At 39.7% G+C, this 60948-nt stretch overlaps 3 protein-coding genes across 4 annotated transcripts in view; all 3 read left to right on the top strand.

Moving 5' to 3' along the window:
- Window positions 1-3058: 3058 nt before the first annotated feature.
- TMEM52B (transmembrane protein 52B) lies at window positions 3059-10796 on the top strand. 2 transcript variants are annotated; one of them, XM_057703363.1, is made up of 5 exons: window positions 3059-3485; window positions 5615-5658; window positions 7513-7551; window positions 8095-8261; window positions 9606-10796. In XM_057703363.1, exons 1-5 carry the CDS (start codon window positions 3432-3434, stop codon window positions 9848-9850), a joined length of 549 nt encoding a protein of 182 aa, XP_057559346.1. In that variant the 5' UTR covers window positions 3059-3431; the 3' UTR covers window positions 9851-10796. The 2 variants fall into 2 exon arrangements, with proteins under 2 accessions (XP_057559346.1, XP_057559347.1); XM_057703364.1 differs by lacking the exon at window positions 7513-7551.
- Window positions 10797-21403: 10607 nt separating this feature from the next.
- Window positions 21404-29937, top strand: GABARAPL1 (GABA type A receptor associated protein like 1). Its single transcript, XM_057703973.1, has 4 exons — window positions 21404-21775; window positions 26281-26359; window positions 27563-27681; window positions 28554-29937. The coding sequence occupies exons 1-4, from the start codon at window positions 21686-21688 to the stop codon at window positions 28617-28619; spliced, it is 354 nt and encodes a 117-aa protein (XP_057559956.1). The 5' UTR covers window positions 21404-21685; the 3' UTR covers window positions 28620-29937.
- A 24196-nt stretch (window positions 29938-54133) lies between these two features.
- The window catches only part of LOC130834033 (killer cell lectin-like receptor subfamily E member 1), a 7896-nt gene continuing 1081 nt past the window's right edge, over window positions 54134-60948 (top strand). The window contains exons 1-5 of the mRNA XM_057704134.1: window positions 54134-54308; window positions 57793-57897; window positions 58130-58168; window positions 58855-59018; window positions 59887-59987. Coding sequence (XP_057560117.1) covers window positions 54134-54308; window positions 57793-57897; window positions 58130-58168; window positions 58855-59018; window positions 59887-59987 — 584 coding nt within the window. The remainder of the gene's footprint in view (window positions 54309-57792; window positions 57898-58129; window positions 58169-58854; window positions 59019-59886; window positions 59988-60948) is intronic.

The following is a 60948-nucleotide window of genomic DNA, read 5'->3' as shown; positions in this document are numbered from 1 at the left end:
TTATTTTGTGTCTTCCCAGTGGAGCTTCCAGTAGATGCAAGAATAGAACTGGTTTCTCCTGCCATATTACCTATTTTTGAAGCCATGGCTGGGTCCAATCCACTGTTCAGCTCATCATAGCTCACTCTTGGTGCCTCAGAGTAATAATGGTCCTAGCCTTCATTTCACTGAAGCACAAAGAGGAAGGGAATCCACAGTGAGTCATTTGACCTAGGCAAGGTCAAAAGGAGAATGATCAAAGGAGCCAGAAATAAGAAATTCTTTAGCCCCACTTGTTATAGCTGTTGTATAACAATTCCCTGAAGCATAGGTGAAAAGTTTTGTGTACAGTACTCTCCATTGGTTCCACTCCATGTCCTTAATAACCTGGGTTCAAGCTAATGATTCACAAGTGTAATGGAACCACAAGATTGTGTAGGGTTGTAATGAGATCATTCTCCTCTACCTCAGCCATTTGCCCTTCCAATGCAGACTTTTTCAATCTTCCAACCTGAATCCTCTTTCCTCTCTCATGGTTCCCTATGTGGACACTTTGATAGGGACTGCGCTCAGAGTTAAAACTGCCTCAAGGCATATTCACTTCCATTAAGATAAACAAGAAGTTCTCTTTCTCCTGGGAATAATCCAGTGGCAGGAGGAGTTGAGGGAGGGGAAGCAGCAGTAGTAATTCTAAGAAAGAAAAGTAACAAGAAGGTCATGAACAGAATTCCATTTTGTTCTAACCTGTTAGGAAGCTGGAGGGCAAAAAGATGGCAATCACATGGCAGGAAAGTGCAATTGGGGGAAGTAAGTCCTGTTAATAGGAAAACCTGTTCATGCAGGTGAAGGCTGGCATGATTGGGAGAAGGGAGGGCCAGGGTATCGAGGGGAAATAATTAAGAATGGGAATGCTAGGAAAGCTAAAACAAGGTCATGGTAACAATACATCTGAGAGGCAGGAGGACATCAGTTACCCAGCCTAGTCAAGGTAAAAGTCACTGTTAAAGCTGAGTGGAAATCAAAACAATCTTGGGTAACACTTACAAAATGCTTGTTATATCAGAGCTAGCATATGCCTTTCATACACATTAACATAGTTAATTTCTGTAAGTGTATGAAGTAACATTATTATTATTATTATTATTATTATTATTATCCATTTTATGTATGATGAAACTGAGCCAAACAGAGAGTTGTAATAACTTGCCCAAGATCCCACAGCTAATAAGTGACCATGTAAGTTTGGATTCTTTTTTAAGCTTTTTATTGGAATATAATTGCTTTATACTCTTGTGCCAGTTTTTGAGGTACACCAAAGTGAATCAGCTGTATTTATACATATATCCCCATATCCCCTCCCTCCCACTACTCCCTCCCACCCTCCCTATCCCAGCCCTCTAAGTCATCACCCATCATCGAGTTTATCTCCCTATGTTATGCAGCAGTTTCCCACTAGCTATCTGTTTTACAGTTGGCAGTGTATATATGTCTATGCTACTCTCTCACTTCGTCCCAGCTTCCCCTTCACCATTGCCCCCACCCCCACAACCCCATCTCCTCAAGTCCGTTCTCTACATCTGCATCTTTATTCTTGCCCTGTCACTGGGTTCATCAGTACCATTTTTTTTAGATTCCATATATATGAGTTAGCGTATGGTATTTGTTTTTCTCTTTCTGACTTACTTCACTGGAATATTTCTCAGCCGTAAAAAGGAATGAAATTGAGTTATTTGTAATGAGGTGGATAGACCTAGAGACTGTCATACAGAGTGAAGTATTGTATTTAATCCCAGGCAACCTAGCTGGATTCTTAGCCATGATGCTCTACTGCCTCTCTGATAAGAGAAAGAGAAGGGCAAGTTTAATGATGCTATATGAACATGTACGAACATGAATAGAAATGTTCTAATCAAAATGCCTTCACATTGCAACATGAAGCAACATCTAGGGCAGGTCCAGTGGGCATTCCACTCCTATTTAATGAATGGGAAAATTGAGAACTGAAGAAATTATATTGTAATTTAGTGGAGGGCCAAGATTAGAATTCTGCTCTCTTGTTGTGTAAAATACCTCCTACCTGGCCAAGCTTTCTGCTGAAATTTGGAAAGTATTCTTACATTTAAAAAAATAATGTAGTGCTCATTTATTTTTGGAAATGAATGATTTTGAGTCACCAGTATCATACCAGGTTTTTCTCTATTTGTTTTCCTTAGCTAAGAAATAAAATTAAGTTTATATTCTCCATTCTCATATCACATTGTTATGCTGTGGGAGGGCTTTTAGAATCAACTCCACCCAATGGTCTCTCCTCAATGACTCAGTAAAATCAGATTTTCAGAGTTAGAAAGGATCTGAAATTTGGCCTTTTTTCCAATGTTTATGAGATAGATAGATCCCTGTAAACAAATGTTCAATTTTCTTATGAAAGATTCTGTATTTTTTAAAAAAAATAATACTTTGTGTTAATTAAAAGATTACTGGCTTAAGCATACATCATTTATACAGCATTCATTTGTTCCTATAGCGATGCATCTTTACAAATATTTTGTCCTTTCCATGCACGCTTGTTTTTGCTCTGACTTTACGCTATGTGGGAGAGACAGAGTGAGAGTGAGAGAGACATATAGATCTTGAATCTTGTTTTAAAAATGTCTCTTTAATTTAACTATTTCAATGGGAATTGACATCAGGGTGGAGGGGGATTTCATGGACAGCACCCAGATATTCTAATCTCCAAACCTGCTTTCTCCAAACATGTTATAGTTTTCCAGTTTATTCGGCAACCTCTCAGCCCTACACCAGTGTCGAGGAATAAATGACCCAGAACCAGGAGAGTTGATTATCAACATAGTGAAAGGGAGGGCTTGCAAGAGCAAGAGAGGAGGGCTAATCACATGGAGAGGGGAGTGAATGGAGATTGGCAGGGTGAATTTCAACCGGCAACAGTCACGCTGGAGTGCTTGGGTGAAGGACCAAGGAATATTGCCCCCTTTCTGATGGAAAATAGAACTTATTGGGTCACCCTCAACGTGCTTTTCATCCTCCTTCAAGTCCAGTTTCTCACCACTGCCTAGAAAAATACCCAATTCACAGGACTGATGTGACCTTCCCAAACGTCTTCATTTAGGAGGCAGTGTGAGAAAGTTAAAGACATCTAGGAAGGACTAAAAGTAAAATGGAAGAAAAGAAGGCACAGGGGAGCAAATGTGGAGACCTTAAAACCAGGAATAGAAATAGAGAAAGAAGCTAGGATGAAAGGGGAGAGAAAAACCACAGAAAATAACAGCCTGAGGGAGTAAGAGAAGAGAGAGAGAGAGAGGAGGAAAAACCGATTGCTGAGAAAAGTTTCTCTCCTTAAGTCCTCTAGGTCAAGAAGTCAGACATGGCACAGAGCTCGGAAAGGAGGCAAAGCACTCCCAGTGTGTGATCTGGAGAAGCAGGAGTCCAGCCCGATGGGAGTGCAATCCCCAGCCCTGATGGCCTCTGCCCTGATATATTTCATCCAGGTGAGTTGCGAAAACGCAGGAATAAAACTTTGGTTTGTTTCTTTGTTTCTCAGATAAATCAACTCTCAGAAGCACCTGGGGGAAAATAAATGCGGGGGAAAGACATATATAGAACCAAAGGGGTGGTAGCAAAAAGAATAACCAGAATGTTCTCTTAGGGTTACATATAGTGCAAGTGTAACTAATGACATCGTGAAAAGAAGGACATATATACAAGTAGGAAAGCGATGCCAATTTAGAAGTGTCTCATGTATATGTCTCTCTTTTAACATCTTATCACCTATCCCTCAAAATCCCAAGTCAATTATTGCGAATTCCCTGGTGGTCCAGTGGTTAGGAATCCACACTTCCATTGAAGGGGGCCCGGGTCGATCCCTGGTTGGTAAACTAAGGTTCCACAAGCTGCATGGCACCACACACACACACACACACACACACACACACACACACAAATCCCAAGTAAATTAAACTAAGGGCATAATTCCACTAAATGTTGTTTTCCATGCCAGCCCTAATACTACTCTAGCAGTTTAGGTGCCTCTGGATCACAGATAAGTTGAGAGAGAAAACTCTTTTAAAATACTTTGGAGTTTTTATTTCTTCCCACTAAGAAGCAGAAGATTCTGAGTAACTCATTAGCTGAGAAAGAGTCATTGGACTGAGGGATTCTGGACCATTGTCAGGGGAAAGTTTACATAGATATGAAATCTATTAAGAAGAAAAGCAAATGAAGAAACAGGCTGGTTTCAGATTCCGGCAGAGCTCCTAAGAGGAAGGGTGCTGTCTGTCTTGCTTCCTATATACCAGTTAATTGACTGTCTGAAACCATAACATTTTCTTTTTCTTTTTTTTTTTTTTTTTTTTGGCTTCCTCTTCTCTTCCTTGTCCTTCCCTTCCTTTCTTTTCTCCTTTCTTCTCTTTTTGCAACAGGCCTGAAAAGAGGCATTTTATCTGCTGAGCACTTTAGGCTTTTTTTTTTTTTTACCTTTAGTCAAGAAAGCAAAACGAAGTACCAGGGGTAGGTTGAGGAAATACATGCTTTGTCATCTTTAGTGACCAATTATTTAAAATTAAAACAAAAAACCAGAAGTTTCTCAAGTGTTTTCTGCAGAGATCAGCTATTAGTTCTTTTACAAATCCTTTTCACCCGATGTCATAAGTACACGTGTCCCCTGCCTCACCTCACACAGACTCCCAATAAGTACAAATTTTTGTCTCTTTTTAGAGGAACTTTGTAGACTTTGCTGTCAATTTTCTGAAATAGGAAGTCATCCAACTTACTGGAAGAGAGAAACTGTTTCTAGAACAAAAGCTTACCTAGAGAGGTTTTTGAAGGAGAAACTCAACTGAAATATAAGGTAGAAGAAGGAGTGGGAGTTTCCTTTCCTGGGAGTAGAAGGGGCTTAATAGCAATGTCAGGGAGTTGTTAGAGCAGACTTGTCCCTGGTTTAGATAATTCATTCAACACATATGTATGATAGAGTTTGATTTGAATTCTGGCCAGATCAATAGGTATGTGCAGTTGGTCATGCTACTTAAACCTCTATGCCTTAGTCCCTTAATGTTTCAAAATAATGTACCCACCGACATGGTTATTGTGAGGAAATGTTATGAAATCTTAAAAATTCTTAGCAATATGGCTAGCATAGAGTAGGTATTCAATCAATGTTTTTCCCCTCCCTTCCCCCGCTTCTTCTCTTATACGGTGACTTATTGATGTACAGAGGGAATAAAAATGAGCAGCGGGGTTGAATTCAAATTGTAACTGCTGGAGAATTAGGAGGATCTATTCTGAGGGACAGATAAGGACATTTCTAGGACAAGTTGATATAAATGCTGCCTCTCATTCACAAAGGCAGTGATGCTCACCCACCACCAAAAAGTCAAAACCAAAGCAGAGGAGATATTTGCTCTTGCAGGTTTTCCCACTTCAAATTTAATCAAGATCAGGTATAGGAGAGAAAACAGATGAAAACCGTCTTAAACATGACTGACCCTATGACCTTGTCCTTGTATTTGCTCTGCTCTCACCAACTGACCTGACAGCACAGTCACAAGGATGACTCCCAGGCTGCTGAGCAGAACAGATGAGACCATTGCCTTGTATGAGGTTATTTCCCTTCCTACAGGTTCCTCGGGCAAGATGTGAGGAGAACTGTGTCAATCCTGAACAGTAAGTATCTCAGAGTCCCCAGTGGGAGGAAGGCGAGACAGGCAAAAACATCAACACCCAAAGTAGGGTCAAGATGTCATTAGATATCTGTGACTTCCCTTGTGTCTACTTAAATGGACATCAACCCACTGATCTCACAGATGGGTTATCCAAAACACAGACAAGCGTCCATGTCATAGTAAGTACTCAAAATAACATTGCTGATGGCAATGTTTTTTCCAAAGCCAATCTTCCTATCAAAGCAGCAGACAGTCTCAGTTTGCACAGTCACAGAGATCTGCAAAAGATTTTCTTTCTCATGCCTCTCAGTGAGTCACCGAGACAGACCGGATTCACTAGTCATACACAGATGTACTTGGGTAATTGCCAAAGTACCACCACCATTTCAAATCTGCAGAGTATTTCCTATTTTTTAGAACATGTTAATATTTAGTGCAGACTTCATTTAGCTATCATTTTGAAGTAGCTTTCCTTCAATCTAAACCTATCACAGCTAGGTCCTATGTAGACACAGAGGACATAAAGTTAAAAAGGGAAGAGATTCATTCCTCTTGAAGGTAAACTGTTTAAGAAAACAGGGAGAGTTTGAATAAAAGACTTACTTAGGCTGAAGGAAAACACCTATTTAGCCACGGGAAGAGTTTCCCAACAGCCAAGTCTGTTAAACCCAGGGGAAATGGTGATGGCCTTGGTCACTTGTCACATGCTTTCTGAGGTTTTAGACACTTACCACCGTAGGAGGATTATTTTTAATAGGATCAGAATTGTGACATTATAGAACTGAAAGGGGCTTTGAACAAACAGGGAATGTGAGAACACCTAGAGACACTGTTCATTTGAAAAACAAATTGTATGGCCTAGACCTGTGCAAACAGAGAAGCTATAGAAGTGGATTCCAATAGATTTCAACAGATCACTAGATAAGTATTATTAAATGTATTCATCTTCAGTGACAAATGAATATTTTCCTTCCCCTCCCCTTCAACCCCTGAACTTATCCCACACTCCTTCTCCTGTGCAATCCATATTTTCTTCATCCCTTAGAGAAAACTGATAATTGCCCTAGTTCATTCAGAGTATTTAATTAGCTTTGGGATATGCTTATCAGTTTTGATCCTGGATGTGAAAATTTAAAGCCCTTTTAATGCTGGGAGTTTTTATGGTTTTACAGTGGCCCCATTTGTTTTTCCTTTTTTTCTGCTTTTTATTTTTTATTGAAATATAGTTGTTTTACAATGTAGTGTTAGTTTCTGGTGTACAGCAAAGTGATTCAGATCTATATCTATATCTATATCTATATGTTCTTTTTCATGTTCTTTTCCATTATGGTTTATTACAGGATACTGAATGTAGTTCCCTGTACCATATAGTAGGACCTTGTTGTTTATAAGGTGGCCCTTTTTGCAACAATTTGCAGAACATAAATTTGCAAACTACCATGCTTATAACTGAAATTTTCTTTATGTTTAAATTTGATTGACCTCAAATATATACAAACCTTGACTTTCACATTCATTTTCACTCTTTGCAAACTTCTTTGCAAGTTCTTTCTTGACAATTGTCATCAAAACTATTTATAATAGTCATGGTTACATGTTCTATTAACATTATTTTCATGATCACTAGTTTGGTCTGTCTTAGAGTCATTTACATGATGCCATCTATAGTATAAATCACTACTAAAGGCATCCCTTTTCATAATAGATTCAGCTGGTTACACTGAAGTTAATATAACCTGTGATGCTTTTATTACAACGAGATATCATACATTGTAACTCACATTTCTGATTCTGGAATTATAACAGGCATTGAATATATTTTTATTGCAAACAAACCTTTATTCTTTCTCCATAGTTGCCTGACCACAGATTGGGTACATCTCTGGTATATATGGTAAGTTTCAGCTATATTACCCAGAAAGACATTTAAAAGGAAGTTTTTTTCTCATAGGTATTATTATTTTTAGTTTCTTAAAAAATTTTAAATGTATTAACAGTAGGAACAAAATGCCTGAGACACACAGCCTCTTTCCTAGCATCTCATGGAGTAAAGCTTCTTTACCTCATCACTAACCTATGTGACAATATACCAGGATTTCCTATTTCAATACCATCTCCGGGCCAACATCAACGGATTATTGTGTACCTTCTGAGGGTCAGCTCCAGAAACAGCTGCAGAGAGGAGATTACTTCAGTAAAAAGCAGCCCCTCCAAACCACATTTAAATCTGTCATGAATTGTTGTAGTGAACTGACTTAGTCTTGCTGGCAAAATAAGGAAGTATATATGTGAAGGGAAAGCCTGGGAATTAAACTCTTATAATCATTCTATAAAATATTCAAACAAGAATCAAAATGCAGACATTAAAGACTGATTATGTGAAGCTGGGATAAGAAACAGACCATAGAGCTTTCACTGCCCGGTGGGCTCCTTGCAGGTTGCTGGTGGTCATCGGGGCACTGCTTCTCCTGTGTGGCCTGACTTCTGTGTGTTTCCGCTGCTGTCTGAGTCACCAGCAAAACGGGGAAGACGAGGGCCGGCCACCCTATGAAGTGACGGTCATCGCTTTTGACCATGACAGCACTCTGCAAAGCACGATCACTTGTGAGTACACTGACATATAACATGGCAGGTGAACCCAGGTTTAAAAGAGCGCTTAGAACACTACAAAGGTATAAAAACATTGATCAAATAGTGTTAAAGATTGTAAAACTCAGGGCAGCTTTAATTTCCTGAAGCCTGATGGTGTGGTAACCTGGTCTCTCATGGATGCTTTATTTTCAGTTTTTGGTCTGATGATGGAGTGAAGAAAGAAGTGGAATGTTGGAAACAATATTGGAAATGTCTTATAGGAAGAATTTCCAAGTTTATAAATAATTATTTTGATAAAACTATTTTAACCTCTGAACATATCCCTTTTTCAAAAATGTCTTAGATTTTTGTGAAAACCTACACTTTCTATTATCTATGCTATACTTTTTTAATCTTTAGAGAAATTACTCGTGTACTTTGAATTCTTTATTCATCAGGTTTTTTAAAATATAAATCTATTTATTCAGTTAGTTAGTTAATTAGTTATTTAATTTGTTAGTTATTGGCTGCATTGGGTCTTCATTGCCGCACATGGGCTTTCTTTAGTTGCAGCAAGCAGGGGCTACTCTTCATTGTGGCGCACGGTCTTTTCATTGCTGTGGCTTTTCTTGTTGCAAAGCATGGGCTCTAGGCACATGGGCTTCAGTAGTTGTGGCACACAGGCTCAGTAGTTGTGGCGCACGGGCTTAGTTGCTCTGTGGCATGTGGGATCTTCCAGGGCCAGGGCTCAAACCCGTGTCCCCTGCTTTGGCAGGGGGATTCTTAACCACTGTGCCCCCAGGGAAGCCCTATTCGCTAGGTCTTAATCCATTAAATATTAGCGCCAACACTGGATGATCATAAAACACTTTATTTCTCTCTGTTCTCTTCTTTGGATTATATTCTTTCCTAAAATTGGAGAGTGAATACCAGACAGAACAGCAGGCGGCAATACCGTGTGATATTTATTTTAAAAAGAGAGAACACTATAACATGTTGTTCACCTATCCTGCTTTTCTTTTCTCACTGTCATTTTGGGGAAAAGATAAATAGGCAGAAATAACTATTTCTAAGGAGTCTGCAACTTCAGTGGGTTGGTATAAACGGTTCCAAATCGGTAAAGGGGAACAGACAGGGTTATGAGATATGGGAGCCCACTTTAGATTATTTGAGGAAGCCAGAGAAGACAAGATCTTCTAGCAAAGAGTGAAGTTGGTTTCTAAACAAGCTTCACATGATTTTCCTAATATCTGTGGCCAAGAGTGATGGTGAGTTTGGACACTTGTTTAAAATGAAGGGGGATTGAGTGTGCTGTAAGTTTTTGATTTCTGAGGACACCAACAGTAACTTGAGCTCTAGTCCTTCTTTCCTCCCCAGCCCTGCAGTCAGTGTTTGGCCCTGCAGCTCGAAGAATCCTGGCCGTGGCTCACTCCTCCAGCTCCCTGAGCCAACTGCCCTCCTCCCTGGACACCCTCCCAGGGTATGAAGAAGCTCTTCATATGACTCGCTTCACCGTTTCCAGGTGTGGGCAGAAGGCACCTGATCTACCCCCAGTGCTGGAAGAAAAGCAGCTGCCCCCGATAGCAAAGGAGTCTCCTCAAATAGAACACTCTTCTAATTGATGGGAACTCTGGTTTGATAAATGGGGCGGGCTTGTCCCCAGAGTTGGTAGAGATTCACAGACAAATGGAATATTTCCCCCCCTAATTTTCAGAAGGCTCAGGGGGCATCTAAACATCATTCTGTGGCAAAGATGGATTCCAACCATGATGTATATTTTCTGCTATGGAATGCTCTAGTCAAGAACTCTTCTTTATCCAGTGGCCAAAATTTGCAATTAATCTGTAGCAATGCTGATTACTCTGGAACAGGAAAGCATCAAAAGTATCTTGGATTCCTTCAGCTACTGAGTTCCTTTCCCCAGAGGATGCTGCACGTTGCTGGTTTCTCTACCAGCGAATAGATTGTGCACACTTGTGGAGAAAGACTGGCGCATAGGCACAGCCAGAGATGTTCACACATTGAATTCACACACGCTTCCCCTCGAGAGAACACTCTCTTTTATGCTAAATGACAATAATGTCACTGGACATCCTGAATCCAGGGGCGGGGTTGCAGGTATGGGCTAAGAGGACCCAGTAGAGTATGGAAGTGGCAAATATCGAGGTCTTTCTTTCACTCTGCTTCTACCCACCAGCAGTATGGGAAATTGCATAGAATGCAGGAACAGTTCTATTCATTTTTTAGTTCCTCTGCTCTGCAAACACACGCACGCACGCACACGGAGGCACACAAGCATATACACACAGACACACTTTTCTAACTCTGAAAGATTAGCACTGCTTGGTTTTTTGCTTTTTCCTGCTTTGACCAAGTGTCTATACAGTAGTGACACACACTTGCTTCTAGTGGTGGCCTTCACTGCCACCTAGTGGAGCCATGGTAGAAATGCATGCTCCCATTGGCGCCTATCTGCGTACCTCTCCGGTTTTTGGAGCACTAACTGGGTGGGATCCTTCTCCGGGCGCAGTCCTGCTGTGTAGTGCTAAGCTGTCCATGTAACATACTACCTCTGAAATGTACTGTTATTGGAAAATTTATGAAGTGTATTTGGGGAAACACTACTTGCCAGTGACCTTAGAAAGTCACTGAACTCTCTCAGGCACAGTTTTCCCCTCCATAAATTAGGAGATATAACACTTCCAAGGATGGTTGTGAAGATCAAGTAAGCTATTTGTAAATGATAAAATTTGTAAATTATGCACATATATTTGTGACTCTTACTCTTGACAACTTTCACCTGCCTGCTGTGATTCTTCCGAGAATTATGTTCTGATTTGTCCTTTTGACAGCCAGCCTGCTATGTGATTGCCAAGTCACACCTGATGTAGCTTTATTTCATCAATAAATATTTGTTGATTGAGGTAAACAGCTGAAGACATGTGATTCCTCTTGATATACCCTGTGTAGAGGTAAGGAATATGTGAGAAATTCTGTTTATTAGGCAATTAGCTCCATTTCTCAGGGAGAAATACAGACCCAGGGGTGGTTGATTAATGTACCACCTCATTATATATTGATGCTTTCATGGGATGCTCACTTAGCCGGGAGGGGAAATGTTCTAAGCGAGTATAACCTGCTGGTGATCTGAATTTATTCTGAGTCATTTAAGACATTGGCTCTGGAAGTTGTTAAAGGCATGAATTGTTAATTGCACCCGAGGGGCCCTTGTGTTGCCACTGCCAAATGAATCTCTTCATTATCACATATTCCCTAAAATATTCTAGGTCCTTTCATCCTTCAAGATTCTACAGTCTTAAAGAAGTTAAAATGTCCTTGGGTATAACAAGGCCTTGAAAGAAATCCTGCCTGTAAGGATCTTATTCTAAAGAGATCTTGGCCTCACTTTGCCCTCTCGTTCCCTCTCCTCAGCCACATGGAGTCTTCTAGCTTTGTCACTCTCTCATTTTGTCACAAGCAATTAGCAGCCGTTTGGCCTCACTTCTTTTATCTACTCAGCCTAAGACATCTGTTCATCAGCTCAGTCACTTTCATCACTGGTCTCAGTTTTGTTTAACTCCTTTTAACTTTCCTCATACACATCCTTTAAACTTTAAATGTCGGTTCAAAGCAGTTAACTGATTTCTCCCCAAAGTCTACATCCCTGAGCACTGCTGCAGTCTGAAAGATACATTGGGAATAGGCTCAGCAGGACTTGCTGATGGATTGGGTAGGGAAACTTAGTATGGGAAAATGATTCCTAGATCAATGACCTGAGCCAATGTGTAGAAGGAGTAGCTGTTTATGAGGAAGGATGGGGAAGGCTAGCGGGGACCCGATTTAGAGGGAAATTAAATTCAGGGATTTCTAAAATGGGGGGAAAGGCATTTGGTGGAAAACATAAACCAAGGTAATCTGGGATAAGGTCTCATACATGAAAGCAACAACGAAGGTTCAGATGTGCCAATAAAAAAAAAAAAATCGTTTTCCTGGAGACTGAATGAGGAAAGCCTCAATTTGTAAAAAAGGAAAAGAAATTCCAAAGTGGACCTTTATACTTTGCAGTGATTGTAAAATAAGCCACTGGGAATGGCACAGAGAGTGTTGGGATTTGCTAGTCTGCGACTCTGGGGTCTGAGGAGGATATGAGTTTGGAAACCATCAAATTAAAATGTATATTTATAGATCTGGGTGTAAATGAGATCGTCAACTCTCCTTCCTCCTTCTTTCTCTTGCTTATTTTTCAACTGTTCACCTTCTACTAGTTTCTTCCTTTTCAATACATTAGTTTAGTGTGAATTGTATATTCTAAAAAGAAGGGACAACATAAGCTGAAGGGGAAAAGTATCACATTGCTAAGCATGGCACTAAGTAATTCAGACACCGAACTTGAAGATAGCCATGAAAATTTTGTATCAGGAGAGTACCATGTGATCAAAGTTTTGGAAAGACATTGATGAAAGTCTGATGTCTTAGCTGAAGTGTGAAGAAGACAGATCTTCCTTCCAGATAGGAGCACATATTGTAAAAATCCTAGTTAAAAGTGATGAGAGCCTGAAAATGAATGGAAGGCCAGGAGGGAAGTGGTGGTGATGAAATGAGTGATAATTATTTCTTCTTTTCAGCAGAACTCTGAGCTGTGTTCATAATGAAAAAAGCAAATAAAATGGTTAGGTCTTTCCTCTAATTTTAAGCAGTGGAGAATCTCTGCCACCTCTTTCTCAGTCCAAATGACACAAATACGTATAAACCTCCTGCAGCCTGGCTGTGAAGATGCATCATCCATCCTCTACAACTTAACTTGGATTTGCTGGGGTGATTACACTGGAGAAAAGCCCGCATTTTAAAAATTCATTTTTTACTTGCTAAAACGGAAACTCCTACAATCAGGGCGATGTCCAGTGTGATATCTGAAAGGAGGTGTTGATAGCTATACAGCAGGAGGAAAGGACTCTGGTAGTATGAAGCCCCTAAGAGAGAGACCTGGAAGATGGGGATGGATTAGTTTACACAAGGATAATACAGGCTCTCCTTTCTGCAGGAAGATGAGTCTGAGAGAAGATTGATTGGGCTGTGATGATTGCTTTCCTCTGTGGTTTGGAGGCAAATGGAACAGTACAAGATACCTTGTAGCAGCTTGTTTCCAGTCCAAGCATGGTCTAGGTCAGGAGCTAGAGCATAGAATCTGGTTCAGTTGGCCTTGTAGGTCTGGCCGATAAGACCTTTATTAGATGGTCTGATTAGTTAACACATTAGGAGTGTACTTGTATATGAGAGCATGGAAATAAAGCAAAAATGGAATTTATGTAACAAATATAAGAGGCAGGGGAGAAAAACTGCAAAGCCTGGGAACAGTGTGTTTTGTTTTCTTTTCATCCGCGGAGCAGATTGGCTGAAAGGCAATAAAGAAGTCAGGATGGGAAGCCTGCCCTTGAACAGGCTGACTGGGAAAGCCATTTCAGTGGCTTATGGGTCGTCCAAAATACATTAAGCATTCAACTGTGGAAAACATTTTACAAGCTGTGTCTGAACAATGTTGGCCAGTGTCCTTCCATTGGCACCTCCACCTCAGTTAAGCCGGAACTGTACTATTTCCCACCTCAGAATTCCCCATAAGAGTTTGGAAAGAGTGTCATGAAAGTGTTCACATTGGAGTTGAAACCTGAAGGATCATAGAATTTTAACATCAAATAGACATTATAAGTGCATTTTCTGTCTATGAGCAAAGATGGGAAAGATGAAAATGTGAATCACGGAGATATTAAAAATGTTGAGTAATAGAAAAGGAATGAATCTGAAAAGATAGGTTGACATCTTTTCATGGAAGGCATTACATAGTGTAACCAAATGCAGGTTCAGCTACTTCCTGCTCAATAGCCAATGATAAACTGAGGGGTGAACTTCAGTAGAAAAGAAAGGTCCTCTGTTCAGAGAAACCAGCAACCTGGGGAGATGGTAGACTTATGTTCAGAGACCAATTACGAAGATTCTGCTCAGCCAAGACAATTTTTAAAAGGAAAAAGAGGAAACAATCTCAGTTAATCATTAAGGCAAGAGGTCAGATTCTTCAACATCTTTCCATTGTGTGCAGACCTGCTGACTTCTCCTGATCTTTCTGGGGACACAGTCTTGCTCACGTGGTCCATCTGCAGTTGGATGTTCTCCTGCCTGCGGGCTCCGCCACCACCTGCAAATTTCCTAAAGGGAAGATGGGGTAGAGGGTCAGTCATTCTTTAACTACTTAATTCTTCATTCCTACTCCTAATCCAGGAAAGGAATCAACACGTTAGGTAAGGTGTTGTGTATATTTAGTAAAGCAGAAATCAGGAGCTAAGTTAAATGTGGCCTAATGATCTCATCTTTATGATTAAGGTCTAAAGAAAAGAGAGATGGACAAACAGAAAAAAGGCAAAGGATCTGCTTACAATAGGAGCTTAAGCAGATTGGTCTTTACCCTGCATTGTATGGAAAGGCTGAGCCTTTCTAAGTTCTGTGATGATTAATGGACTACTTTAGATTTTCCCTAGGGCCAGGTTTGGATTGCCTTTCTCAGATCTCTTCTATCACTTATTATTTGTCGGTCTTCTTTTTAGACACCAAAATTGTTTTCCGTTTTCTTCTTTTTGACTTTGTGAGTTTTTGGCTCCCTTTTCTCTTTTACAATCTGTACTTAGAGCTGAAAGATTCTGACGCCAATTCCCATGTGTGGGATTTTCCCCCATACCGAGCAATTCTCGTACACCAGCTGGGCATCCCACAGTTCAACTGAATTCTGACACTGTCTACCCAGAGAGAGTGTCAGATCTCACAGTTAAGGGCTCAGTCCTACAAGACTCCTTCTCCTTACCCCCTTCCCCCATCCCCACAACATACACATCATTTCAGATGCCAATCGCAAGTCCATGTTGTCACCTGGGCTTCTGATCAATAGACTGTAGTTCAGAGGTTCCAATGACTTCCTTTTCTGGTTTGATTACTTTGCTCCAGAGACTTACAGAACTCTTCCATAAGTAAACAGAACAGTTTACTTATGGAGAAGGTGCACAGGGCAGGGTATGTGGGAAGGGGCGTGGAACTTCTGTGCTCTGCCCCAGTGAGCCACACATCTGGCACCTCCACGTATTTACCCACCTGAAGCTCTCAGAACCCTGTCCTCTTGGATGTTTATGGAGGCTCCATTACCTAGGCAACCTTGATTAAATCAATGACTGTTGGCAATTCAACTCAATTTCTACCCCTTCTCCTATCTGGAGGTAGGAGTTGGTGGGGGGTGGGGGGGAGCAGGGAAGGCAGGACTGAAAGTTCCAACTCTCTAATCACGTGGTGGATTCCTCTGGTGACCTGCCCCCATATTTAGGTTACCTACGGGCATTCCAAAAATCACTCATTAATGTAACAAGAGACACCTTTATTGCTCTACTCAGGAAATTCCAAGAGTTTTAGGTGCTCTGTACCAGGGACAGGGTAAAAGACCAAATATATATTTCCTAATATAAATTACAATATCACAGGCTGCCCTAAGTACAACAGACTGGATGGCTTAAACAATGAAATTTGTTCTCTCAGTTCTGGAGGCTAGATGTCTGAAATCAAGGTATGAGCAGGGTTGGTTCCTTCTGAATGCTGTTTCCTGCCTCTCACTTAGCTTCTGGTAGCCTCTAGTATTCTTTGGCTTGCAGATTGCCTCCTTCCAGCATCTTCACATCCTCTTTCTTTAATGCATATCTGTCTGTGTGTCCCAATTTCCCCCTTTTTAGAAGGACACTGGTCCCATCTACCCTAATTTACTTATCTTAATTTGACCATCTGCAAAGACCCTATTTCCAAAGTCACATTCACTGATACTGGGGTTAGAACTTTACAATTTTGAGGGGGATGTAATTCAACCCATGACACAGTTGGTTTAGTGGAATTTCAGGAGACAGCAAAGATAAATATATCCTTTTCAATCTACCATCTTAAATCAGAAATCTACCCTTTACCCCTCTGATTATCACATACTGCACATTTTTTGTGTTTGTATCCAAAGTACTGAAAATATAAATACACATAATATGCCCTCAAGTGGCCCAGAATCAACTGTGAGATACTACCTGAAACTAGGGACTTAAATGCCATTAGAATTCCCCCTAACTCTTCATTTATCTGTCTCTATCCCTACCTATACATCCTGCCTCGCCAAATATCATCTTCTCTATCTCTCATTGGAACCCAGGACTGGCCATCCCAAAATATGCCTCAATGGCATATTGATTATTTTGAATTAAAGTTACTTAAGAAACAGCTGATGCCAGAGGGACACTGACCCTCCTCTCTGTCTACCTAAAAGCAGGAAATAAATTTCCCATATGAAAGGTGCACTCCCTGCATCTGGAAGTCGAAGGATACTTTTATTGCCAGAGATAGGAAATTCAGGGACAAGAAGCCTGTGTAAGCAAACCTTGTTACTTCTTTAATTACTACTGCAAGTTTGGACTCTATTTAGAGTCTTCATTAATTGAGTACTCCAAACCTAAGTTTCTTTTTCCTGTCACAAATGTGCTGTTTCCTTGTCTAAAAAGTATAAAAGGTGAGTGCTTTGGCCATTTCTTAGATCTCATTTCTGAGATCTCTGTGTGCACAAATTAAAATTTGTTTCTTTTTCTCCTGTTCATCAACTTTTTGTCAATTTTTTATTAGTCCAGCCACAAGAACTCATGAAGGGTAGAGGGGGAAATTTACCCCTCCTGGACACTCTCTTATCTTGAACTGGTACATTTGGACTGCAGGAGACCTACACAACAGCTCCTGTAAACCTGTGATCTTACATCATCCAAACTTTATCACCGAAGTAGAGGCTTACATCTCTTAGTTCACATGTGAGAAATTTTAAGGAAAGATTTTGATTAGTCTTGTTGGACTTATAAATGGTCAAGGCAGTGAGGGTTTATGATTGCTGGATTCCATTAGAGGAACTATGTGGTATCAGCGGGAGGAGAAATACCCTCCAAAACCATGCATATCCACCCTCCCCCTCCCCCCAAAAAAAACAAACCAATGAGAAATAATAGGCATAATATTATCTAATGTACAATACATCATTACAAAATGTGCTGTGACAATGACAAGCACACAATGCTTCGGAAGCCCATTGAAAGGATACAAAAGGAGCCAGGCAAGTGAAATCAAAAAGGTTTCCTGGAGAAGGTGATGCCTATAAAATCCTGAATGATTTATAGGAATTAGACAGGAAAAAAAAAAGGAGAAAATATTTTCACAGCAAGTGCCTTTGAGAATATCCAATGGCCAGAAACAAGGGCAATATTAGGGAAAGAAGGAATTAAATGACTTAGTATGCCTGGATCAGAGAGCGCAAAATAGGAAATGGCAACATATGAGGCTAGAGAGAGAAACAGCAGTCAGATCCTAAGTATTCCATTTTGCCACTAAGGAATTTGAACTTTTCCCAAAGACTACAGAGAATCTCTGACCACTGAATGATATTGAGAAATGATACAATGAAATACAGTTTTATTATAGTTATTCTGGCATCAGTGAGATATTTCTTTCTCTGTCTCCTAGAAATGTTGAGGACGAAATTAAAAACTAATCAGGAATGGATGTGAGTAATAACAGTGGTTTTCAAACACGTCCACAAATTCAATATTCCTTCCTTCTGGAGGTTGGGAGGTGGGTATGGTCCATTCACCTACTTCAGGACATCTCGATTGCTTCTAAGGTTGGCAGTTATGAATATAGCTGTTATAAGCATCCATGTGCAGGTTTTTACATGGACAGAGTTTTCAGCTTCTTTGGGTAACTAATGTTGAGGAGGAAGAAATTTTCCTCTGCCCCTCTAGGTTCTTCTGGCTGGTCTAAGAATTAAATTGACATGAGACAGATTAACAGAAGAAAAAGTAAACAAAAGTTTAATAACACACATTAGTGGGAGAGACCCAGCAGAACAGAGTAATTCACCAAAATGTCCAAAGCCCTCTCCTTAAATACCTTCCTCAGCTAAAGACAAAAGAGGATGTTTGAAGGTGGGGAGAGTCAGTTATGGGAGGTTACCAGGAGAAAAACAGTAAACAAGGGGAAGGTTATTATGTAGATTTAAGTCCTTGACTTCTCTGTTGATAAGAGTTTCTAGAGATTTGGTCACAGTCCTCTTCCAGTTACAACAAAGGAGACACCCTTATAAAGGAGAGTTTCCTTACAAACACAAATGTTACTTACAAAAGGTAACTCCTACTTGGTTTTCAGGATTTTCCCCCATCTGCTGCTTCTTAGAAAACAACCACCTTAAAATTATTAACATGCCAGAGATATTTTTTAGGGTGGCAAGTTCTGCTCTCCTACATCAAGGGGTTGATTGCTATATTGTATTGTAAGCGTATGTTTAGTTTTCAACGAAACCACCAACTGTCTTCCAAAGTGGCAGTACCATTTTTCATTATCATCAAGGAATGAAAGTTCTTGAAATGTAAAATTTTCAATATTGCCTTTGGTTAAAAAGGGGATTTTGAAATATTTTTATCTCAATGAATGTTTTAACTTATACAATTACCTTCTATATAATATTCTAAGTGTTCTGCTACAAATATAGGGGGTTGACAGATTGGCTATTCCAAAATAAAGTATCAGCATTTAGAGAAGACTTAAGGCAGAAAGATTAAAAGAAATTTCATCTCCAAATTATTTTTCATATATAAATTGCCACTGCTTTTAGGTTATTTTTAAAATAAAAGTTAAGATCAGCTTTAAACTAGCTAGGATTGTTTCCAGTAGATTCGATGGGGAAGCAACATCTTTAAAAATATTAATCTCCATCATAATTACTTTTCTCAAAAAGTACTCCTTTGAGAGATTTAGCTATATTTGGGTCAAAGCTCAAATGAGCTAAAATGTCCAATTTGAGAGTAAGGACTAAACATTATGAACATATAATGTGATGTCAACTAAAAATAATGCGCACCATGAAAGTTGCGAGTTCAGTTTTATTTGGGGCAAAACGAGGACTGCAGCCCGAGAGACAGCATCCCAGATAGCTCTGAGAGACTGTTCCAAAGAGGCAGGAGGGAAGATTACTATATTTGTATTCTTGGTAAAGGAAGAGTACAGGCAATCAAATACTTTTCTTTTTTTCTTTTTTTTTCTAGGGGGTTTTTTCTAGTCACGAGGAGCAGACGTCAACATGTAGGGATTTAGTGCTTTTCTCGATATGAGGAGATGCAAGGGTTGGGCTCATAAAATCAGCTCCTCTATCTGAAGACCTGTTCTGCCCATTTTCCTAAGCACAGAGTGCCTCATTCCTGGTCTCCACCCTGAATTTCCCCTCAGGGGATGTTGTCGGTCAGCAGCTGCAGCAGCATGTGTGATTTAATCCCTGTAGTAGAATTAGATGGCAAGTGCCAATTTATAGGTGACAGTGATAAAAGAATTCCTGGATTTTCATACATAAGGAGAGAAAAATGCCATAGAGAAAAATAATGCACATCAAAATGTAGGGATATGCAATTAATTTTCCTTGTTTCCATAATGAAACTTTGTTTTCTTTTGTGGGTTTGTTTTTTAAATCACAGATACTGAGACCTTGCTGAAAGCAGATGTTGCCAAAATCTTGGCTCCCTGTGCACCAATGCCAAATAAAAATATGGAGACCGAGTTATGGAGGAGAAAGAAAGAGTGGCTTTATTTCTTTGCCAGGCAAAGGAGGAACACAGTAGGCTACTGCCTCAAGAACTGTGCCCCCTGCCCCTCCCCACTGGGGAATAGGGAGAGGTTATATAGTCAGGGGTAGTGGTCAGAGGTATGTGATAAGGATCAAGGCAATAACAGTCTTGCATTCTTCTTTCTTCTGCAAAGTTTCAAAAGGGTGGGTTGCTGACAGGATTAGGGTGTGTGCACGGTTTTAGGTGGTGGGTCTCCTAATCTTAGCTTCTCTGGTCCCTTTAATCTTGCTCAGGTGAGTTCATGGCTGCTCCTCCCTTGATTAGCAACTGTGTGAATCTACCCTTTAGAACTCAGGGAAGGTCATGCAAGCTGGAGTCTTGCCTACAAGAAATGGGGGACAAAAAGGCCTCCACGCCCAGGAACCCCACAGGGCCCTGCTGGCCATCACAGACAAGTGACAGGGGCCACTGTTTAATATATTTTTCAGAACTTCCTGGTCTTGTTTAGGGCAAAGCAGCCCCTCATTCTTTATCTTTTCTTCATTCCTTTTTATCTTAAAATTTCTGCGGCTCCTCCCCTACAGGTCCCTGGAATCACTGTCCTTAGTAGTGGTTGGAAAGGCCTTTGTCCTCGGATTCTTAGCAGGGAAAGGGAAGGGCCGGAAGGAGGCGACCCTGGCACCAGGTCAACCCTCAAGTCTGCCACTAGCCCTTCAGGTGGCACTTTGTATTCAGGTTAGGAGAGATGTACTCTCCTCCCCTGAAGTTTTGCATTAGGGAAAAAAACACAAAACAGCTTTTGAGGACTACTGAGATCATCACCTGAATCACTTGATATTTTCTTTTCGGAAGACAGATCTGACTGCTGGGTTAACAGGAGAAAGGAAATCATTTCTATATCTGAACGTGTGTGAAGCCCTTAGTAGTCGTGACTGGCATCACTTCTCTGGACCTTCATGACACGTCGTGCCCTTCCTTCACCTTACACATCTCTTCAAATCCCTGAGTCATGCTCTGTTTATGTTGCTGCTCTAGCAGCACACTGCGGCAAGGACCCAAACACCATGACGCCGACGTGGTGAGGGAGGGGGTCACGGTGGGAGGCAGGCAGCCTAGCACCAAAGGCGCCGGGGCCAGTGCAATCCAACGAGCGAAGGGCGACATGCAAGCACGGGGCGCCTCTGCCCGGGCCAGAGGAATCCCAGGACCCCCACCCCATCTCTTGCCAGACTCCAGATCCCAAAAGGCTGAAAAGAGCTGGGTTTTCATCATCTGTATTTGTTTTGGGACCCAACCAAGAAGCCGCAGAGGGAAGAAGACCTCTTTAAAACGTTTTTGTTTGTTTCAAAAACATCTTTAATGCACAGCCACAATAAAATCAGAGGTGAAAAGTGCTCGTGTTCCCAACGAACTCCATCCAGGGAAAGTTCAGATAGAAGGAGACAACAATGAAACGGACAGGGCTCCTGCCCACCCCCACCCCGCGGACCACTGCTCGCGCGGGGCGGGGAGGGGCGGGGCTTCGTGACGTCACGGGGCCAGCGCGCCGCCGTGTTGTTTTTGTGCTCCCAGCTCTCGGGAAAAGCCTTTGGGAATTCTTTACCTGGCCCTTCCCTGCTTCTGGACCGGGGGCCCGGAGGCCCTTCTGAAGTCTCTGCCGAGCAGCGTGGAGCGGGCGTCTGGCCTTACCGAAGCGGGTCTGAGACACACTGCGATTTGTTCCGAGGGAATCAAGACGGGAGGGACGCATTCGTCCTCGAGGAAGGCAGGCCCCGTCCGGGGATCTTAGAAACCCTGCGGTCCATCATGAAGTTCCAGTATAAGGAGGACCATCCCTTTGAATATCGGAAAAAGGAAGGAGAAAAGATCCGGAAGAAATATCCGGACCGGGTCCCGGTGAGTGTGCTGGGGGAGGGGGAGGGGCGGGGGGATGAGCTGGGGGCGGGGGAGTCGTGATGGCCGCCCGAAGGCACAGAAGGGTGGTCCCTAAGATTACTTAACCTGGACGCCTTTCATTAAGGGGAGAGCCGGTGGGATGAACGTTCGGCCTGCGGACCGTTTAAAACCCGTATCCCCGCGGCCTGTCCCCATCTTTGGAGCTGACCGCAGTTTGAGAGCGGAGCCTCCGTTTGGGTGACTCAGCAGTATTTGGAGGACGTGTGGGTTGGGATGTACTCAAAATGTGGCTCTTTTGTGCGAGAATGATTAGGTTGGGACCACCCGTTTGCTGCCTTTAAGACAGCATGGAAACTGTTATGGGAAGAACGGTTGGTGGATTTGCGCCCATCAGTTTCCGCCTGAGGTGGCTCTCCATGAATCAAGTTGACTTTGGCCCTGAAATGCTCGGGTAGCCAGTGGATCCTTTATTTTATTCTGTGGGGATTAGGAAGGGAGGGGGAGGGCGCCACAAGACAGGCCTGGCCCCGAAAACAAGGTCACGTTCTCTGCGCAGCAGCCGGGTTGCCTCATCGCTCTGGGCTCCCAGCGAGGATGGGGGCAGCCAGCCTCCCTCCGGTGTTTATTCTGAATACATCTTACCTGGAGACAATGAGGAAGGACTGAGACCTTTTTGCTCTCGGGTTTTTGGACTCTGGTTTATGTAAATAAAACTAGTGCAGGCAGTGAGGAGGTACAGGGAAGAAACATCAAGGTATCTTTTCTGCATCCGGGCGTTTTTCCCGTCACCCCCCTCCCCCGCCTTCTGTCTGATGTTTCTCTGATGTGGGCTGCGCAGCCGGATTGGAAGGCAGAAGGTTTCAAAGTGTGGTGGAGGGAACAACAGTCGTTGTGTTTTGGTGATGGGGGACTAGAGATCCCAAGGTTGCGCTCTTTATCTTTGGGCAGGGACGTTAGGATAAATAGTGCAGATAATTTACAGGTAAAGGAATTGCGGTTATCCGGTAGTGAATGGTACTCTTGAATTCCATTCCAGTCCTCATCTGACTTTCATGTTCTTGGGGCTGCCAGAAGCGACCTGGGACCCTGGACCATATAAACCTTTTGCAGTCCTTTTCTTATAAAGTATCCGGGGACATTAGGGCCGTTCAATACAAAAGGGTTTTCAGCTAAAAAGGAGAGCTAGCCCTATTACCTTCGCAAATTGCTTTCCTGGTCCCTGGACTTTGGATGACTGCTATAAAAGTTTCCCCCAAGTCTTGGTGTTACCCATCCTACTCTCTTTATAGTATTTCAGAGGGACAACTGACTTTGATTGATACCTTACCACGTACCTGGGAGTATTTTCAGTGTCCTGTCTGTATTCATTCACTTAGGCCTCACACCGTTATAATCCCATTGTACAGATGAAGGATCTGAATCACAGGGAAGTGAAGTAACTTCCTGAAAGGTTTCACATGGCTGGTGTGTGGCAGAGCTGGGATTCTGACCCTGCCTGTTGGGCCCCCTCGTGCCATATCATTTCTCAATCTCTAATGCAGTTCTTTCAAACAGAATTATTTAAGTGTGGTGTATGCCTCTCCCTGTTAGGTATTGGAAATAGAGAAGTCAACTGTTGCTGCCCTTAGAAGTTCACAGATAGTAGGATGATGCCAGAAAAGCATCCCAGTCAGCAAAATGATGCCAGAAAAGCATCCCAGTCAGCAAAATGACTACCATTTATTCAGAACTCTAAGTATGAGGCTTTGTTCCAGTAGTTCTGTGTAAGTCACGAACTCAGAATTGTACCTGTTCCTAAATCTATCAATAGTTAGATTTAGGAACAGGTACAATATTCTCGAAACAGTTCTCTTCATTTCAGTCATGTACATTCATTCACCCAGAATATTTCAGCTAATCCCCCCTATTTTTTTCTGCTCATTGTTTGGTGTTAAATGTTTTACTTCTGGGATAATTTGTAAGCTATTATGACTCTCACTTAGATCTCATGATTCCTCCAGCTAGTTTTTCACCAGTGGTCAGCCGCCCAGCTGCTCCTTAGTGCTCAGCCTGTGGCCTTCTTTCTAGGTGTGATGCAAAAGGATCTCTACCCTCTGAATCCTGAGATTTGGTGCAAGTTCTGGGCAGAACCCTGAATCTTGCTGTGCTAAAGTGTCATGTTTATGGAAAAGAAGGTTAGAGAAAATGATTTCTAAAGCCCTTTCCCGCTAAACCATCGGTGTTATTAGAGCAGTCATGTATCCTGACTGCTCACATGACTTGCGTTTAGCCTCAGCACATCTCTGTAGCTGCCATCCAAAAGAATAGGTGTGCTTGGGCCTTGAGACAGAGTTTCATGGGATTTTGAAGTTACCTTTCTAGCTACAGTGTATTGAAAACCTGCAACATAGCAGGAAACTGTTAGGAAGAGATTGCCTAATTTTTTTTGAAATTCGTGAACAGCCTTATGGAGTATTAGCCGCATTTGACAGGTGAGGGGAAACCCAGACGCAAACAGGCAAAGCATCTAGCTCAGGGCCCACCATAAGTGAGGAGTTCCTGGAAACTTGAATATTTTCTGGTAAATGAAGGCCTTAATGATGCCTCCTCCTCTCCTCTTCCTCCAAACCCCACCCTCTTCTCCCCATGTCACAAATGCACTCGGCTTTACCTCTCTGTTTTTCTGCTCCCCTCTCGTGGTTTCCGTGTCTTGTTAATTGGGCCTGGAGCTGCCACATAGCCTCAGAGTTCCTTCTTGACACAGTGCTCCCTCCTTCCCTTTGATTTTCTGTACCTGCAACCTCCTGTTCATCCTCATTGTTGGGCCTTCACTGGTCTCTTCCTATGCTCTTTCTACTTTTTCTTTTAATTTCTGACTCACATATCACTGCTCCAGTTTTGATGTTTATTTATTTTTCATTTATTTTTTTCTTCTGGTTTTATGGAGATAAAATGGATATATGGCACTGCATAAGTTTAAAGTGTAAAGTATAATGATTTGACTTACGTACGTCATGGGATGATAATCACAGAAGTTTGGTGAACATCCATTACCTCATACAGATACAAAATTAAAGAAATAGAAAAAAAATTTTTTTTTTTTTGGTGATGAGAACTCAGGATTTACTCTCAAAGTATAATTGACCTACAGCACTGTTAATTCTGTTACACAACATAGTGATCTTTTTCTATACATTTCAAGACTCCATAAGTCTAGTTTGATATGTCACCATATACCTTAGTTACTACGTTTCTCACACTATACGTTTTGTGCTCATTTAGTTTGCAGGTGGATTTATTTTTATTGTTAAGTGTGAAAATGTCCCTCTGGATTCTTTTTCTCTGCAAAAATAAGTAGGTTTTTCACTATGTTAATCTATCCCCTTGAATTTAAAAGCTTCAGATTTCTCCAAATCAGTCCTTCTGTTTAGATCATTGTAATTGACAAAGCCTTTTCACAGAAAATTTTATGGATTGTTCAAGTTCATTGTATCAGTTCCATGCGTCTGTAAAAGATGTGTTTGAAAGTTATCATCTTCCTTTTACTCGTTGGAATGCTGAAGCTCAGAGAAGTTAAGTGACCTGTTGAAGGTCACACAGCTACTAGGGATACTTGTCCAGATTTCTACTTCTTTAAGTTTTCTGTACTTCCCACATCTTCTACCTAGAATGATTATATTTTCTAAACTAAAAATCTAAAGCTGATGGTTTTACAATACATTTTAAATATTTTTAAGTTAAATGTATATTATATCACTTATATAGAGTAAATATATTTGTATAATATTTTAATTTAAGTATGTTGTTTAGATCAATGTTAAAATTTTTTATAAAGTACTTTGTATTTTATAAATCTTACATGTATAAAAAGTCTTTAAATTTTACATATCTTTTTTCCTTTTGATTAGAGAGATATATGATCATTCTAAAATCTGAAGTATAGAAATATTTAATGTAGACATTGAAAATCTCTTAAAATCCTAATAGATAATCAATATTGGCTAATGGGTTATTGTACTGACATCATAAAAGATTATAAGAACTGTTTTAATACTTTTTTCACCTAATAGTGTCTTGAACATAATTTTGCAGTCATTCTCAAAAAATTTGATGAAGTATAAAATCTTATCTCATTATCTGTACCTTTAATAAATAGCATTTATAGGAAAGAATAAACCTAATAGGTACTCAGGACCATCTGAGAAAATCTGAGACAATCTTTTTGGTGCTTTAACTAAATACCAGAAATTATATATCCTATAGTATATCTTACAGGTAACTTGTAATTAAAATCAAGGTTCTCTTTACTTTTCGTAACATGCTTTCCCCATCCTCTTGTCATTGCAGTAATAAAACTGTAACCTTATTAAGAAAGTCCATTGCCTCATACATTTTGTAAGGCGTAAGGGGGAATAACAAGTGGAGAAGCTTTATTGGTCCTAGACAGGGCAACTGTAGGATGTAGAGGGGAACATACTAGGTTGGATTCTGCAGTTTCTGTCCTCACTCTCTGCCTCTTCTCCCAGGTGATCGTGGAGAAGGCTCCCAAGGCCAGGGTGCCTGACCTGGACAAGAGGAAGTACCTAGTGCCCTCTGACCTCACTGGTAATGCTCTTTTCTTCCCCTGCCCCTTCTTTCCACGGCAAAGCGTTCCCAGTCCTTCCTTTGTGCATGCAATTGTGAGATTGAGAGGAAGTAGAATTGAAGAAAGTGAGTGGGATTCTCCAGAGAGTTAGGTGATTCAAAAATAGTGACGTAATAGTTCTCTCCCATCACCAATTTCCTTAAGCATTTCCCATCATAGTGCCTTGTTTGATTTAGATTCAGCAAAGTGCAAAAGTTTGAAAGGAAAGATCAGATGTCCATTATGTAAACTGCTTAAAATTCAGTGTTAACTGTGATACCAATTTTCTCCAAAAGGAAAACCAGACAAGTTTCTTGGGAGGATCACATTTTAGAGATTCTCAGCTGAATACTTTGTCTCCTCAAGCTATGGTTTTTTGTTAATACATCTTGTAGATACTGTTTGGATTTGCAAAGGATCTAGTCATTCTTTACATTGATTCTTAATGAAATAACTGCATCCAGGAAACACCTGGGAAGATTTTGTAGATGTGTTTGCTCCATAGGTATTACATTTGAATATCAGCCTTCTAGAAATCTTGCACTGTGCTCAGTGAAAGGTAATGCATTAAACCCCACTCTTTGCCCCAACATTGGGATGAGTAATCCTTCTAAGATTACTAGCGTCCAGCAGACCTCTTCCCATCAAAAGTTTGTCTTAGGTGGCAGTGGGCATGGATGTGTGTTTCTTTTCTTTTTCTTTTTTTCTGGCCATGCTGCATGGCTTATGGGATCTCACTTCCCTGACCAGGGATAGAACCCAGGCCCTGGCAGTGAAAGCACTGAGTCCTAACCACTGGACCGCCAGGGAATTCCCTGGAGGTGTGTTTCAAATCAGATTTAGACAATGATAAGAATGCTTCGGTCTGGAAACACATTGTATTCCCTCAAAGGTGTCCTCAGGCTTTGAGTGGATATGCTAACGTTAGGTCTGAAATTGAGTGAAGTGGGGAAGGATTCAGGAATTAAACTCCTCAATGGCATGTCAAGGAACATACAGGCTTTTTTGAGTATCACTTTTTATTTCTAAAGCTGTAGGACAGTCTTTGGCTCTGCTCTGATGAGATGTAAGTCAGGTACTTTTGGAAACAGGTGCAGTAGAATTTTTTTCTGGGTCTTGCCCTTCTGCTAACCTCTCGTTTTCTTCCATCTTGCCTTCCTTTTCTAAAACCTTCCTTCATCCAGTTGGCCAGTTCTACTTCTTAATCCGGAAGAGGATCCACCTGAGACCTGAGGACGCCTTATTCTTCTTTGTCAACAACACCATCCCTCCCACTAGCGCGACCATGGGCCAGCTGTATGAGGTAATGGTCCTGGGACAATACCGTGCAGTCTGGCCTTCCCTAGCCTTTGTCCCGAATGTGTTGATAACACACCTGGGAAGTGGGGCAGGAGGTGTTGTTTATCAGGGTCCTCTCACATGGCCGTGTCAGGCTCTGGGAGATCCGATGCCACTTGTCCCTTAGGGAGTGAGCAGTCCACTAGATTCAGTCCCTTTCGATTCTCTTTTTAGTCTTGCCTTGCTGTAGTATTTTAACATTGGATCATCCTTACAGAAACAGCAGGAAGTGGTTTCTGACTGCAAAAATTCCAGATAAAGTAAAATTTAAAATTAAGGCAGCCTGTCAATGGATTCATTTGTCTTCACAGATAAACTCAGTTGGGGGGAATAACTTCAGTGGTTTTTATTTGGTTTAATTGGTCAGAATCTGATGAGAAAACTTTAGTAAAGGACTTTATCATGCTGTATCACCTAAGATTATAACTGCATTATTATTTCTTAAAGGGTTTCACACAATATGGCTTTCTTATTGTGTCCCATTAGTGGATTCCATAAACTTTTCTAATAACCTCTCATTTGCATTCCATAGCATACATTCCCCATTAGTTTGTATTCTAGTATATATATAATGTTGTATCCATGTTCCCTTGACAGAAGGAGCTTTTTAGGGGTCATGTTCGTATCCCTGATGTGTGTGATATTCTCCATGAAGGTTTTTGTGAACTCAGAGTTCAGAGTTGAATCCCAGCCACTTATGGTGCTTCTTCGATCCGCTTTTGAATGGGGACAAATGATACTTCCTCTGCCTCCTTTACAAGGTTGTGTGAGGCTCCGAATCCTAGGGATAATGCATGTGATTATGTTTGCTAAACCGTGCTCTTACCTCTTCCCCAGGACAACCACGAGGAAGACTATTTTCTGTACGTGGCCTACAGTGATGAGAGTGTCTACGGGAAATGAGTGGCAGAAGCTGGCCGATGGGAGCACCTGGACTTGGGGCAGGGGGAGGGGCGTGCGTGGGGCTTAGGGAGAAAGGGAGGGCTCCCCCTGTGAAGGAGACAGAAGGTGAAGACATCTGGAAACACTACACTGCACACACCATCATCATATTTTCACACGCTCAATTGATATTTTTTGCTGCTTTCTCAGCCCAGGGAGAAAGCATGTCAGGACAGAGCTGTTGGTTTGGCTTTGATAGGAAAGTGAAGATGTTCTAGTCTCACAACACTGCTGCGAGTTAACTTTAGTGTGATTTCCATAGAAGAGTTGGGGGGTGGGCAAGTTGGGGCCAGAGTTCGTAGAGCACCAGTAACTTCCTGCTCTCCTTCTCTTTGGGCAGAGATTCTGTTTTTGACGTTTGCACAAGACAGGTAGGGAAAGGGGATGGGAATGTTTTAGGACTACTGGTAGTGGACCATTCCTGTGGACCAAAAGAGACCCATTATAATTGAAGCATTGTGACCCCTGACCTCTCCTGTCTCCATACCTCCTCCCGAATCCCAGTTGTCATCTCAGAAGCATCACAGCACCTACCCCAGTGGCGGCAGTAGACCTCAGACCCAGACACTTAGATGGAGTTCTCCTTCTGCTGGAAAATAGGGGCCAGGCCTGAGGGATGTTAGGATTGCAAAGATAGTCTTGATAGCATTTAACTGGAATTGATGAAGTATTGAGCGTCTCTGTCTAACCTGCTTTGCTCTTTGGTGCCCCTTTTCCCCACACCTACCTTGGACTTGAATGAGCCTCAACCATTTCCAGTGATAGGCTGAAACCACTCGTCTGGCATTTCCCAGACTTTGCTCCATGAATAGGGACAGAGATGAGTTACGTATGGAAGGGGCAGGTATGAGGCAAGGTGGCTTGTCTGCACCTCCCGCTCATCCAGAATTCTTGCTCCCGGGGCTGCTGTCCTTCACTCTCACATGCACAGAAATGCCCAGTGAGGGCCAGCTGCTTCCCTCGGGTTTTCATTTACCGCAGCTGCTAGTTAGAAAAATTTGAGAGGGTGACTTTTAGTAGTTCCTGGGGATTCTGTTTGATTCTGATTATTTTCACTTTAGGGGTTATGATGTGGGTGGGGGCGGGAAGCAGGAATTGCACTCAGATGGGACATTTCAGTTCATCTCAGACATGACACTTCAGTTCATCTCCGCTAGTGAAAAGGGTTCTTCCCATGGGGGACATCTGTGTGTCAGTTCTTTCAGCCGCAGGCTCTTGTATCATGAAGTTTCTTCTGTCAGGCCAAGGAAATAAAAGAACTGCATACCTTCAAAACCTACCACGAGTTCAGAAATGTTGTCTTTTTTAGTAGGTATTAGAATAGACGGCGTGTGGACGCTGAGCAGAAAGCTTTTGAGTGGGGGGTGGCTGTTAGCAGGGTGCCCACGTGCGCTCAGACGTGTACTCCGCCCATCACTGCCGGGGAGTCACGGTCCAAAGGTGAATGGAGGTGGGGCAGCATCCCCGGGGTGTCGGTGGAATGTGGGTGATTTTCTCTTCCACAGATAAATGCCACGTCACTGCCTTACGTGTTCATCACAACTGAAGGTGAAAGACTGCGTGCATCAGAAGATCGGGGTGGAGGAGGGGATGCTTGTTAAAATGCAGATGACTAGGCCTTGCCCAGATTTAGCTGACTCGGAATCTCAGCGTAGGCAGCTGCATTTATAACCGACTCCTCGTGACTCTGCTGCACGCTGAGGTTGGAGAGGCGTTGCTCAGTTACCTGGTTTTGTTAAATCCCAACCCAGCCTGTTCTCTCCATTGCAGCCTGGTCAGTATGCGGCAACCATCTCCCAAAGCAGCAAATGGCACCTTGATAAGGCTCCTGGGGTTGGAACAAGCTTGGTGCCTTCTTCCAACCTTAGGAGAGTCTTAAGTTCAGGCAGAAACCAATATGTAGGTTGGCTGTGGGGGTGCCAGTTAAGAGAGACTGTAAAACAGGTTAGTAGAGATTCCTTTCTGAAAGAACTTTAACATCCATTTCTAATTGTTACTCTCTTGAAGGCCTATATCCCCAAGTGGTGTCTATACCTCTGTAGTGTTTTATGGAATATATCTCAGTCAGCAGAAAAGAAGGTGGTGGTCATAAGGGATCCAGGACAGGATTCCACCCACCACCAAACCGAAATCATGCCCAGATTGAGAGTTAAGTCAGGATTGAGAGTAAGGGTAGAAGAAGCCCAAGCCCAGCAAAGGCCACATGCAGGAAATACAGAAAGCTCTAAGGAATTTTGATGGAGACATCAAGGCATTGGAAATGGGTACCTGTCACTACTGGCAAGTATTGGGGTATTTCTGATTAAGCTAAATGGAAGCTAATATTTGAATTAACATGAACTGTTTTGAAACCGAAGATTTGCCCACACTACCTAGGAATGAGATTGGATAAATGTTTAAAAGAAAAACGTGGCAGATCCCAGCCCTCTATACACATTGGAAGCAGTGGTGCGGGAGACTGTAGGCCATTGCTAAACCAAAGAAGTGCCTTGAATTTAGAGGCTGCGTCTCCCCCAAGAGTCCTTTGCTTATTTGAGTCCTACTTATCTCTAGATTTTCTTGGTGGAAAAAACTTATCCTTGGATGGGACATTACATATTGTATTAGACCAGCCCTCCAACTTTATAGGTGCATAAAGTTTAAACAGCTAAATTCAGAGGCAAAAGCAGGTTGGATGTTTCATTGCTCTGAGTTGGATTTTTTGCTCTTTCCTGCACATCAGTATCTCAGCATCATTCCCCTGTTTCCTTTTGGTCAAGCTTTAAAGCTTCTTAGCACCCTCAGTCCATTGTGAGTCATCTTGAACTAAAAGCAGTTTAGAAAATGTCCTTTCATTAACTGGGTCCCATGTAAGATTGACACCCAGATGCTTCTTCCTGTGGACTAGTCTTGGGTGATGTGTCAGAGTCCGTTCTTCCCTTGGAGGCCGGTATGACATCAGTGGAGGAGCTGAGTGAGTCCTTAACTGTTCCTGTATAATTTGGTAGAAAGGTCTCAGCTATATCTGTAGGATGAGCACATATCTAGGTTTGCCAAAGACAATCTAGATTTATGCTTATTGTCTTGATTGGTTTATTAATGGTTCCTTATCACCCTGTCACAAGCTCCCCAATGGACAAAATGTTATATGATCACTCTTTTTATACTTAGTATAAAAAAGGAAGCTTAGTCCCATCATCCCAATGCATCATGCCCCAGCACAGTGTGGGTAGAGACCAGAAAAAGAAAGCCACTCCTGAATGGCACGTTGTTCTGCTTCATTCTATTTTTTCCTCAGTGCAGAATCCTTGAAAGCGTTGTGCACTTAAAAAGTTCATAGACCATATTGTGAAATCAGAGATCAGAGGTTAAGATTGCAAAAGAACAAAACAAATGGTAAAATCTTGAATAGTGGTGACTAGGCAGACAGGTGCACTGCCTCCTACAACTGCAGGTGGGGGTCCCCTGCTGTGGGGTGACGGGCACTCCCCAGAGCTGGCTGGTGCCTAGGCCTCTGCCTTGTTGCATTCGCCCTTTGGACACAATGTTGTCACTTATTTCAAGTTGTGACTATGTTGCGTGTATTAAGCACACAAGTTTACATCGTATCTGTGGGTAACCACTCAATATAACAGGTATAGTATGATTTTGAGATTGAGTGTGTGGGTTGGGGGTGCACATGTACCCTTGCCTGTGCATACAGCCCCAAGTCAACTGGAATAACAAATCAGTCATTTCTGGAAAATAAACTAGTTGATAAACTGATTCTGTCCAGTTTTTTCCTTGATGCAAAACTTGTAATCAACTATTTCTAGGTGTGTTTTCTTTTGGATATATTTTTACTCTGACAGATTTGACCAAGTTCCAAGCATTCATCCTCGTTTTGTTTTTGCAACATGAAACCACCAATTATTTTGAGAAACTGGTCCACTTTGTCCTGAGTGGCTCTGAGTCCACCTGGTCACTTTACTGCCGCCCGAATAATTGTTTCCTCCTTAGCTGCCCTGCTCCTCACCTGCCCCTTTGTTTACCTGGATATTACAGTGCTAGGCCTGCAATTTGGTCAGCTCCAGCCTGTGGCATACTCTCCTGTGGATGACTCAGGGCTACAGAGCTTGTTTTTCTCGTGTTTCCCCCCTCCCCCCCAAAATAAAAAACAGAGTCCTCATCCCAAAAGCTGTAAGACATTGTGATGAGGTCAGCCTGTTTCCCCTGTTGTATTATAGGACCATATATATATTGTTGTGTATTGTTGTGTTATAGGACCAAATGTGTGTGTGTGTGTGTGTGTGTGTATATATATATATATATGTATTTACTTATGGTTAAGGACATTTTAGCACTTTGTAAATACAGATGACCAGGTCATTTTCAAAGTTTGAAGTAACCAGAAGTGACCACCCCCAGAAGGAGTCAAGTGGCATTCCCACGTGCCACCAGGCAGGTGCTCACGTATTTCAACAGTGACTAACAGAGGACCCTAGTCACTCTCTTTGGTGTGTATTCCACAGCGTGGACCATCGGTTTTGACAGTTCTATTTTCAACACAGCAGTGGATGTATTTAAGATCCTCATGACTTCTGTTTAGAGGTCTTCAGCACCTAAAACTTGCAAAAAGTGATCCTGAGCTCTCGGGTTGGAGGCATGAAACACATCTGTTTTTGCACTTGTAGGCTCAGTGTTGCCTCACATCGTTCAATCAAAGCTTGGTGACTCCTTTGTCTGATATTCAAAGAAAAGGAAAAATAAGCTATGTTTTAGGTGCTAACATTGGCTAACTGCCTACCTCCTTCAAATCTTGGCTCAGCTGTCCTCTCAGGCTACCCAGAGCACCTCTTTTACTAGTTCAACAACCTCCACCCACTGGCAGTTCCCACTCATTCCCACCTTGATCTACTTTTGTCCTGTTTGCTGAGCACTGATCACCTTGAGAAATGATTTTCTCAAGTTTCATGGTCTGCTCTCACTCGATTGTAAGCTCCACAAAGGCAGCAACCTTTATTTTGTTTACTGGCTTACACAAACTGGTCAGAATGCTGCCTGGCCTAGTGCTGGTGCTCAAAAAATAGTGAAAGAATAGTAGCTTCTGGTAGGATTGAAGGTTCCAGTTCAGGGACTAGGGCATTAAGAACTAAATTATCCATAAAAGCACAAGTCACAAAAGGGCCATTCAAGGAACCTTGGGAACACCTTGGAGCTTACTAGAAAGAAGATCTGGAGGCAGGGCATAGGGCTTGAGTCCCAGCTCTGCCACTTAAGTAGCTCTGTGACATGGGCCAATTTATTTTTTGTATTAAAGGAAATTCTGGCTTTCCTTCCTGTCAGATATAATCATTACATCATAGGTTGTGACTATTAAATAAATCCTTTGCAAATCATTAAGTAGCATTGTTGCATATTAGGAATAAGTTTTGTTTAAAACTAAAATGCCAGTAACTTAGGCTAGCTGGCAGGAATAATCTAGGTTTTCATGTTTTATTCTTTGGTAATACTGCAAGACCTTCACTGGCAAATGCAGGATGTGGCTTGAGTCCAGGAAAATGAAGCAGCATATGTTGAGGAGGGTCTCAAAAACCAATTTTCAGACTTGATGGGAACTACAGCCGAGAGGGCTCTTTTCCTTCTGGTTAATAAACTCTCCTTGAGGGTTGATTTTCTTGATGGCACTAGCTGCTATTTATTTTCAAAGATGGTCTTGCCAGTTTCCTTTTCCACAGCAGCAGGTAAAACCTAGATATGGGACAGAGTAGCTAGAACATTCTTCAGCCTTATCAGACTAGAAGCAATAGGAACCTTTTTTTTTAAACTTATTTTTTGATAAACAATTATAAAATGTCCAAATAGTCATCATGCTGTACACACATTTACAAACATAACTCCCATCCATTAGTTTTTATACCACCCAAGCCAAAGGAACTGTCTTAAACATTGCATTCTGGAGAGGATGTCCCTGGCTGGGGTGTCCTGTAGCCTGGATGTGAGTACAGTGCCCAAAAGCAGTTTCTCCTGCGTGCAGTCCCAGCATGGCTCGTCCTGGAATGGCAAGTTTGGTATCTTTTTTGTTTGCCTTCTTAGTCAATTTTATAACCCCTAAATGACAGATCCCTCGAGGACCCACACTCCTTAAATACCCACAAGTGAGCCAGGAGGAGAATTCAAGGAGAAAGGGTGGAAGAGTGAACAAAACTTCATTGGCCAATTATTAAGTATAAATCACTGTGCAAGATGCTTAATGTTTTCTCACTGAATCTTGGAAAATAAACTCTAAGGTGAATATTTTAATTCAGTTTGTTAGATGGGAGGAAGGAAGGTGAATTTTTTCAAGATCAAATAGCTAACATTGAGCTACATGGTAGATTCAAACCCAGGACTTGATTTGATCGCAAACCTCAGGTGTGGGTCTTGCCCGTGGCCAAAGCAGGTTAGGGCCTTTCAGTGATTCCACGTGCAGTTTTGATCAGATTAAAGACTGACGCTATGAAGTGTTTCAGTTTCTCTTTGTGATGGTGATCTGTCCTATAACTGAGTGGTCCCCAACCTTTTTGGCACCAGGGACTGGTTTCGTGGAAGACAGTTTAGCAGATAATGCGACTGATGGGGAGTGATGGGGAGCTTTGCTGGCCCGCTGCTCACCTCCTGCTGTGCAGTTGGGGATGCCTGCTATAACAAATTTGCTTCTGCTTGCTAATTACAAATATACCAGGTAATTTTACAATCTAGGCCCTCTCCTTACATTGCTCTCCATCTGGAATCCTCTTCCTTGTCCTACCTGTCTACCGAACTCCCTCCAGTGTGAGGATTAGGTACAAGGACAAGTATCATGAAACTAAAGTAACAGTGACTTATACAGGACATTTACTCCATTCTTGTGTAAAAATATCCAGCTTTGGCATAATGGCTCTGCCTCCTGAAGCCCTGGCTACTCCTGCCCTCTGTTCCACATGAATAGGGTGTGGTCTTCAGCCTGAAAGTCAGAGGCAAGATCTGTTCCCTGTAATCAGATGGAGGAAGAGATCCAGAGGACAGCATGTAGGCCAGCTCTCTCTGAAGGAAGGTTCCCTGAAGGTGCTTAGGACAGCGCTAGTAACTTTTCCTGGCCAGAATTGAGTAACCTGGCCACTCCTGCTGCAAATGGAGTTGGGGAAATCTAGACTGTGTCCTAGGTGGCCATCCTCCTGGCTCAAAACTTTATTACTGTGGAAAAAAAGCGTAAAGGTTAATCTATGAATCAGCTCCTAATAACTCCAACACTTTCTCAGAAAATTTGGCAGCATAATTCTTGGTGCAGCTACTGTATCCTTTATCACTATACTTCTGTTAAAGCATCAAATATTTCACTGTGTTATTTTTTTTTTGTATTGTTTATTTTGTTTCACACATATCCTTCTTCCCAAATTGTATTGTAGGGCTGGCACCATATCTTATTTGTCTCTGTGTCCCAGGTAGCCAGCAAATGACTAGGAGCTAGTGCTTGTGAAATGATGCTCCGAATAAGCATTTGGATGCTTTTACCAAAAAATGAGATTTACCTATTTTAGGTTTATGCACCTGAGCTGTTTAACTTAATCTAGATACTTCTGTTATTAATTTCTTAGCCAATCAACTAGGATCCCTTTGTATCATCAGTGACATGATTTTCAATAAAATTATATGGGAGGTATACTATAAAATTAATTGGAAAAAATGTATCTTTGTGATGCAGTTATACATTAGTGAGTGTGTTTAATGTCCTAATCACACAGTAATAAAACAGCATTAACATTCTTAAGTTTCCACAGTCAATTTTATTACTAGCATAATAAGGAATTGAGTTATTTTCATGAATATAAGGGTAATTGTCCCACTCTTTTCCCCCCTTGGCTAGAAAAGTCATAATGGAACTAAAGTGAGTCTGTATTAAGTAAAATTCGTACTCTGAATCTCTACCTTGATCCTTTCTTTTGCTTATAAGGAATCTAAAATAGAGGTGGAGTGATTTGCATAATGTTCTCAGTTTTAACAATGTTCAACCTTTTTTTGAAATTTAATTATTGATATACTTCGTGAAGATACTCCATTATTGATATGCTTTGTGAGCATAAATTCTTTTTAAAATGCAACTATAGTTATGCTTAAAAAAAAAAAAACAGAAACAAAAACAAAAACCTACCACAGGGACTAACACAGGTAACTAAAAGTTAAGGTGGTGGAAAGGATCTTAAGAGTTTGAAAAAATCTTAAAACTATGTATTGAGTTGAGTCTTAAAGCAGCAGTACAATTTTCCAAATGACTGAGGCCTCCTTAAGTGGGCAATTTCAAGCCCACAAGACACATGTCTATAGATGTATGATTCATGTTTGTGTATATACACATACACATATATGTATGCACACATGAAACATGTTGAACAACAAAAATGACAAATTCCACTAGACATATATATACTCAAACACAGTTTTAAAATCTAACATGCTGACCGTTGGTTGTATTTCAGACCTGAAGTTTATAGCTTTAATTTTATCATCCATTTGCATAATTATATATTGTGTATGTTTAAACGATAGATATAAAAATATCTTTAGACTGTGAATTGCGTTTAAAAAAAAAGTTGCAGCCAGAGGGCTTGTTATTCTGTCCCCAGAACCCATTTTCCGTTTCTCCCATAGTAATAGACTTCACAGCCAGGAACATGGCCATCCAAAATAAAGACTTGATTTTCCGGCTCTACATGTAGCTCTGTATAAATATGCCAGTTACCTAACCTTTATGACTTTCAATTTCCTCATTGGTAAACTAGAATAATACTTGCCTCTCATAGTTTTGTACATAGTTCTATTAGAGTGGTGTTAATCTTAAAATACTGTAACTTTTCCTTTACACGTTTCTCTCCTTTGCTGTCTTGAGTTCCTTAAGAGCTAGATTATGTTTAATTCATCTTTGTATCCCAATGCCCAGCTCTTAGTACATTTTTGTTGACTCTAAAATGACTACACAGTACAATACAGCAAGAAACACTAAAGTAGATGGGGCATTTTTCATATCCTGCATATTAAATACAAATCTCAAAATTCTGTAGCTAGCAGAGGCATTCTTGGAAGCAAAATTAAACCTTCAAAGTCAACTAGAAGAGAACATAAATTGGTGAGTTACTTCCTCATTGTTTGCTACTTGCTTCCGCAGCCAGCTTCAACTAAGGTCACTCTGCCCTTTGCTGTTTATGCTGTAGCTTTGGTGGCTCTCTCAGATCCTCAAACTCACCAAGATTTTTATAATCTCAATATTTTCCAAAGATTTATCTGGAGTATTTGTCCCACTAAATTAGTCAAGTTTCTCCAGTGAGACAGAACCAATAGGATTATATATAGATATTGTTTTTACAAGATATAAGTACCTACGTCAGTCTCACTTATTCTTCATAAGTTGTCCCTTAAACAACATGAATGGTCAAAACCATGGCTCTATCTTCAGGTTTTACTCGTTTGTCTTGTACTTGAAAAATTGGCAAGAGAAGTATATCAGAGAACATTCAACTTTTTTTTTCCAGTAGGAAAAAAAAAAAAATGTAGCCTTTGCAATACTACAGGCAGAGGTCTGTGCTGAGCTATGGTTCCTCTGAGAATTCTGAAGAAGGTGCTTAGCTTTTTCTGGTGAGACACACCCGCAGGCATTTCTTGCCGGGAAGTGGTCCTCACGCTGCAATCCTAATGGACACAGATGCCGGTGTTCCATAAGGTAGGGCTGGTGGCCCAAGCCATCTGCTTCAGACTGTGGCAGGATATTCAGCTGGGACGGCAGCAGAAGAAATGGCTTTTTTTTTTTTTTTAAAGTCCTGAAAATAGTTACAGGATTCTCATCAGCTCTTCTGAAAATTGAAAACTGGTCTTTTTGAGTATTGATGGCTTAAGCCCATCTTTCAAGGCAAAAGACAGAAAATGTATCTCTCTAAAGAGTGGATATATGTGTATGCATTCACTCTGATTCACTTTGCTGTACACCTGAAACTAACACAGCATGGTAAATCAACTATACTCCAATAAAAATTAAAAAAAGAAAAAGAAACAAAGAAAGAGAAGAAGAAAAGTATCGCTCTGTGCTCCTTGATGGGCGAGTCCTCTGCTTTCACTCTTTGACCAGCAGAGCTGCACCTGGTTCCACCCCAGATCACTGAGGAAGTCTGAGATGGGGAGAACTCTAAGTCAAAATCTCTGAGTCACCTGGAAGGAACCTCTGGCTTTTCCTTTGCTTTTTTTTTTTTAAGCTGTTGATTTCCCACAACTGAAGAGTTGGGTATGCTGATTCCACACAACCCACGAAACTGCTAAGACAATGCATAAAACATGTGTTTACCTTTTACAAATTCTTTCCAACGCTATTGTCTTATTTAATCCCTACAACAAACTCTTGGAGCCATTTTCCACATTTTGCAGGTGAGGAAACTGTCAAAAGGTTTGGTTCCAATCGATCAGGGTTACACAAGCATGGCCACCCTTCTCTGTTTTCTCATCTATGAAGTAGTAGTAATGCCGACTGTAGCAGTTGGTGTTGATTAAATGAGATGAAGCTTCAAGCATAGTTGTGACTCTTTATCCTGGATAAATATTCCCTTTCTAGCTTTAAATGAGGAAATATGCTCAGAGGGTGAAAGCATTTATGCATGGTTTTACTCACAGTAGTTGACAGAGCTGGGATCCAGTTCTCGTAATTTCAAATCCAGGCACTTTCTTTTATATTGATGTATAGGCATGGGGCATGGATCCTTCCTGAAGACATGTGTTAGGAGGGGGAGGGAAAAATTCTAAGAACAAGGAGAAGTTATATCAAAAAGCCATCAGGGAAGATGAGGTGGTATGAGGAGATCAGTGATTCTCAAATTTAAGACTCATCAGAATCACCTAGAGGGCTGGTTAAAATATTTTTTGGGGCCCCACCCCCAGAGTTTCTGATTCCATAGGTGTAGAGTGGGGCTGGAATGTGCATTTCTAAGATATTCCCAGGTGATGCCGATGCTACTGGTTCAAGAATCACACTTTGAGGGCTTCCCTGGTGCCACAGTGGTTAAGAATCCACCTGTCATTGCAGGGGACACAGGTTTGATCCCTGAGCCGGGAAGATCCCATATGCTGTGGAGCAATTGAGCCTGTGTGCCACAACTACTGAGCCTGTGCTCTAGAGCCCACAAGCCACAACTATTGAGCACACGTGCCACAACTACTGAGCCTGTGCTCTAGAGCCCACGAGCCACAACTATTGAGCACACGTGCCACAACTACTGAAGCCCGTGAGCCTAGAGTCCATGCTCTGCAACACAAGAAGCCACCACAATGAGAAGCCTGCACACTGCAACAAAGAGTAGCCCCTGCTCTCCACAACTAGAGAAAGCCTGTGCAGGAGTGAAGACCCAACACAGCCAATAAATAAATATATTAATTAATTAATTAATTAATTATTAAAAAAAGATCACACTTTGAAAATCATTGTAGTAGAGAATAAATATTTGAACATTCCTTACGTAAAACACACCCCACACCCTCAGTGAAATAGCAAGTGGCGTGATATGACTAAGCAGTATTTCTGTGAGATGCATGAAATCACCAGCATCTGATTTGTCTGCTTTAGTGGCTAAATATGGGTGATTTCTACTCACCCCTTCAAACTTAGTCATGTGAATTTCTGAGGGGTAAATACAGGAAACTGTTTTAAGAAAGGTTTTACGTATGCAGATGAAATCTTGAGAACCAATAGGTAGAGTGTTATACTTACCAAAAAATGAGAGATATTCACAACACAGTAATGTCCACAATAAAATGCATCTAGGCTTGAAAAGGAATGAAAACCAGATTACCTTTTGGGATATATGAATAGATTTACTGGGGGCTTCTTTTAATATAGTCGTTTTTAAAATTTAGATAATATTGGTGTATTATCATCTGCATATGACTGCTGTAATGTAGGGCATTTTATTTATTCTTGAACAAAATAACCTGGGTTTTTATAACTACATTCAATTAAAATTACCAACCATCCCACTGAATGGGTTTAAGGTACATGGTGTTTCCAATTCCGGCTGCATTGGCAATAGTGGTGCGTTTGGTTTTGTTTTTTGAATTAATTAATTAATTTATTGGCTGCATTGGGTCTTTATTGCTTGCTGCACATGGGCTTTCTCTAGTTGTGGTGAGCAGGGGCTACTCTTCATTGTGGCGTTCAGGCTCCTCATTGCAGTGGCTTCACTTGTTGCAGAGCATGGGCTCTAGGCGTGTGGGCTTCAGTAGTTGTGGCATGCGGGCTCAATAGTTGTGGCACACAGGCTTAGTTGCTCTGTGGCATGTGGGATCTTCCCAGACCAGGGCTCGAACCTGAGATCCCTGCATTGGCAGGCAGATTCCCAACCACTGCGCCACCTAGGATGCTCCAGTGGTATGCTTTTAAAACCCACTGATACCAGGGCCCCACTTCAGCATCAGGACATAGGGGAGGGTCTGGGCATCTTGACTTTTTACAAACCTCTCAAGGGATCTCTCTCGCCAGGGTTCTGAAAAGCTTAATTGGACGTTTTTTGTCTGACAAATTCATCTGTACCAGTTCCAGAATTAGGATCTTCTCTTCTGAATTATCTTCATTTTCCTAATAAGTAACAGCTAGAATAATTCCTAATCCTTGCAGTGCTGCAGAATCTGAGTGCTGCACAATCCCATACAATGAACTAGATTTCTCCTACAAAAGAGTAGAACTTCTAGCATGAGACTTCTTGCATATCTTTAAGAAAACAAGCCACTCGCCTTCCGTCTCCAATGACTCTGATGCTGTTTTGCTCTGACTGAAAAACTTTGATGAGCTAACTTGCAAGACAGCCCCCAAGCCGCGACCCTTCCTCCTACTCAGTCACAGCTAGGTTTCCGAAACAATTTTGTTATTGCACTTCTGGCCACAAGGTGGCGGGCCAGATCTATTTAATTAGCTTGAATTGCCACTAGCCGCAATGATCATTTTCCCATTTGTCACTAATAAAAGAGTGTATCACTGTTCTGTAAACAAAGACTACAGAATCTCAGGACTAGACAGAAATATGAGATCATCTTGTTCATTGATTTTCAACTTTTTAATATCTCCCGAAGTAGGAAGATGCATTACACATTTTAAATTGTTATTCTTTCTAGTACTCTCTCAGAATCTAAATAAATACTAACACTCTTATCTCAGATATATGGAAATGACTCTGTTAAAAAAATTAACAGTGATGCATATCCAGGAATGCAATTACAGGCAGACCTCAGAGATACTGCAGGTTCGGTTCTAGACCACAGCAATAAAGTGAATATTGCAATAGTCACATAGTTTTTGATTTCCCAGTTCATATAAAAGTTATGTTCACACTTTACTGTAGTCTATTAAGTGTGGGATAGTGTTTTGTCTAAAACAATGTAAATACTTTAATTAGAAATACTTTATTGGTAAAAAATGCTAACCATCACCTGAGCCTTCAGGGATTTGTAATCTTTGCAACATAACATCAAAGGTCACTAATCACAGATAATCATCAGAAATATAATAATAATGAGAAAGTTTGAAATACCGTGAGAATTACCAAAATGTGACACAGAGACATGAAGTGAGCAAATATTGTTGGAAAAATGATGGGATAAACCTGCTTGACACAGGTTTGCTACAAATCTTCAGTTTGTAAAAAATGCAACATCTGTGATATAACATAGATCTGTTCCCTCATTTACTTTGTAGAGGGAAGACCAAATAAAGATTTATAAGGGGGAAAAAGCAGAATGCTTCACGCTTTATCTCAGTTTTTACACCTCTGAGAGTATTTGCCTCTATAAAAGGTAGTTTTGTTGATAGACCATCACCGCAATCCAAAAGCAGATATCAATGATCAGTTCCTTTAAATGTCTCTCAGACTGACTTTGGTCTCATCGCCACAATGTTGCCAATTAATGGAGAGCTTCCTCATGTGGTGGTGGCAGAGGCAGATGAAGCAGGAAAAGGAAAAGGAAATGAACACTTTTGAGCATCTTTTTCCAAAAGTGCTCTACTGCTAGCTGGAGTAGGAGACTAAGTAGGAGACTAAGCTTTCAAATAAAAATAAAAAGACGAGAACTACGTTTTGGTATGATCTTAAAAAAGAAAAAAGAAGACAAAATAAAAAATAAAAGAAAACCTCTGCTGCCACAAAATACACATCTAAATTTATTTATAAAGAGATTATATATATAAAGTAGTCCTCTGCTTATCATTCCAACCTCATCCATCACCTCAACTGTCGCATGTCAGCTGCCCTCTCACTAATTAATGTTCAACCACACTGGTCGTATATCTGTTTCGGGATCTGCACTGAGCAGTTTCCTGTTTCACGGCTGTGCGCATGCTCATATGTTCTGCTGCATTGCTCCTCCCTTAGCTCCGTAGGTTCAGCTCATTCTTTTTCTTTGTCTTCCCTTAAATATTACAGCCTCTGATCGCCCCATTAGAGAAAGTAGGTCCCCTCCACTATTGCTCTGAATCTCAAACTCTTTTTTTGTTTCATTTGTAACACTAGATGGAAATTGCATTTGTTTAATTTGCCTTTTTTACTTAGATTTTTACATTTCTTTTATTAGGAAGGATATACTCTCCATGAGTCCAAAGACCATGTCTATTTTTTATTCGTTCCATAACTTTGTCACTTAAATATTTAATGTGTGCCTACTCTTTGTCAGCCAGTATGCCATTAGGCACTCAATAACTGTTAAATAAATAACAGTATCTCTTTAGAGGGAATCCTCCCTCCTTTAAATTTTCTATATACATAAAGAGAAGCAAGTTGTGAAAGTTTACACTCTTGAATTTATACTAATCACATTTTATTTCCATCTCAATGAGAAAGAAATGTGATAGAGATACCTATTAAGATGTATATGAGAATTTCCCTGGTGGCGCAGTTGTTAAGAATCCACCTGCCAATGCAGGGGACACAGGTTTGATCCCTGGTCTGGGAAGATCCTACATGACCCTGAACAACTAGGCCCATGCGCCACAACTACTGAAGCCCATGTGCCTAGAGCCCATGCTCCGTAATGAGAGGAGCCACCACAATGAGAAGCCCATGCACCACAATGAAGAGTAGCCCCTGCTTGCCACAATTAGAGAATGCCTGTGGGCAGCAATGAAGACCCAACACAGGCCAAAATAAAATAAAATAAATAATTAATTAATCGATTAAAAAATAAATCCAAAAAAGAACCATACACTTACAAAAGTAAATTAAAAAAGGATATATATGGAAAAACGTGCATTCACTAACCTAAAAATTTATGAGGAGCACATATCACAGAATCACAAACATCCTACCATGCAACTAGGATAACCTAGCATACAACATTAGTTTAACAAATACAGTGATGAGTTGAAATTTGGTGAAATGAGACAAAGCTAGCCCATTTATGGTGTAACAGGGGGATTTTGCAACCTTAACATATGATTTCTGTGACCTTCCTTTCATTAGAATTTGGTGAATCTGAACTGACAAAGGATAAGAGTGAGTGGGTTGAAGATGTTGTTTGTGATCTCTGCACCTGAGATTTTTCCATTTCATCCACCTACTCAGTCAGGCCTTCAAACTTTTGAAAGTGAATCTTGGGCACTCACCTAATCATTAATAAGTTGCTCAAGAAGCTCAAAAATTCTGCAAGGCCTGACAGGAGATGCGTCTTCACCAAAGTTTTTCTTGTTATCTTATTGTTTTTGCTGTAGCTAGTCACTCAACTGATTTAGCTTAATTTAACAAGAAAGATCCAAAGATATTTATTCAGTACTGTGAGGCTAGAGTAGGCTTCTACTGGGCCAATAGCTGAGCACAGGGAAGGGAATAAAAGACAGATAACATTAAAAGTAAGAACATCTATTATATAAGAGGCAAGCTTTGATATTCAAAATAGGTGCCTAGATCATGAATCTCTAGGAGTATGAGTTCTAAGAAGCTCAGGTAATAGGAAGATGACAGGAGCATTGCTTTTTCTGTCCAGGCAAAAGGCTCTAAAGGTACGACCTCCTCTTTGAGGCAAATAACAATTCACTCCACTATTTCTTGTGTATTTGGCTGTGTGATCGTGGATTCTGAAGCCCACAATCTACCATCTCTCCTCCATTCTAGCATTACTGTCATGAAACTTCTGTAATAAAACTTGTATGTTCATTTTGTTAATTTCAAGTGAATTAAATTGCTCCCACTAAAATTATGAAACCACGTAGTCATGGAAGCAGCATGCTGTATGTATCATCTATCCTAGAAAACGAACATTGAGAGCTCTGCGATTTCACATCAAGTTTGTGTGTGCAATTAGACACCTTGATAGAAGTTACACAGAGCCAGAGAGGAGTGTTTAAGTACTAAAGGATCTTCCAGCTGGGCCCAAGCTCCTTTGTGTTGGCCACTGACCAGCATTGTAGCAGTTCGGCATGTAAGTTCCAATGTCAGGCTGCCTATGTTCAAATCCCAGTTCCTCCACTTACTAACTGTAAAACTTTGGGCAAAATATACATGCTCTTTGTGGTTTAGGTGCTGCATCTGACAAATGGGGAAACTAGAGCCCCTACTTCATAGGGCGGTTGTAGGGATTAAGCACGTTGGTACAATTAATACATGCAAAGTGCTTGACACTTGGCAAATGCACAGTAAATATCACTTTTTATATTATATATTTCACTCTCAATTGGATCTCTTTGCTATATCTTCTCTTTATTAAAATGTTCTGCCTAATGCTAAATTTCCATGCTTGGCTTCATCACAGTAATCTGCTTTAGAAGAAACTTACCACAGGTGGACCATCAAGGTGTTCTGGGATGCTCATTTCTAGTTTCTAAATGTCTTTTCTTATAGTTTTACTGTTCAGCTTGATGTCATGCTGTTATTTCTTACCTTGATCTTCAGTCAAGTTCTCTGTACACAGTGACTAATGGAGAAAAGTGTTTTTATATTCTTTAACTTTCTGTTATGGAAAATTTTAAACATTGAGAAGTATAGAGACAAGAGTTTGATGAATTGTGATGTGCCCATCATGCAGCTTCAACAAATATCAGTTCTCCAATTCAGATGAGTCTGAAATCCCACCCCACATATGATTTCATCTGTAAATTTTCAGTATATACCTTTAAAAGGCAAATGCATTTTTTCTAACCTCTCTATGTCAACAATAATTTTTTAAGAACTTTTATTGAGGTACAGTTAACAGACAATACGCAACCTATATTTAGAGTGCACAATTTGGTATCCCAATCTCCCAATTTATCCCCCCCAAACCCTCCCCGCTTTCCCCACTTGGTGTCCATGTGTTTGTTCTCTACATCTGTGTCTCTATTTCTGCCTTGCATTTCCTCTTTCATAGTTGTTAGCATTTGCCTTATGTATTAAGGTGCTCCTATATTGGGTGCATATATATTTATAATTCTTATCTCCTCTTCTTGGATGGATCCCTTGAGCTTTATGTAATGTCCTTTCCTATCTCTTGTAACATTTTTTATTTTAAAGTCTATTTTATCTGATATGAGTATTGCTACTCCACCTTTCTTTTGATTTCCATTTGCATGGAATATCTTTTTCCATCCCCTCACTTTCAGTCTGTATGTGTCCCTAGGTCTGAAGTGGGTCTCTAGTAATATGGGTCTTATTTTTGTGTCCATTCAGCCAGTCTGTGTCTTTTGGTTGGGGCATTTAGTCCATTTACATTCGAGATAATTATCAATATGTATGTTCCTATTACCATTTTCTTAATTGTTTTGTTGTTGTTTCTGTAGGTCTTTTTCTTCTCTTATGTTTCCCCTTTAGAGAGGTTCCTTTAGCATTTGTTGTAGGGCTGGTTTGGTGGTGCTGAATTCTCTTCGCTGTTGCTTGTCTGTAACACTTTTGATTTCTCTGTTGAATCTGAATGAGATCCTTGCTGTGTAGAGTATTCTTTGTTGTAGGTTCTTCCCTTTCATCACTTGAAATATATCATGCCACTCCCTTCTGGCTTGCAGAGTTTCTGCTGAGAAATCAGCTGTTGCCCTTATGGGAGTTCCCTTGTATGTTATTTGTCGTTTTTCCCTTGTTGCTTTCAATAACTTTTCTCTGTCTTAAATTTTTGTCCATTTGACTACTATGTCTTGGCGCGTTTCTCCTTGGATTTATCCTGCCTGGGACTCTCTGTGCTTCCTGCACTTGGGTAGCTATTTCCTTTCCCATGTTAGGGAAGTTTTCAACTAGAATCTCTTCCAATATTTTCTTGGGTCCTTTCTCTCTCTCTTCTCCTTCTGGGACCCCTATAATGCAAACGTTGGTGCATTTAACGTTGTCCCAGAGGTATCTTAGGCTGTCTTCAGTTATTTTCATTCTTTTTTCTTTATTCTTTTCCACATCAGTGATTTTCACCATTCTGTCTTCCAGGTCACTTATTCGCCCTTCTGCCTCAGTTAATCTGCTACTGGTTCCTTCTAGTGTATTTTTCATTTCAGTCATTGTGTTGCATATCTCTGTTTGTTTGCTCTTTAACTCTTCTAGGTCTTTGGCAAACTTTTCGATCTTTGCATCCAGTCTTTTTTCAAAGTCCTGGATCATCTTCATCATCATTATTCTGAATTCTTTTTCTGAAAGGGTGCCTAGCTCCTCTTCATTTAGTTGTTTTTCTGGGGTTTTATCCTGTCCCTTCATCTGGTACAAAGTCCTCTGCTTTTTCATTTTCTCTATCTTTCTGTGGCTGTGGTTTTCAGTTCCACAAGACGAAATACTGCTGATACTGCTTGATACTGCTGTCTGCCCTCTTGTGGAGGAAGCTATCTAAGAGGCTTGTGCATGCTTCCTAATGGGAGGGACTGATGGTGGGTAGGGCTGGGTGGGCAGAGCTCAGTAAAACTTTAATCTGTTTGTCTGCTAATGGGTGGGGCTGTGTTCACATCTTGGTTGTTTGGCCTGAGGCTGCTTAGCACTGAAGCTTACAGGCTCTTTGGTGGGGCTAATAATGGACTCTGGGAGCGTTCACATCAATAAGCACTACCCAGTACCCCTGCTGCCAGTGCCCCTGTCTCCTCGGTGAGCCACAGCTGCCCCCCACCTCTGCAGGCAACCCTCCTACACCAGCAGATAGGTCTGGTTCAGTCTCCTATGGGGTCACTGCTCCTTCCCCCGGGGTCCTGGTGAGCACACTGTTTTGTGTGCCCTCCATGAGTGGAGTCTCTGTTTCCACAAGTCCTGTGAAGGTCCTGCAATCAAATCCCGCTGGCTTTCAAAGTCTGATTCTCTGGGGATTCCTCCTCCCATTGCTGGACTCCCAGGTTGGGAAGCCTAACGTGGGGCTCAGAACCCTCACTTTATTGGGTGGACTTCTGCAGTATAACTGTTCTCCAGTTTGTGAGTCACCCACCCAGCATTTATGGGATTTGATTTTAATGCAATTGTGCCCCTCCTACCGTCTCATTGCAGCTTCTCCTTTGTCTCTGGATGTGGGGTGTCTTTTTTGGTGAGTTCCAGTGTCTTTCTGTCAATGATTGTTCAGCATTTTCAATAATTTCTTAATATTATCAGTTACTTCATATTTTTAAAGAAAATTAAATACGGATTCACTCCTGAAACTGGTTAATTCATCCTTATCTTTGCTGTTGTTGTTTTTTTTGCTGAAAAAATGGGATTATTTGTCCTTTATGATTTTCTCTAGCCCCGGCTTTGCTGATGTAATTGCTGTATTGCTGTTGGACATGTTCTTTTGTTTTTTCTATTTCATGTATATTGATAGTGAAATAGGTACTTGATAAGATTCAGATTGGATTTCTTTTGGAGAAAAAAAGCCATACTATTTTATAACAGTTGTGTACTTGCCTTCAGAGATACGTATTATCTAGTGTTTCACTTTTTTAACGTTGGCAGCAACTGATGATCATTGACTACATCCATTAACTAATCACACATGGCAAAAGAGTGACATTTTAATCCATTCATTCCCTTTTAACTTAATGGCAGAAATATTTCTAAATAGTAACTTTACCTTATCAATTATTAAGTTAATCTATGTTACAGATTATATAGAAAATAGATTACTTATGATATACTTGATTCTTTTCTTTACCAGATTTTTTTTTTAACTAATGAGTAATCTCAGTAGAGGATGGATTTTTACTTTTATAAAATAAAATAAAAAATAATTTCAGACTTAGAAAAAAAAGTTGAAGGAATATTACAAAGATTAATGGATAGCCTTAATCCAGATCCCTCAAATGTTAACTGGACAGAGTTGAACATTCTGGGAAGACCTTATTCAAAACTACTGCAATAGGAGAGAGATATTTGAATTCAACTCTAGAGAAACCAAAGGTGGGAGAGTTTTTACGTGTCGTGGGGAGCTGGGAAATGAGGACTGGAGGGTATTAGCGGAGGGTTGGTCAATATGTTGAGGCCAGCAGTGTTTGCTAATCGGCTCTTATTATATTAAACTCCTAGCCTCTTACAGAGACTGGGAAATAAATTAAGCCAGAGACAAAGATGAGGAAAAAAGACTCATTACCAAGACAAATATTATTAAAATCTCACTGAAGGAACCCATGCTCTTTCAATGGAGCGTTAATCCATTAATGATTTAATTTACATACATCCTATGCTGATAGTTAATATTTATTGATGTTCATTATATGCCAGGCTTTGTATTAAGCATTTCCCCGTATGATCTTTGTCATAATTCAATGAGATAGAGCACATTACCGTCTACATTTTACATAGGAGAACAGCGAGGATCGTAGATTAACGTGCTCAAGGTCACCTCACTAGTGATTGCAAAAGCTAATAGCCTAAAAAAGGCTTGTTTCACTTCAGAGAGCTAAGGATGCAGAAAGTAATATGCATAATGACATTCAAATTCAATTTATTTTTACCTAAATTATTCTAGTAATTTTGTGGCTCTCTGGTTGAATTTAGCTATGTAAACAAGCATGCACATATGACATGTATATTGATTATTTAATCATTGATGGCTGTACATAATACTTGACTATGTACCATCTACCTGTCTTCATTGAGCCAAAACATAAATTTTGGCGTATATTGAAAATTTAACCAAAAGCAAAGTCGGTTTAGGAGTTTTGGCAAGTTTCATGATGTGTCTTATTTCCTAGTTTTTTTCTTTCCCTGTGTTCTGTCCCTTAAGGAAAATATATTGACTTAAAAAATAACCCACTGTCCCTTTGCTTGTCTATTTTAGAATTTTGTGATACTTTTTGATATAGCACATTTAACCCTATTATTATATTGTCATAGACAGAGCCAATTTTGTGATTTCCTTGGGATTTATTTGAAGTTAATTTTTCCCCCCAATTTGTACATTTCTCCGTCCTTTTTCAGTTCTCCGTGTCTGTGTATGAGTATGTGAAGAGAAACCTCTGGTGGGAATGATATAAGTGCAAAGTTGTCCCTCTAGCCTGAATGAAGAGATGGCAGGGAATTTCTCTATCCTACATAGATGAATTTTATGTTTACTATGTTCTCACAGACCTAAAATTACCTGGAGGTAAAATTATCAAAATATATAGTAGCTCTCTCTTAGGAGTTCAGTCCAGTGGAAAGACTAATAAACAAACATTAATTATAATGCAATGTAGTAAATAATACAGATGAGGTGTACACACATATTATTACTTGAGAGTGCACAGTCATCTCCCTTGCCTCACCACCTTGACTGCTTCAAAAATAATGCAGGAAACAATTTGCTGCATGGTCGAGAGAAGTCTCTCATGTCATGTAGTAAGTTGAATTTACAGTATAGGATTTGGATATCCAACAAAGCCTTCTTTGTGGTATTTAATAAAGATTACGAGTGTGAATTTAATATGAATGTATTCTCATTATAGAACATGTAAAAGTACAGTAAAACAGAGAAGAAAAACCAGAATTGATCTATATCCTGCGTACTCTGTCCTTGGCCCTTTAAATATAGCTGACTCGCTGATAAAAGCAAATATTGGGCATTAGGCAAACACTAATCCACATTTACTATTAGACCAGTTACCCCTGCTATTATTTCTGTGATGTTCAGAGTTCATACACCAGCTACAATATCAATGTCTTCTCTGTATTTTGGGAACCCCTTGGGTTTTTCCTGTGTTCTCTTTCTTATAAGTATGTCAGGGGTCATATTAAAATATTTATCAACTGGTATGGTAATATATACTGGCATGCAATGTCATTCAGTAGCTAAATCAAATTAAAAATTATATTCCCTTTTGCTCTGTGATTACACATTATAAAACCACTCACCCAGTGGAATGTTGAAGAACGTTTTATCAACTTATTCATATAATATATATATTTTTTTGTTTTTTAAGAAAATGTTGATGAGAGCTTTTCTTTTTCCTTTTTGCTGCATCTAGCTATATTTCACATCTGTCTGACTGTGAATTGAAATTGAGAATCATCAGCAGTTTCTTAGTTTTAATGAGTAGAGAATTTCTCTTTATATCAATGAGATTATCCATAATAATTTTCTACGTGTTTCCACTGAGCTAACAGCAATTGCATTTGAAATTTGTTTAGCTATTATGATACTGAGATTTTTATATTTCTAATGTCATTTAAGTAATGAGAACAATTTATTGGAATGCCATTTAATTAGTTGGATACTACTTTAATTCTCTTTTTAAACTTCTTGTCCAGTTTCTTTGCAATTGTCATTTTGCCAGGTTTCATAGTTCAGTTAATTCAAAAATGTAAGAGTTTATTCTATTTTTCACTTTTGTCATAAAAAACTCAACTTTAATATGATTTTATTAGATAATAGATTTACCTGTTAGACTTGACGTAGGATTTTGCTTCTTTAAAATTTATCATACTTGTTCATTTTTGTAATGTATTTTGCATCACTTTTGTATTTTACTCTCATTAATCTATTTCAGTAAGTCTAAGACTTTTTTTTCATATTTTAATACCTCTGAAGTTGAAATGCTTCTTAAAATACATGGCATTCTTATAATCACCATGGGCCAGGAAGCAGGTGCAATGTCTTTGTAATTGTGTGCATATGCCTGACCTTGGTCATTGCTGGTGACTACCTAAAATTTCAGTTTTCCTTCTTAAATATTTTCATAGCATCGTATATTTTTCCTAACCACTACTTATACCATGAGTAAATTTGTAATTGTGCAGCTATTTCATTTATGCTTTCAATGAATTAATAGATATTTATTCAGCACAACCTATATACCAGACATTTTCTTGTCCTTGGATTACACCAGTGAATCTATCTGTTTCTCCATCTCTCTTTCCCTCTATCACAGGAGTCCCCAACCTCCTGGCCACGGACCAAGGCCGGTCCACTGCCTGTAGCCTGTTAGAACTGGGCTGCACAGCAGGAGGTGAGCAGCGAGTGAGCAAGCAAACCTTCATCTGCAGCACCCCACCACTTGCGTTACCTCCTGAACTGCCCCCACCCCCCCGCCCCAGTCCCTGGAAAATTGGTCTTCCATGAAACCCATCCCTGGTACCAAAAAGGTTGGGGACTGCTGCTCTATCACATTTATGACAATTATGTGGCTAATTACTATTATAAGTGTATTGGTGAATTAACACATTTAAGGAGTCACTATTTTAGTTAAAATTTTTGAAGAAAATTGATGAACTTTAATAAACAAAATAGGTATGGTTTCTCTGTCTCCACATATAAAATTTAAGTATAACACAGGGAGATCAACTCGATGATTGGTGACGACCTAGAGGGGTGGGATAGGGAGGGTGGAAGGGAGGCTCAAGAGGGAGGGGATATGGGGATATATGTATAAGTACAGCTGATTCACTTTGTTGTACAGCAGAAACTGACACAACAGTGTAAAGCAATTACAGTCCAATAAAGATCTGAAAAAAAATTTAAGTATAAACATGAATTTTTATTTTGCCATTATGATTTAATCTAATTCATGGCTCCAGTGAGGCAAATGTAGTAAAACCTTTGTGAAATTATACTTATTGGAAAGGAAGATTTGATCTCAGCAATGTTTTCTTTTTAATTCACAAATGCTCTTATTTAGTATGGCTTAAAATAAAATGCATGTAATGTTTTTCTCGAGCTAACCTAGGTTACAAGAAATAAGATTATCTCACCCATATTGTGGGTGCTAAGGGAAAATGCAAAAAAAAGAATAAAGTTTCCTGTTGGTTAATTATGAAATCTTGCACCATGAGCTGTTTTTGCATTGAGGCACACAGTTTCCGGTTCTGTGCTACCGTTACCGGGTCCTGCTTCCTCAGACTTACACATACTAATTTTTAGCACAAGGAATTCCCTCCTTACTTCAGGTATGTTTTATCATTTCTGATTCCCTTGTAATCCTCCCTCCCCCAGTTCCTGAAAGATGTGACCAATAGACAATTCTTTGTGTAGTTTCTGTTTTTGGACATTTTTAATAAAAAAATTAAAAGTAAAGTATAGGATATTTTTCTGACTTCAACATATCAAAGTTTTGCTTTATTTGACTATGTTCTTCCCAAATCTTTGATGTATGTCTAGTAATCTTTTTTAATAAAGTTTCTCTGAGAAGTTTAAAGTGAATTTGTTTAGAACCTTGACAAATAAGTGTTCATCCTGATCAGTGTTTTGCCAGTACTGAAGCTGATAGCCAATATTAAAAAATATTTACAACAAAATTTTTCAAATTTTTGAATTTTAGCTATTTTAGTATTTAATCTATTTTGTTTATTTACTTTTTAATAATGAGAGTGTATATGAAACACAGAAAGATGCTAATAAGTCAATGGGCTCTGCACAAATATGGGGCATAGTCTTATTTCAGTTACAAAATAATGCAAAATATATTGTCGATGAGTCATTTTGCTAATTATGGAGTCACTTAGGAAAAGTGAAATTGTTAACTTTGTGATTTAATTAGAAATTGTGGGATGCCTCCTGGGGAATCATAGCTAATAAACATAGCTATATTTTCATTTCTAATAGTAGCAGAAATTAACTCTGCCTTTTATTATTCAATTTCAAGAGGCAAACTGCAATGATGCTATGGAGAAATAGGCTTGGAATTTTTGGAGATGACTTCATTGCAGACCTAGAATTAGTTTTTAAATTCTTTACTAAAGGCAGTAATTACTTTCTATACAAGAATTGGTTAAATAGATCTTAACTCTTATAGGTTTCTCTTATTTCCCTTATTTCTATGTTCTTGAGGGTATTTTTTTTCCCCTATACTTGGGGCTTCAAAGTGTTGAGAACATACTTCCAGAAAATGTAATAGGTGTATCTATTTATCAACTCAGATTTTATTTCACTTTATTTTTTTTTTTTTTGGCCTCACTATGTGGCTTGTGGGATCTCAGTTCCCTGACCAGGGATCAAACCCACACCCTCAGCAGTGAAAGTGCAGAGTCCTAACCACTGGACCACCAGAGAACTCCCCCAACTCAGATTTCATATTATTGTTTCATCTCTCTTTATTATAATATGTCTTCCCAAGTTATAGAAGGATATACTGATATCTGAGCTCTTTATCCCTTACAGTTTTTTCCTATATAAAGATGGATGAAGAACCCATAATTTACAATACACTTAACCAGGATTTTCAGCAAAGGCACACACCAAAAAATAATATTAAGCATAAACTTAGTCCAAATGAATTGACCAAGAAGGAGCTGGAACACCAGAAACCTTGTAAAACACAGCACAGAAATATAGCAGATGTCAATGTCAAAGGTAAGCTACATTAAAATAGAGTATTCCATAAACATGTAGAGAATGCCTAAAATTATATACTGACCTATGTTCTGCACCAAGGAGATACAAAAATATGTTTCTAAATTTAGTTAGAGAATGAAAATATAAAAGCGAAAATTTAAAGGTCAATTTAATGCAGACAGTGACAAAGGCCAAATGGTAAATACTATGACTAATTTAAAAGATAACTTGGATAGTTTAGAAATCTCATTGCTAAAAGTGAGAGTTGAGTTAGACTTTAAAGGAAGAATAGGATGCGAATAGAAAAGAGCTGGAAAGTAATTCCCTTGAGACAAGAATGGTAAGTGAGGGAGAATGACTAGCTACAGATGTTTGGGAGGATTGCGTTAGATACCTTGTTTGGAAGCCCGCTAATTGTAAAGTGTGAGAAATAAGCATGTTCGACTGATTGATTTCTGGACTAGAGTGTGGCATACACCTTATGTCGTAATCTTTGACATAACTATTTACTTAAGCAAAACATAAATATATTTCTTTTAAATTTGGAGCACAAAATAGATTGGGTAATAGCAAACGTAATAATTAAACAGTAGGCATAATAAGGTTTAGTGACCTTAAGTTAAAGTTTCAAGCTATCGCTAGTTTCTGGAACCTTGTGACTGATTGCTACAGGCTTGTCTTTTCCAAACCTAATGATCTTAAGGGAAAAGGACGAAATCTCAGCTGTAGGCTGGTCAGCTTTCTGAAATGGCAGAGATCAATCCCACAGATTCCCCCAAGTGTGGGGGTTTTTTGAAGGGGGAATGATTTTTCTGTGTGGTTTTTTGCAAAAACACACTTTTTAAAAAAAATTTGTTTTAAATTGATAATAAAATCCCAAGTGAATATTTCTATTCTAAAAAGAGAGATTATAAGTAATACTTATATCATTTTAAAGTAAATACATGTACATTAGGGAAAACATTAAAAATACAGAGAAGTATACATTTTAGAAGTCATGCATAAAGCTGTTTTCTGTCATATGTATATATAATTATGGACTTATACTTTTATATTCTTTATAGTTTCCATTTAGTATCACATAATGAACTTCTAAATATTGTATAGTTTTATTTATATGAAGTTTAAATTGTGCAAAATTATTCGGTGGCAATAGGAAAAAGGATAATAGTTACCACTCGATCTTGGGAGGGGTCCTGTGGGAAGCTTCTAGGTCCCTGGAAAGGTTCTGTATCATGATTAGGGTGATGGCTCACAGGTGTGTTCTCACTGTGAAATTCGCTGATATACATGGTTGTGATATATGAATATTTCTGTATGTTTTCTATACTTCAAGTATTAAACAAAAATTATGAAACAAAATAAAACATAATAGAATTACGTATAGTAAATTTGGGGGTCTGTAGAACTGATATCAATTTTTTTTCAAGTGAGTGAGGTTTTTTTTTGTACCTTTTGTCATATTCTAACCTTTTTACATGTTAAAATCTGTTTCAGGGATATCTATTTCTGTTATATCTATCTCTTTCAAAATCAATATTGTTTGTTAAAACTAATTTTGATCATGAACAAGATAAGCCCCTTGTTTCAAAATTCTTATTATTTGTTTCATCTTCCTATTTTCCAAAAATGTTCTAGACCTGGTTATCAAGTTCCAGAACAATTCCCACTGTCCTTTGTTAAAATTGTATTTTGTTTACTCATATAATTTATTTGAGAATAGCTAACATTTTTATAGTAGACTTTCTAATTATAAAAAATAGTTTTCCTGTTCTTTTGTAAGATTCTTTTTATGACTCACAGAAAAGGTTGTTGTGTTTCCACCCTGTAGCAAGAGTAAAGGACACTTCTCAAACTTCTGAATTTGAATTCTTAAGCATAGTTCCAGCATGACTGCTCTTGTACCTGATAGGAACATATAAGAGTTGTATGTCATAGGAGACGTCAACTAAAAACAGCTTTTATTTTCCACTCTAAATAACTTGGAAAAACTGTATCAAGTGATAAACCTCTACCTAGTTTGGGTAAGCCAGTAGCTCGAACAATGCCTCCTTTATCTTCTGTCCTATCTTTTTCTGGGCTTGTGCTTTGTTTTCTGAAGGGAGGAAAACTCTTAATGAGGGACAGCGCTGGGGCCATGTTTTCTGCTACAACAGAGAGAAGAGAGAGAGAGAAGGGAAGAGTTATATAACCCAATGGAAATTCAAATAGCTTAAAACCTAAAGAGATTATGATCCAAAGAGACTACTAATGAAATGGATCCTAAGCCTTTGACATCTTCCCCTTGTCAAAACTTTTCAGTTTTTTAGTCTTTTGATCTTTGTTCATTTTCCATAGGAGAGATAACTAATGGGTAGTGGTGGGTATTTGAAAAAAATAAAAAATACTGGTGCCGAAAATGAGAGAAATTGATCAAGGGTAGATTATTGTCAAATGCCACTGAGAATCAAAGTGAAGTTTGGGATCTTGATGTGAATTAATATCAGGCTGTTTGGCTTCCTTCATCAGATATTGTAATAGTAAACGAGACACATAAAATGGAAAATGAGCAGTTAGCATCAGTGCAATCACTCAGGTGATACATCAGTAGGTCTAATTTGGGTGGTTCAGGCATGGTGGTGACGATGAATGAGGATAATGTAAGTCAAGAGATGAGTGCCTTAATAATACCGAGGAAGAAATTCAGTGGGAGGAAGGAAGTTAGTATGAAAGATAAAGGTGATCCTCAAAGATTAGTTTTTTAGATATTTAATGTTCTGAAGCTGGAATGACAAAAATAAGCTGGCATTTTGTTGCTTCTGATCTTCCAACTGGTGGACCAATAGGTCCATTGAGGGTGGAGGCAGCTTCTTATTCTTTTCATAGCTCCATCACTGGTTCTGTACTTGCATGACACACTGGGAGTGTGTGTTAACATGTGTTCATTGAATTAAAGAAGGGAGGGGAGATGTGTGGGAGAAAGCAGAATAAATAAATGATATTTGTTGACTTCCTAATCCAACATATAGCCACTTTTACTTTTCAAGTTGGGAAGAGCTCAGTGCCTAAATGAAGCAAATGCCATTCTGTTTTTGCAGTTTTCTTGCTCAACTTACTTCAACTTACTTATTTTTCTTTCCTCCCTTCCTTTCCTTCTTCCTTCCTTCCTTCCTTTCCTTCTTCCTTCCTTCCTTTTCCTTTCTTTCTTTTTTTTTTTTTTTGGTGGAGAAAGATGATAGTAAGATTTGGAGGCAGAATTAGTGAATTAGGGACTCTGTTCTGCTGTGAATTGACTATGTTATCTTACACAAATAGCCTATGCAAAAAATGAGATTTTCTTACTTCCATCATTTCACTATTATCTAAAATCAGGTAGAAATATTTTACAGGCTTGTTGTGAGAATCAAGAATTGACACGTATTTGTGTTCTTAACTGTAAACTACTCTATACGCATTATATTTATTTGTCCTGTTATCTCGCTCTGTCTGCTTTTGATTCTGCTTGTGTTTTCAATCCTCTCAGGAGACATCTCCCTTCTTCCATGGAGGCTTGTTTCTAGTGTGCTGGGTGTCATGTGCCTTCTCCTAACAGCCATAGCCATTGCAGTCGCTGTTTTTACTGCAAACTGTAAGTAACCATAGTGTCTTCCAAATTGTCTTCCCCTTGAGAGCATTATTTATTTCATGGGATATGTTAAGCCAATACTAGACTCAGAACAATTTTACCTCATCAAAATACTTACTTTTTTATTTTCTTGAAAATTGCTCATTTACTCTTATAGAATATAGTCTTTGAATATTTCATTTTGATGTTTCAATTCAAAGGAAGATCTACTTATGATATTTGACTATTTTTGCAGCATCTTCCAAACAATCACCTCTCATAATCCAGCAGAAAGGTAGGCAATGGTTTCATAGACTGATTTCTTAAACTGATTTAAAAGTATTATTGTCCTGGGTCCACACATGTAGAGTTTTCTCTGGGCAAGTTACTCTAGGATGTGTAATAGAAAATATAAGGCATAATCCCAGCCATTAAATAACTTATAATTTTGTGAAACAGAGGTTTACCTATAACTAACTGAAATATAGGAAGACAGAGGTAAGGTTTTGTGGGGGGTTTTGTTTGTTTTTTAGGTGTTTTAAGAAATTCTTGTAAGATATTATAGTTTTGTAGGGTAATAGAACTATCTGTAGTGAGAGCAAATTTTGAAGAGGTAGCGTTTGTATTAGAAGGACAAAATTTCAACAAACATTAACCTAATGAAGATGTAAGGTGAAGACGTTCCAACCCCTAAATGCTATAATAGTATGGAGATAAGAAAACTAATGGTTCAGCTACTCCTTAGATGAATAGATCCTAGGCCACCTGTATTATACAATATATAAAGGGTCCAGCATGTCACAGAAGTAAGAGAAAAATACAAAGAAAATTTTTCATTTCTAATTCATAATTTTATTGTAAGTAATTTTTGCTGTCTTTAAGTAATGTTACTCTAATAACAAAAGGTGTACTTCTGTTTGCAAGGTGTATTTAAAAAAATAATAAAATCAGACTTTGTGATTGTTTTCAATGTGATAATAGAGAATCTGTGTCTCGGACCTCATTGTCATTCTTGTCCAGAGAATTGGGTTTGGTTCAGATGCAGCTGTTACTACTTCTCCAAGGAAGAGTTAACTTGGAGAGAGAGTCAACGTGTCTGTTCATCTCTAAATTCCAGTCTCATAAAGATAAACAGGGAGGAGATGGTAAGTTGTTACTTTAACTGAACATCATAACGATATGTGAAATATGTGAAGTCGATTGACTGAATTAAACTGAGGAGTCATTTGCGTTTACCTGACTTTAGCACTATACAAAAGGCTGAAGGATATAACTAGTTTATCTTTTGTTTACATTCTCATATGCAAAATGTGGTATTGGACCTAGCTATTATGTAAAGAGGAGAGATATGTTTTGAAATAATAGTTAGAGTGCCTTTCATGAAAAAAAAATGTATAAAGAATGAATATAGAAGGAGACAGTTACTACAAGGACTATCCCAATCAGAGAAAAAAGAGCCTGGTGTAGCCCAAAGCTGAGATGGTATAGCCTTTGTGGTCCAACAGTTAATATCATTGTGTGATCAGTGCATCATAATCTAGAACACAATGTGAGAAGATGGAAGAGCTTTCCCTAACTCTGACAATCTGCATCAGCATCAAGTTAAAGTACCCACTGTATGAATTCTCCTGATAGAGGAGATTCTCTCCATTCTGCATCTGAAGACACAGGAGATAGACATTGGGGGTAAAATTAATCTCCAAGACATCTATAAGGGTACTGCTATTCTTTTAAAAACCTTACTCCCTTATTCCCCAAACCCATATTATCTTTTTACTCATATTTATTTATTTTCTGTATCTCCCATGAGAGCAGGGAATTTGTGTTGTTCATGGCTGTATCATTAGCATTTAAAAATGGTCCTGGAATATAGCACACATTAATGAGTTTGTGGACTGGATGAATTGAATAAAGATAAACAAGATGTTGAATTTTTTTAAAGAGTACTCCCATGCAGTTGACGAAAAGACAATGATAAGAACTTTGTAATTGTATGTATTTGTTTATCACTAGCATTTCTTCTCTTTAAAATCTTTCTTTTGGATCGGAGTCTACTATAATGAAACTGACAGGCACTGGCTGTGGGAAAATGATTCAGTTCTTCCCTCTGATATGTAAGTATCTGCCTGACATAATGCAGCCTTCTCTGCTCTTGGATTAATTGTTGCATTTGCCCAGAAGAACAGAAATAAAACGTGCCTGAGGCACAATTTCAAGGACATTTAGGGAAATGGGAAAAGAGACAGTTAGTTAAATCCAATCCCATGTCCAGCATTATAGACTCCAGAAGCAGGAATATAACTCGGTTCCTTAAATCTTCTCCTGATAATTTTTCTTACATGTCATAATCTCAGTTTGCTCAGGCTTTCATAACAAAGTACCACAGACTGAGTGGCTTAAACAACAGAAATTTATTTTCTCAAGTGTGGAGGCTAGAAGTCCAAGGTCAAGGTGCTGGCAGGTTGGTTTTTTCTGGGGCCTCTCTCCTTGGCTGTCTTCTCTCTGTGTCTGCAGGTGGCCTTTGCACTATACCTGTTTATGTTGAAATTTCCTCTTGCAAGGACACCAGCCATATTGGATTAGGGCTCACCCTAATGACCTCATTTTAACTGAATTAACTGTTTTATTTTACTTCATTTCATTAATTTTGTTTCACTTAATTTTATTTTTGGTTGCATTGGGTCTTTGTTGCTGCATGAGGGCTTTCTCTAGTTGCAGTGAGCGGGGACTACTCTCCATTGCAAAGCACTGGCTCTTGGCGTGCGGGCTTCAGTAGTTGCAGCACATGGGATTAGTTACTCCACAGCACGTGGGATCTTCCTGGACCAGGAATTGAACCCGTGTCCCCTGCATTAGCAGGTGGATTCTTAACCACTGAGCCCCCAGGGAAGTCCCCTGAATTAACTCTTGAAAGACCCTATCTACAAACACTCACATTCCAAGGTACCAGAGGGCAGGATATACAACATATGCATTTTAAGGGGACACAATTCAGCCCATAACACAAACCATGGTTTAAAGTCTTCTTACTTCCTCACTAACTACATTGTTCTATAAGACCAAACTTCCAGGTCA

Source organism: Hippopotamus amphibius, chromosome 12 (assembly GCF_030028045.1).
Source record: "Hippopotamus amphibius kiboko isolate mHipAmp2 chromosome 12, mHipAmp2.hap2, whole genome shotgun sequence".
NCBI classification, from domain to species: Eukaryota; Metazoa; Chordata; class Mammalia; order Artiodactyla; family Hippopotamidae; genus Hippopotamus; species Hippopotamus amphibius.
This window is presented reverse-complemented; position numbering and strand designations above follow the sequence as displayed.

What these genes read in the sequence shown, in the direction of transcription:
- TMEM52B (XM_057703363.1), top strand. Translation starts at nt 3,432, where the DNA reads ATGGGAGTGCAATCCCCAGCCCTGATGGCCTCTGCCCTGATATATTTC. An exon ending in CCCTGATATATTTCATCCAG is followed by an intron (nt 3,486 to 5,614) that starts GTGAGTTGCGAA and finishes CCCTTCCTACAG; the next exon opens with GTTCCTCGGGCAAGATGTGA. An exon ending in AACTGTGTCAATCCTGAACA is followed by an intron (nt 5,659 to 7,512) that starts GTAAGTATCTCA and finishes CTTTCTCCATAG; the next exon opens with TTGCCTGACCACAGATTGGG.
- GABARAPL1 (XM_057703973.1), top strand. Translation starts at nt 21,686, where the DNA reads ATGAAGTTCCAGTATAAGGAGGACCATCCCTTTGAATATCGGAAAAAG. An exon ending in AATATCCGGACCGGGTCCCG is followed by an intron (nt 21,776 to 26,280) that starts GTGAGTGTGCTG and finishes CTCTTCTCCCAG; the next exon opens with GTGATCGTGGAGAAGGCTCC. An exon ending in AGTGCCCTCTGACCTCACTG is followed by an intron (nt 26,360 to 27,562) that starts GTAATGCTCTTT and finishes TCCTTCATCCAG; the next exon opens with TTGGCCAGTTCTACTTCTTA.